Raw genomic sequence first — 72,089 nt, 5'->3', positions numbered from 1 at the left:
CAGTATACAGTACAACATTCCACAGCACTTACCCTTTTTTGTCTAATCAAAAAGGAAGATTGTAACTTTAACATAGTAAAATTACATATAACAAAACAGTTTCAAGCAAGAATTACAGTTACAATATCTAGTCTATTTGTATTTGGTAAAATTAAAGAAAATATTCTATCTATCCTATAGTTGTGAGTCCAAAGTTTCATATCTAATTTATCTTTTATCATAACCAAGGAAAATTATAACTGTATAGGCTTCTATTACATCAAAGACCCCAGAAGGATATAATATTACCTAAGTAAACAGGAAGTGCATTGTAAGCAACTTCCAAAATTCTGGAAATGACAGAGACATCTGCCTGCCTGGACAGTCATTCAAAGTTCCTCTGTAATGTTGGGGCATCCATCTTCAGCCTATAGGTCTAGTCTCTCAGTCACTTTTTCTGTGTCCTGTAGAATATCTAGCAGTCTCCTCTGTGAAGCAGGAACTTGAAGAATCATTTCACTTAGCCAGATTCAGTGATCATCTTCCTATGGGTGCTGCTTGTCCAGTTTATATAACATACTATCAGCAGTCCAGGCAAGAGCAGTTTCTTGCCCAAATGGCTATTTTTGCCAAGAAGAAAATAAACTCCATATGGAGTGTCTTCAATGCCCATCATCCTCTCTGAAGTAAATTGATCCTGTCAGGAACAGACATGTCTCACTGTCTAGAAAGTCTAAGTTTTTAAAACATTTTAAATGTCATATTCTGTAGGTCTTTGAAGTGTTTGAAGAATACCTACCAAATTGAATTATATCTATGTATACCTAGAAAACTAAACTAACATGACTGTAAGTTTGATTATCATAGATGATTAATACTATTAATATGTATTTCTTAATTATGCATTACAATTTTAAATGACTTGTATACACATAATACCTTAAATAAGAGTAAAAAAATATACATACAGTATAACAAAATTAACTTCAAATTTGTATCAATAAACTAAAATCCATAGCAATGTAAATTATCTCAAACAAGCTGTTGCTCTTTAAAAGTAGGTTTAATAATCTACTCTTTTATTATATCCTATCTATATTATCCCCTTTTCTTTTTTAGAAAGAGATTGCATTTAAAATCAATCTGCTTTAAATAAAAATAAACATTCATAAACAATATTTTGGGAATTTGGGCATAGCTTCTCAAACTACTTCCTGCTGGATAAGGGTGCTGGCAATCTAATGGGGATCCTGAGAAAAATTAAGAATTATGGTCAAGTCCTGACTGAAATAGTCTGTGATGCTGTATTTTTCTGAGCCAGTTGCCTTGAAGCTGTTTTGGATGTTGGATCATCTGGGCCATGGTTGTCATTGGAAACCTTTCAGGGAGTCTTGGTTGATCCATCCATATAAGTCTGGAAGCAATCCATAGGTTCTCATCTTCTGTGGAAACAAAACTTTTCCAAAGCAACCTATCCTTAGACATAAATTTTAAAATCAAGATATATATATAATTCAGCAGCTTTTACAATCAAATGTCTCTCTGCAGTTAAAAATCCCAAAGACAATATAATCTAGACTCATGTGCTTTCCATCTTTACATGGCTTATTTTTTATATTACCTTTACTGTCTCTTTAAAGACTTTATATTTTAAAACTCTATTTCTTTATATAATTGTTGTATATAATTTATATAATATTCCTTTTGCTCTCTCTTCCAAGCCTATGTACATTTTTACACACACTATAAACTGTTTAGGGTTTGCCCCATCTGAATCTGTCTTATTGTGAATCTATTGCTTTAAACTGCAGGATTACTAGGACTGAAATGGCAGCTTTGGCTGCTGGCTCCGCCTACCTCATCTTTCCAACATGACAAACTATGTTTACAGCCAGCTCTGGAGAAACCATGCCCTCTACCCACTGTGGGAGGCAGTGGGTCTATCCAGCAGCGTGTAGCCCAAAAACCTCTTCTTCTTCTTTTTTTTTCTTTCTTTTTACTAGTAAAAGTTAAATCCACCACACAGTGCACTGCATGGATTGCAGATGCCTCTGTGTACAGTGGCAGGAATCCACCATGCTGCACTCAAGCCCATATGCTGTGAACCCACCATACTGTATGTAGCTCAAGCCTGCAGGCTGCCGCGTCTATCTCTCTATCACAGCTTTCCTGAAAGACACAACTAGGAAGTTGCTCTTGGCTCCATTTAAGAACCCTTTTTAAAGCTTACTCAGGTTTTGGGTGGAAATTCTTGCCCCATGTCTGGGCGTCATTTGTAGCTGAAGTTTTCCTGTGTCCCACCTGGTCTGTAGCTGCTCAGACCTAAGTAAACACATGGAGGTTTGTTTTAATTAAAACTGGCCATTAGCTCAAGCTTACTACTGACTAGCTCTTACACTTAAACTCAGCCCATATTCTGTGGCTTTACCTGTGTGCCATTACATGCTGCTCCCTGGATGGCGGGCTGGCATCTCCTGACTCAGTCTTCCTCTTCCCAGAATTCTCCTTATCTGCTTATTCCACCTATACGTCCTGCCTGGCTTCTGGTCAATCAGCGCTTTTTTATTTTTTATTTTATTTTTTTTATTTTTTTGGTTTTTTGAGATAGGGTTTCTCTGTGTAGCTTTGCAGCTTTCCTGGGACTCACTCAGTAGCCCAGGCTGGCCTCGAACTCACAGCTGGAGAGATGGTTCAGCTGTTAAAGGCTAGGCTCACAACCAAAAATCAGCGCTTTTTAAAACCAGTGTACAAAAGCATTATTATTCCACAGCAGTTAACTATCAAGAAAACCTGCTCTTTAGTTAGTGAAAGCCATTTTTTTTCTTTAATGCTGAATGTGCTTCCTTTAGGTGGTTATTTTCTAGGAAAAGAGACACTGTTAAAAGACAGTGTGCAAAGACACCCACCTGCCCTTGAACACTCTCATACTCTAATTTCAGATCCAAAAGACCCAAGTTACTGACACCCCTTCCCCCTCCATCTGTCACCACCAACCCCTCTTGCTACCACACCAGGCCCCTACATAGGCAGAGAACTGCTGCTCAGGTGCAAGACATGCCAGTCAGAAGAACAGGTGCAGGCCACTCCAGGAAGAAGAACAGAGGCTTCCTGCTGCAATAGAGGTCATCCTGGCTTCCAGAAATACATATTACAAAGACCAGAAGCCCAGAGAGGAAACACAAACCAAGAAACAAAACACCCATACAACAAAGAAAAAAATCAGTGATCAAGACCTAGACCCATATTTATCCCATACTTAGATGTAGAGATGCCAATGTAAGAACACAATCAGTGACAGCCAGGGCAACACAGCACCACCAGAGAACAGCCATCCTACTATAGCAACCCCTGAATATTCTATCACAGGTGAATCACAAGAAAAGGACCTTAAACCCAACTTTATGAAGGTGGTAGATGTTCTTAAAGAGGAACTGAAGAAATTCCTTAACGAAACCCAGGAAACACAAACAAAAAAGTGGGAGGAAATAAATAAATCATTTAAAGAAATCCAGGAAATACAAATTATCAATTGGAGGAAATTAATAGATCCCTTAAAGAAAGCCAAGAACAAACAAACAGGTGAAGAAAATGAATAAAACTGTTTAAGACCTGAAAATGGAAATGAAAGCCCAGACTGCTATACGCAGCAAAACTTTCAATTATCATAGATGGAGAAACAAGATATTTCATGACAAAGTCAAATTTAAACAATATCTATCTACAAACAGCCTGATAGAAGGTATAAGAAGGAAAACTCCAACCCAAGATGGTTAACTACACCCATGAAAACAAGGAATAAATAATCTTACACCAGCAACACCGAAAGAAGGAAAACACACACACACACACACACACACACACACACACACAATCACCTAAATAACAGGAATTAATAACCTAATAATAAAATATGTGTTTTCTGATGGTCTCAGACTACCTTGTGAAAGGGTCATTTGACTTCCCAAAAGTCAAATGACTCACAGGTTGAGAATCCCCTTTTATTTTTAAAAAATTGTATTTATTATTCTTACATCCAATACATTCTGACCACAGCTTCCCTTTACTCCATGCCTCCCCTCTCCTGCAGATCTATATCCCCTCTCTCCCCTAGAAAAGAGTAGGCCTCCCAGGGACATCAACTGAACAATGTACAACAGGATAAAATAAGGTCAAGCACAAAAACTCACATCAAGGCTGGATGAGGCAACTCAGCAGGAGGAAAAGGGTCCCAAGAGTAGACAAAGTATTTAGAGATAACCGCACACCCACTGTCAGAAATCACTCTAAAACACAAAGCCGAAAATCATAACATACATGCAGAAGACCCAGCACAGACCCATGCATGGACCGTGATTGTTCCTTCAGTCTCTGTGAGCCCCCGTAATCCCACTTTACCTAATTTTACGGGCCATGATCTCCAGGTGTTTTTTACCTCTCTGGCTCCCACAATTCTTGCTTCCCCTCTTCTGTGTGGCTCAAACTGGAATATCTTGAGAAACAAACTATGCCAATACCTGAAGCAACCTGGGCTTAGGTTGCCATCTGGTGGCACAAGGAAGCATTGACTCTGACTTAAGAATCCAACTTTTTTATTATTATTATTATGTGTTTTAATTTTATACATCAGCCATGGGTTCCCCTGTCTTCCCCCCTCCCACCCCCACCCCCACCTTCCCCCAGCCCCGTCCCTCCATTCCCATGTCCGCCAGGACCAAGACACCCCTGGGGATTCATTTAAACCTGGTGGATTCAGTACAGGCAGGTCCAGGCCCCTCCTTTCAGGCTGAGAATATATCCCTGTGTAAGCCCAAGGTTCCAAACAGCCAGCTCATGCACTAAGGGCAGGTCCTGGTCCCACAGCCTGGGTGCCTCCCAAACAGATCAAGCTATTCAATTGTCTCACTTATCCAGAGGGCCTGATCTAGCTAGGGCCTCCACAGCCGTTGGTTCATAATTCATGTGCTTTCTTTTGGTTGGCTATATGTCCCTGTGCTTTTTGCAGTCTTGGATTCAATCAACCATTCACGCTCTTGCAGTCCCTCTCCACCTGGGGCCTGGCTGAGGATCTCTGCATCCACTTCCATCAGTTATTGGATGAGAGTTCCAAGACGACTGTTAGGGTGTTTAGTCATCTGATCACCAGACTAGGTCAGTTCAGGCTTTCTCTCGACCATTGCTAGCAGTCTACAGAGGATGTATCATTGTGGATTTCTGGGGACCTCTCAAGCACTCTGCCTATTCCTGGTCTCATGTGGTCTTCATTTATCATGGTCTGTTATTCCCCATTCTCCCTTTCTGTTCTTGATCCAGCTTGGATCTCCTGTTCCCCTAAGCTTTCTTTCCCTCAATTCTTGCCCTTCATTACTCCCACTGTCGTCCAGGTTGTTCATGTAGATCTCATCCATTTCTCTGTCATTGGGTGATCCCTGTGTCTTTCTTAGCATCCCGTTTTCTAGGTAGCCTCCCTGGAGTTGTGTAGCAGTCTAGTCATCTTTGTTTTACGTCTAATATCCTCCTTTGTCCTCCTGAGTCTGGGTTACCTCACTCAGGATAATTTTTTCTAGATCCATCCATTTGCCTGCAAACCTCATGATGTCATTGTTTTTCTCTGGTGAGTAGTACTCCATTGTGTATATGTACCATATTTTCTTTATCCATTCTTCAGTTGAAGGGCATCTAGGTTGTTTCCAGGTTCTGGCTATTACAAACAATGCTGATATGAACATAACTGAGCAAATGCCCTTGTGGTGTGATTGAGGATTCCTTGGGTATATGCTCAAGAGTGCTACAGCTGGATCTCGGGGGAGATGGATTCCCAATTTTCTGAGGAAGCGCCATATGGATTTCCAAAGTGGCTGTACAAGCTTGCATTCCCACCAGCAGTGGAGGAGAGTTCCCCTTGCTCCACACCCTCTCCAGCATAAGCTGTCTTCTGTGTTTTTGATCTTAGCCATTCTGACAGGTGTAAGGTGGTATCTCTGCTGAAAGACATTTAAGGAAATGCTCAACATCCCTAATTATCTGGGAAATGCAAATCAAAATGATTCTGAGAATGCAACATTTTTACAAAATAAACACAAAGCAAACTAGATGGCAAAGACCATGGTAACTATCAAACTCCTCAGTGCAAAGGCAAAGACCAGAACCCATAGGAATTAAGAGCAAACAAAGAACAGTGTACTCTTAAATGGAACAAAGAAGGCATAGATGACTGATGCAAGATGGGATGAACAAGTACTAAAAACAGCTGCCTTGAAGAAACTAAGTCAACTCTAAGGTAATGCCAACATACAACTCAGAAATTTATCAGGGAAATTTTACAGAGATTAAAATAATATCTAAAAATCTCAAAGAGAAATTGTAGAGGAGGGAAGCAGAATTAATGAGCATTTGAGGAGCCACAGCAAAGAACAAGAATTGATGGCACTCAGTATGTTATAAGCCACACATGGTACTGTAAACCCAGCCAGCACTCAACATGCTAGGAGCCATGCATGGTACTGGAAACTCAGACATCAACCCAGGGCTGCATAGTCATGGATCTTGGAGGAGAACTTACAACCACCACTTTACTAAACCAGTATAATTCCTAACTACACTGTAAATATCTGTCTTTGTACCTACAGATAAATATAGTCCTCGCATCTTATCAAGGACACTTCTTTTTGTAACAGCCACAGACTATTACAGAAAGCCCCACCAATCAAAATCCAGAGATGTGGAGCCCAGTCCCAAAACAACTCCTGCACTCAGGGCTCAGGGAAGATGGCCAAAGAGGAGTGGACAGATTATGAATCAGAGGTTCAGGGACTTTGATACAAGACTGTTTGCCTGGTAATGTCAGAAGCTACAACTATAAAGTCTCATCAACATGACTGCCGAAACATGAGCTGAGCAAAGACAGCAGTTTTAGACATGCCAAAGTAGAAGGGAGAAAGATCATGAAGCCCCAATCCTACATGAAGAACTATAAACAACTAAGGAATGCTCAGAATGGGAGAAAAGTCTTCCCCAAGGCAGAGCACACCAAAAGATTACTCAATAGCAAAAGGTCATCCCTGAACACGCACAAACAAGTAACATTAAACACTGAGCAAGTTAGACTTAGGAATGCATATGTATATGCATATATGTACTTGGTAACAATTAATGAAAAAAGAGACCATGAATTTTGAAAAAGAAAAAGGAGGGTTTGGAGGGATGAAAGTAAAGGGGAAATGATGTAATTATATTTTAATCTCAAAAATAAAAGAAACACTAAGAAAATCAGTGGCTTGGAGGACATGGGGTATTTAGAGATAGTTTAAAGAGGAAAAGATGAAAAGAAAGGAAGAACCATATGAAGTATTTGAGACAACAGCAAATAAATCACAAAACAACAACACAAGCAACAAAATTATCATAATTAAGTACCCACTCATCATTGGTTGTCTTGATTATAAATAGTCTGAATTTCCTAATTAAAAGACAAGACTCAATTATATGTTGCCCTCAAGAAGCATATTTCACCTATATGGATATGCATATATTACAAATTAAAGGGTAGAAAAATATTCTATGCAAATAGAAACCAAAACAAGGTTCATTTGATAAAATAGGCTTTGTGTTCAAATCCATTGTGGAGGTCTGAATGAGAATGGCCCATAGACTCACACATTTGAATGCTTGGTCCTCAGTTAGTGGAACTGTCTGGGAAGCACTGGGAAGAGTGGCTTTGTTAGAGGAGGTGTGTCACTGGGGTTAGGCTTCGGGGTCTTAAAAACCTCGGCCAGGCCCAGTCCTGTGCTACATTCTTGTGAATCTGATCTCTCAGCTACTGTTTCAGAGACATGCCTGCCTGCCTGCTGCTATGCTTCCTGCCATGATGATCATGGACTAACCCTCTGAAAACGTAATCAAGCCACCAATTAAATGTTTTCTTTTTTTAAATTCAATTTAATTTTACATTTCAGCCATGGGTTCCCCTGTCCTTCCCCCTCCCGCCCCTGAATGTTTTCTTTTATAAGTGTCATGGTCATAGTGTCTCTTCACAGCATAGAACAGTAGCTAAGAAAGCCATAAATGATAACAAAATGCATCATATAATGGAAGGATTAACAACTATGTGTATATGCACCTAACTCTAGAACGACTAAATACATAAAGTAAATACAAATTGAAAAGAGAGGCAGATGACTATTGCATATTTTCTCTCATATGTGGATCTCTGCTTTTGAGCTTCAGGTATGTATGTTCCATTTGAAAAACCCACAGATGTGAGGGAACTAGGAAAGTGCCACGGGGAGGAAGGAGTCTTTCCAGGAAGAGTATGTGGAATATAATGCTATGAAGGGATAAAGGTGGGGATGGACCAGGAAGGATTCAATAGGGCAGCAGATGGAGGGTCTTTTGAAAAAAAACATATGAAAACTATTACTGTAGAAGCTTTCTAAAATATATACCTATATAAAAAGAGTTTAAAGTGGTTTATTCTGTAATGGAGGGGAAAATACCTCATCTAGACACCAAACACTACCAAATAAAACTCCAATACCAGTAATTATTTGCCCTTTTTTGGAATTTCAGCCAATCAGTTCCCATAGACATCCCCAAACATTACAAGTTCCAAGAGATACCCACAAACATTGCCAGTACTCTTGGTCACTCACAGAACTTGTTAATAAGACCCTACTGCTAAAGATAATGCATACTTGAGTCAAAGTACAAGGAGACACCTCTGGCACTCAACTGCAAGCTTCATCTCTTCTGGTCAGTATTCATAGTGCTGGAAAATGCTATGCATGTACTCCTGGAGTAGAGAAGTAATCACAGTGACTGTGACAGCATGCATAAGACCTATGTAAGATAAAGCCAGATGAAATACTAGCATGGAGGAGGGAAGGTAGACATGAAATTCTGCCAGTAGCTAAGGAGCTTTTGCCATTTGATAAGTTCTGGTGGCGGGGGGGGGGGGGGGGGGGGGGCAGGTCTTCAATGGTGTGATATGTGGTATATTGATCACACTGCAGAACAGACCCCATGCTCAGGAGTAGTTGATCAATACAATGTGGACTTGATGAGGAGGAAAAGAGAAGAGAGAAAGAGAATGAAGTTGGGTGGGTAGGGAAGTGGAAGAGGGTCAGGGAGGAGTTGGAAGAGAAAGATGAATGTGATCAAAATACACTGTATGAAATTCCCAAAGAATTAATATAACATTATTTTTAAAAGAATACCAATACCAACAAATGCACACATGGATGCAGGGAAAGAGAAATCCTATTTTGGGGAGTATAAACTAGTGACTCCATTTTGGAAATCTGTATGGAGATTTCTCAAAAAATCATATGATCCAACTATGTCACTTCTGAACCAACATCCAAAGGCCTCTATACATAGTACAGAGATATCTATATTTGTTGCTGATTTATTAGCATTAACTAGGACACAGAAGAAGTCTAAATGTCCATCAACTTATGAATGGATAATACAAATATGGTGCATCACATGAGGGAATTTTATTCAGATGCAAAGAAAAATAAAATTAAATTTTCAGAGAAATGGATGGAACTGGAAAAAAACGATAATACTGAGTAAAGTATCCCAGGCTCATACAAATGCCATGTGGTCTCACTCGTCTATGAATCCTGACTCTGACTCCTCAGTTCTCTGTGTTTAACATTGAACAATTTTGGAAGCCAGGAGACTAGGAAAGGGACTAGGCAGGAGATGGGGTTGCCTTAAACAAGGGGAGAGTAAAACATAGCAAGAGGGAGGAAAGGACATACTATGTGTGCAGTGCTTTAAGCCGGGAGGAGGCAGAGGGAGAGATAGGGAAGACGATGGAGTTGGCAGATGGTGAGAAGAAGAAGCATTCAAGATAAAGGGAGTATGAGGAAGCTGTATAGTAGCCCGCTGTCTTGTAAAACAAATAAAAACTGGAAAAGAATGTCTGAAAGGGGTTACTTGTATGGTTGGATGGACAGCTTGCTGAAGCAATGAGTTACTTACCATAATTCCCACTCCCAGGGGAGAGATACCTCTACAGGGTCTACTTAGGGAGGTCCAAAGGGGCCCAAAATTAATATATGCTCCCGCCCACCTTCATCATTACTCACCAGAACTAGAAGATGTTTCAGAAGACAAAATACACATCTGTTGGAAGATATAGAGAAAGAGGCTAGAGATAAGCTGGAAACTTCCTGTGTCCAGGATACAAACCACGGGCGGGTCCTCAGCAGTTGCTCAGGAAGGAAAGGTACCATTCGACTTGTGCGGGCTAAGAAGGAAAAGGCAGTGTGCTGGACAAGAGATGTCCGCCTGTGAAAATGGGGCTGGGCTGTTGCCCACTTAATGGATTTTAGTCCTACTACATGACTTAGTGGAGGAGGGACTCATAGCTAGTACAATGAATCTGAGTGATTACCAAGTCTGGGTGATCACAGGCCCAGGTGGGGAACATATGTTTAAATAAACAGACAAAAGAGATTCCCTGCCTGACTCATAGAAGCATCTTACAGTGTTAATGGTGCTGGATGCAGAGACTCATGGTTATCCAAGAGGCTATGAGGAAGAAACTTTTGTGACCTAAGCCTTAACCAAGATATTTATAGCACCCTCTCTAAAGCTCAGGAAGCATTGCAGAAGAAGGGAAGGGAAGTGTAAGAATCAGAAGATAGAGTGAAAGTCTGAAAAATGCCATCGCCTAGACTTGATACAACTATTGTAATCATTAGCTCACAACATCTGTAGTTACCTGCACTGCCCCTCCCCTCAGACTGGCCCAACCAGCAATCATTCAGGGACGGGGGAGGAGCTCATAGGGTCCTACCCTTTACTACTGAACTATTGGCTGTTCATAAGATCTTTGTCAATACACTCATAGAGATATACCTGTGTGCATCCATGTGTATGTATGCACAAATATGTATTTGCCCACATACATATTAATAAATCTTAAACAAACAAAAATCATTTCCTTAAAATTAAATGACTATTTTCAAAGCACCATAGAAAGAAATAAAGTTGACATAAATATGACAACTAATGTGTTGTTTCTCTGTACTAGAGTCTGTACCAGGTAGATTAAAAATAAGCATTAAGCATAAAAGAGAAACACACCACTTAAGAGAAAGAGCAGGCAGATCTCTGTGAGTCTGAGGCCAGCCTGGTCTACAGAGCAAGTTCTAGGATAGCCAGGGCTACACAGAGAAACCTTGTCTCAAACACACACACACACACACACACACACACACACACACACACACACACACTCACACATCCATGCATGCACACCTATGAGGGAAAAGTCATGAAGTACTTACAATCAGATAAATAAAACAAACAAGGCAGATTAAAGAAGATGATCTTTAGACATGTGAAGAGATGCTCAGCAGGCTAATAAAGAATGCATTTGTCACTTAGCACATTGGTAAGATCCTTTGGCAACAACACTGTTGGCAAGGCTGCAGAAGGAAGAAACTGGTATTTTTGGTGAGCAGGTAAGAAATTGATAGGTTCCTTATGGGATAGAATTTGATAGCAACACATGTAATTACTTGTGGTCATATTTCTAGAACTTAGATTAGGAGATGCTTCTTCACGATGCTGGAATTTCTTAAGGATGAAAGAAAACTTGGGTAGTAGGGCCTTGGTGATGTCTGTGGGAAGTTAGCAAATAAGTATCAGAGGACAAACCACTAGGCTGAAAGGGCTCTGCACAGTCTTAGGAGGGTGGTAAATCAGACCCACAGAAGGACATATTCTTTGTGACATTGAGGGATATTATGGACAATGGTAAGATCTCATGAGCTTCCAAAGAGTCAGGGGAGGTGAAAGGTGGATGGAACTTGAAACTGAATGTCTTCAGACTTAAAGAGCAACACAGAAGGCTGAAAAGCAATGAAGCAATGCTTTGAGGCTGAAGGAATAATAGTTTGAAAGCTAGATTACAGACCCAACCAAATGCACAGTAGTAAGAATACTGCAATAAATATATTTACAGATATTGAAGACATCAAAATATATGGTTTCTGTCTAGATGCTACTGCTCTATCAAAGGAAGGGAATAAACATCAAGGAAAAATTGAAGGGATATTTCATAGCTAGTGCTCTTAACTGCTGAGCCATCTCTCCTGTTAGCCTTATAAAATATTTTAAACAAAGTATTTTGACCAAATGTATTTTAACTTCTGTGAATCTTTTTAGATGAATCACTTGAAATGTCACAAGGTTCAAGATGATCTGGTGAGGTATCAACTCTCTAATATTTATGAAAGATGACAGACAGAAAAAGATAATAGATTCTTATCCACAAGAACTCACTCACCCATTTCCACAATCTACTTTGTTGTAGTTGCAGGCTTTTAAACTATTAGGCTTGTACTTCTCCACTGTTCTCTCATTCGAATTCTTCTGAAATGACCCTCCTTCCAAAGGGAGAATTTCTTGCATAGCCATGGGAAGAAGGGGCATTTATGAGTGTGGACTTTTTACTTCAAAGATTCTCAATAAGTAGAGTTAAACATTTAGGACAGTTATCCCCCAGTCTCTCTCTCTCTCTCTCTCTCTCTCTCTCTCTCTCTCTCTCTCTCTCTCTCTCTCTCTCTCTCTCCCTCTCTCCCTCATATTCCTCCCTTCTCCCCCTCTCATATGTGTTGTGTGTGAGGGTTGGGGGTGTACAGCATATATGTGGAGGTCAAGATGCCATCAGATATCTTCTACCTTTTTTTGAAGCATGGTCTCTTATTGGCTGGCCAAGTTCACCAAGTATGTCAAGGATCTGACTGACTGTCTCTTTCTCTCCCATAGCAATCTCTGTGACTGCACAAGCTTTACTGGCTTTTATACCAGTTCTGGGATCAGAACTTAGGTTCTTATACATGCAAGGCTAGTTCTTAAACAGTTCCCCAGCCTATGGCAGTTATATTTAAAGACTTGTTTTCCCCTCAATGTCTTATTGTTGTATTTTAAAAATGGCATGTGGCAGTCATGGCAGGTGGGAGCCATGGAGAGAGATACACCATGCACACTGCATTCACATGGAGAGTTTCATTGGGGAGGGGAGGGAGAGAAAGGAGCTGAGGAGAGAAGAGGAAGGAGAAGAGAAGAAAAAAAGAGATGGGAAAGAGGCAGATGTGACCTCATGAGGAGAGAGAGAGAGAGAGAGAGAGAGAGAGAGAGAAGGTGGGCCCCTATCCTTTTATGAAGGGACATTGCACATGAGCGGAGAGACCATGTAGCAATGAGCACATGATATTGTCAGGATCCTGAGCGGGCCAAGGGCCAAGGTATTGTCTGAGTATTGGTCAGGTCCCCAGTGGGTGGGTCTGAATGCTAACACTTATGATTCTTTATTCCTCCAGGCATCAAGACACTGTAGCCTCATTCTATAGTGGATGGTTTAGTTGTATTATTGACCTGGATTCTGTTTTGGCAGACAGGTCTACTGTCAAATGACCAGCATGGCAGGGTCTATTGAGATATGTGAGCCCCTGACTTTTAGAGATTTATAGTCTAGAAGTAAAACTAGTCATGCATTTATAGCCCATGTCTGCTGGTCTGAATATGTTTTCCACAACTCATGCTCACATGTACAATGCCACTGTATTTGGAAAGAGAGTTTGCAGATTTCACTAGATAAGGAGCTTGAGGTTGCTCTGGATATAGTGTGAAGCCTTTATCCAATGACAAATGTCCTTTTAAGGTAAGGGGACCTACAAAGAAGAAGGTGAGGGAGCATTCTGAGGCTAGAGTGATCCCTCTACCAGTCATGAAATGCCATTGATTTCACATACCCACAGGAAGCCAGGATCAAGTCTCAAAGATGCAAGAAGGAAGCAAGTTTGTTAACATGCTGAGTCTGATGTCTGGCTCCCTGAGCTGTGAGAAACAAATCTACCTTTCTTGTTAACATACTGTGTCTGATGTCTGGCTTCCTGAGCTGTAAGAAAGAAATCTATCTTTTTAACCCTTTACTAAGTGATATTTGGGGATGGCCCCCTTGAAATGAATATACAATGTTGGGGGTAATACATGCAATTGTGTGTTAGTTTCTCATCTCTATGACAAACACCTGCAAGAAACCAGGGGAAGGCAAGAGAGATATATTTGATGTGGAAGGACTTCAGAGGTTTCTGTCCATTGTGGTGAGGAGAAGAGTATGGCAGAGTAAAACAATTAGGGGTATAGTAAGCAGAAAGGAGGGAGGGAGAGAGAATGTGGATATAAGACTAAACTTTCCTGACTTTTTCCCATCTTGGCTTCCTCCCTATTGCCCTTCTTAATTCATCTGGGATAATGACAAACTTTTCCCACTTAATTAATCATCTCTGGAAATTCCCTCTTGGATACATTCAGAGGTGTGCTTTACTGAACCTACAGGTGGTTGTCAGTCCAACAGCTGATAATCCACATTAGCTACACACCCTCTGAGAACAAGTGTCTTAGATTGTTGCAGTCATGGATGAGAATTGAAGTTAATAGCAAGTTTTTTTATATATGTTGTTCTGTGGTTTGATTTATCATGTTTTATGATAATGCTTTATGTTTTCGAGATCATAAGAATCTTTGATTCTTTTGTTTAATCATGTGCTTTAGTTTGTCACACTGGATTGTTTTCAAATTATAAAGTAATGAGTATAATTTTATGTCAAAAGGATATGATATAGTGAAATAAGAAAAACTAATATTTTATTTTAATTCCACTCTGAAGAAATAGTCATATGAATAATCTTCATAGATTGTATATAGAAACAAATATTCAGATATGGGTCCTTCTATTCCCTTTGTTTAAAAATGAATCATGCCAGAAACAGTATTAATCTTTCAGAATTAATATTAAAAATGATATATAAATTTCAAGTGTCAATGAAGAAACATGTAATTTTTATGTATATTTGTTTATTCAATGAATGAAAGCATCAATTATAACTATTAAAATGCAGAACAAAATTTCATTGGAAATGTAAACCTAATTTGTAAGCCTATATTTTCTTAAAATTTGTGGTTTCTGGCTTACCATCATGGATGTTCTGCTAGAAGTGAATTATACTTTTGCTTTGGAGGCTTTGAAAAAGCTGCATGGAGACAAATCAAAAACATATTTTCTTTACCCCAGAGCATCTCCTTTGCATTGGTCCTAATGGGGGTGAAGGACAACACAATTGCCCACGTGTCCCAGATGTCTAACGATATTTCCATACAACCAGTGCTGCTGTGAATTTACTGATTAAGACAATCATTTACATTTCCCAAGGGATTTACCCTTGTACATTTGCTAGTGTCAGAGGGCTTAGGATTGGAAGTGGACAAACTAGAGCATGATACCACTACATGGCCATTCGTGGTGGCCCGAAGCTCACTCACGTGAATGGTGTAGCTAGAAGCTGGGATGAGGTCCAAAGCAGCTGAAGTGCTGGCTGACAGTGGGGTTTCAGCTCTACTATAAGGAGCAATGTAGCCTTTCCATTTCACTAGGACCCTTCTTATGTGGGCTTTTCTTGCTGTGGGATAATCCTCTTGTACACTGTAAAGATTTGTCACGTGAATTATTTGAATAAAATGCTGATTGGCCACTAGCCAGGCAGGAAGTATAGGCAGGGTGATCAAACTAAGAATTCTGGGAAGAAGGAGGATGGAGTCAAGGAGTCGCCATCCAGATGCAGAGGAGGCAAGATGAGACAGTTGTACTGAGAAAAGGTACTGAGCCATGTGCTAAATATAGATAAGAATTATGGGTTAATTTAAATATAAGAGCTAGTAATAAGCCTGAGCTACCCAGTGAGCATTTATAATTTATATTAAACCTCTGAGACAACTATTTGGGAAGCAGCTGCCAGGTATTTGGGAATTGCTTGTGGGAAAGAAACTTCTGCCTACATTTCCTAGGACAGTTTGGACTTCCATATACTTTGGTAGCTGAGTTATGAGTCATTGAATTGGAAGCTCTTCTGTTTTGTAAAGACTATATCTATTCCAGTGTCACTTCTCCTGCATCCTGTATCTCAGAGCCAGTTACAAAGATCTCCAGGGGAGGAGAGAGAAAGTAGGTGTTGATATTAGGAACATCATGGGTCTTGGCTTGGGTTTTGATTGCTATGTTAAAAACAGCATGACCAAGGAGGAAAGAGTTTATTACAGTTTCCAGCTCTCAGACAATATTCTATTACTGAAGGAAGTCAAGACAGGAGCTCAAGCAGGCAATAACCTTGATCCAGGAACTGAAGCAGAAGCTACAGAGGAGCTATGGAGTAGGCAAACTGCTTCCTGGCTTGTTCCTACTGTTTTTTTCAGCCTGCCTTCTCATATAACTCAGGACCCACTGCTCAGGCATGGCACTACACATGTAATGGGTTGAGTCTTCCCAAATCAATTATTAATTAAGAAAATGCACTACAGGCTTGCCTTGCAGAACAGTCTGATGGGGGCACTTTATAAATTGGTCTTTTCTCTTCCAAAATGACTTTAGATTGTGTCAATTTACTAAAACATTACTCAATACACAGTATATAGGAAGATATGAGAGTTACGGTTGAGAGCCGTGTCTGCAAGGAAACGTCTATCAACAACAAGTATTAATTTATTTAGTCTGGGGCCAGGAAAATCATTCCTATTTGTACTAATACTTACAGAATTTTGGTTTCCTTCAGGATCAATTGCAGGGAACCTCAGGGAGACTTCTAAGAAGGGAGATAGGGTGGTTGTTAAAGTTTGGATGTGACCCTTCCAAAATATTGATGGTGCCAATATTAAATATGATGCTATTAAAAGTTTTCATGCTACAAAGGGTTCTCCTTCATGTTTGAACATAACAGGCTCATTGAAGTTCATGGAAGTTTCCATTCGCTTCTTGCTGACATGAACAAAAGGGGAACTTAGGACTTGTTTAGAATTGCCAACTGTCTCTTTGGAGAAAAGCCTTATGACTTCCTCTCTGTTAGTCACATTTGATTTTCACTGAGGGATCATTGAAAGTAATGTGGTGGGGAGTGGGAGGAACGTGAGCAATCAGTTTCCACAGACTCAGGTAGGCCTTTAAGGAACTCATGAAGCTCCCAGTTCAATTCTCTCCTCTGCCAAATGGGACTTGTAGCAAATACTGTCCAGAGGGCTATTTCTGAAAGAACACAGAGCTAGAACAGTTGCATATGAATCAGCACAAACAAGGAAGTGGTCAGAACCAATATTTTTAGTCATCACTTTGTAGATAATGCTAATTATTTTGTGACTTGTACCATTTGCATAATTTTTTACATGCATAAATATTTTCATTGATTTCCAGGCATTGAAACTATTTTTGTTTTCTTTTGGCTGATTGTATTTCCTTGGCACTGCTTTTGTTGACTTCTTTTCAGAAAAAAAATGATTATTCATTAAGAATTTCACTCAATGTATTTTGACTGTTCTCACTCCCCTTCCCCAGCTCCCACCCTCATCAAACTATCCACCCAAGTTTGAATTTTCTTCTTTTTATTGTTCCACATCAAATTCAGTGTCTGTTGCCAGACACTATTGGGGGGTGGGGTCAACCTACCAGATCTCACATCATTAAAGGAAACAGACTCTCCATCTCATAGCAGCTTTTAAATACCAATAGTTCCTCAGCTAGGAGTGGGATTTCACGCTTCCTCCTCCTGCCATGTTAGGATTTTGTTTGGCTTGTGCATGTGCAAGTCATGGTGTCACAATCATTGTAAGCACGTATCTACTGCCCTCTTTTGTCTAAAAACCTTGTTTCTTTGAAGTCATTCACTGCCTCTGGATTTTTTATCTTCCACTTCCTCTTCCTCTATGATCCCTGAACCTTGTGGTGAACATTGCATAAAATTTTATTCTCTGTACCTCAGCCAGTTTTAAGGTGGATTTTAGGATAGAGGAAGTGGGAAATGAAGCTTTGAAAATTTAATATCCCAGGTATGATCTATATCACAAATCTGATCATGGAGATTTCAAAAGTTCAAACTCAATTGCATGGGGTGTGAAGCTCTTCATGATTCAGATTGTGCATACTTATTTCTGTATCTTCATTTCTCATAAGCACCACCTATGCCTTTCCTATGAACCACATTCCCCTTAGGAAGCTTTCTTTCACTATCCTTCATCCCTGTCCCATTTTGACACTCCTCTTCCAAGGTGCCATGGTGACCTCCATCTCAGTGCCATTGATGTAGTTGTCTCTTTTACCCCTCTATCACTATTTGAGAGCAGGAAATGATTACAAGTACATGCCATGTGTTTGAGCTCAGAGAACAGTGTCAGTGTTCAATCTTCTTATTAAAAATGACAAATGAAGACAAATGTTTGCTTTAAAACAAATGAGCAAAAGGACCCACACAGGATAACACAACTTAGCCACCTCTAATACTGAAAATTATGGCATGGAAGATATCCTTTTTGATTTGGGGTAGTAGACACCTTTGAAACAGTCAGGGATGACTTCTCTAAAATACCATCTAAGAAAGACATGTATTTGTCCAAGTTCATGTACAAGGCCTTCTTTGGGCAATGGGTCCAGGAGCAGCAGCTGTGACAGCAGAGCATGTTTCACAGGAGGTACCCTACAAAGTGTGTACACACATGCACAGGATTCAGTTCAAGTCCAACTAAGACCCGGGTTCATTGCTGAGGGGTGTGATGTCACTGCACTCAGCTCTAAGTCTATGCCTGTGTGTGTTCTCTGTGATACAAGGAAGTACTATTTGAGCATCTGGTACAGCTTTGACATATGGAGACAGGAAAGACACTGTAAGGTGCTGGCATGAGGTAAAGCGACAAGTAGTTCCATGAGGAGATGAGATTTTCCATCCTTCATGAAAGCTCATTAAGCTCAGGAAGCACACACCTCAAAATAGCTTCAGGAAGTCCCTAAAACTGACCATATTCACTAGGCTTCTCCCTCCCCAAGTATATAAGGCAATAAGGGCTTCTGGGAGACCTCTCAGACAAGTCGAATGACCTGGAAGCAGAGACCAGCTAAGCTGTTTGGAAAAGGTTCATACAAACTGAGCCACCTGGAAAGGACTCTTTGGAACCTGTTGAGTTGCCTGAAAATTGAGCAATGTGCTTCAAAGTTTCCAGTTTCATGAGCTATTTCCACACTGGCTGAGCTTTGGTGATGCAGCTGTCTGACTCATCTCTGCTCCTGTGCGTAGTCTTTCACCCACTGTCCTGACAGGGTTGCTACTGCTATGATGAAACACTGTGACCTAAAATAAGTTGGGAAGGAAAGGGTTTATTGGCTTACACATCCACATTGGAGTCCATCACTAAAGGAAGTCAGGGCAGTAACTCAATCAGGGTGGAACCTGGAGGCAGGAGCTGATGCAGAGGCCATGGAGGGTTGCTGCTTACTGGCTTGTTCCCACTGACTTCCTCAGCTGGTCCTCATACTGAACACAGGACTACTAAGACTACCAGGGTGGCTCTACTCAACATGGGCTGAACGTTCCCCCTTCAATCACTAATTAAGAAAATGCCCTACAAGCTTGACTCCAGCCTTATCTTATGGCAGCATTTTCCTGAAGCTCCCTTCACTCCAGTAACTCTAGCTTGTGTCCTGTTGACATAAAACTAGCCAGCCAGCACACCAATATTTCTGTAAGTATTTCCAATGAAACTTGTTGGTTCACAGGTTTGTCTTTGGTGTATCTGTGCCTTGGTCTGTCCCAAGTTCCCTATCTGGAGCAAGGACATGGTTGTTCATATCTCCCCAGGAATAGCGACACTCAACAATGAAATAAACAAAAACTTGAAACTTGAACTTATGAATACAGCCACGTTCATATAAAAATGATATCATCATGATTAAAAGTGCACTTCCAATGATGTAAAAGGAATCTGGAGAAAAAGTCAAGAAAGGAGGAGATTCTGAGAAGGCCAAAAACAACGGGATAAGCAGAATGAAAGGGGACCAGGGCCATATTTTTTGGCTACAGTAGTAGAAGAGATTGGAGACCTCAGCAGGTGCACTTTCACAGAAGACGAGTGTGAACATTCAGGAACTGTGACGTGGAAAAATGCAACAGGCAATGAATACTTTCCCACTTTTAGAAACTTCACTGTAAACACTGAAACACTGCTCTGGAAGAAAATTTAGAGCTGTGGTCCAAGGTACAAGGAAGGAAGTCTGGTTATTTTTTTAGTATTTTCATTTTTTTTTTTTTGTAACCAAGTGCTTATTTGTTTTAATAGGGAAACACTGGGTATGTTTCAGATAAGACTCCCAAGGAGTGAGGAGATTATAGATGTTATCATTTAAAAACAGCAGGCCACAACCTTGGCGGTTGGAGCCAGGGGCCACACGGAGGTTGAGAGACACACACCGTGCAGACAGAGTTCATGTAGAGGATTTTACAGGGGGAAGGGGAGAAGGGACATAGAGTGCACCTCTAGAGATAGATTCTGAGGAGAGAGGAAGGGAGAGGAAAAGGCAGAAAGGGGGAGGGAAGGAGATGCAGACATGACCTCATGGGAAGGGAGAGAAGGCAGGCAGGCCGCCTGCCTTTTAAAGGGGGGTCAGCCCTTGTACACAGAGACCACATAGCAATGAGTGTATGACATTGTCAGGACCCTGAGCAGGCCAAAGTACTGCCTGTATACTGGCCAGTGCGTACCTACAGGGATGAGGCATCCTGTCAGGTCCCAAGGGGCAGGCTAGGCATGCCTGAATGCCAACAAAAGATACAGGAGTGAAGAAGTCGTGGCTGGAAATACAACTCAATGATGGTACCCTAGCAAGTAGGAAGCTTTGGGTTTTGTCCACAGCACTGCATAAAATGCAACCATGTGACAGATGTCTATAATCCTAGCACTCAGCACTCAAGGAGCAGAGGTAGGAGGATAGGAAGTTCATGGTCATCCTCAGCAACATAGGAAGCTTGAGGCAATCTGGGGTGAATGAAACCCTGTCTCAAAACAGAACAACTGCAAAATTCAACCAAAGAAAAACAAAGACAGGAAAGAAAAGAAGAGAAAAGAAAAGAGGTAACGATATTGCAAGAAGGGGGGAGGGATAGCTGGCCATAACACTATAAAGGGGAAAAGAGTTAAATTTAGATATGCATGCTCCAGGGTAAGGCCTTCTTGGCACAACCACCTGCCTTGGGACCATCTGTTCTACTCAGGTTTAAAGGCAAGAAAGGCTGAAATTCCTTTATGATATTCCAGATGAATAACCCCTTAAATAGTAGTGGCAAGGATTGCATTTGTTTCAAAATGACTGTTACTCTGAACCTTAGTGTCTGTGTCTCAGTTTAATGCATATTTAGCCTTTCTGGTTCCTCTCCAGAAGCAGAGCATGACAGCCACAAATAATTAGAATCAGGAGACATGTTTCTGCACTGCAGCTTGGTGCTTGGGACCTCTGCATGTGTATAGAGGGGCAGCGCTGCTTTATGATAAATAAGGTTGAGAGGAGCAGCTTCCTGTGTGCTGTCAGCAAAGCATTGTGAGAAATGACTGACAGAGGGTGTTAGTGCTGTGATTCAAAAGCCATGATTAGGAGTGATTATGTGTTGTAATAATAGCCCAATTACTACCTATCTATTTTGGTAAACACCAAAGCTCATAATAATGTTTATTTTTTTTGTATGCTAACTAATTTTTTACTGTTTTTTCGGGGGAGGGGGTTTACATATTATGTGTCCCAATCCCACTCATTTCCCATCCCTTTCATATTATCCCTCCACCCTTAAAACCTTCCCTCACCCAAAGAAACAAAACACAACAGAAAACCTTCTCGCCAAGCCCTCTGGGCAACAACCTGCTCCTCTATTAACTGCTGCCTTCTCTCGTAGCACCCAGAGTTGCCATGTCTCCAGCTCTGCCACACATGTACCATTCAGCTGCTCCATCTTCTGCCCCTCCATCACATTTGTTAGTGGTTGTAATGGCAGTGGAAACTGTGGCATGTCACGAAGTACATCTTAAGAGTGTTTTAAAGGGAAATTAATCACATATTTACGATTTTTAAAAATTACTTATTTTTTTCAGGTGTTAGACATTTTCCCATTACTTGTCTTTTGTTCATCCAAACCCTCCTATACATCCCTCCTTGCTCTTTCAGATTTATGACCTGAAATCATTGCTATCACCACCATGTGCATATGTATATACATATAAGCCTAAATACCTAACTACAACCTGCTCTGTCTGGATGTTATTCATATGTGTGTTTTCAGGGCTATTTATTATGAAACAACAGTTGGTGTGCTCTTCCCCAGAAAAGACTGTTTCTCCCACTCAGTACTCATTAGTTGAAGCCCCTGTCCACTTTGGCATGTCTGTTGTTACCCTTGTTCAGTTCTTGTTTTTTTAAGAGTCACCATTTTAAGTATGCTGAAGTTTTCTGTCTTGGGAAGCACCTTCCAGAAGAATATCTAGAGATCACCTTTGTAAAAAAAAAAAAAAAAGTACCACTGGTCCCCGGGCAGATAAAGGCTCTCTCATTCACTGAATGAGAGATGAAGTGCTCTTAGAAACTATAGTGATCATCCTGGGAGTAACTTGCCGTCTTCACATGATGCTTTGATGTCGTGTGCCTCGTTAGATCTTACCAGCAGCAGAAACTCCATTTTGTCCCGGTCTGCCTTTCTGCCCTGAGCTGCTACCTGCAATTTCCTGAGGCTAGGCTGCAAACCCTAACCCCTCACACAGGTGTAAGCCACAAGCATTCCACCCTCCTCTGATTGGTCTTCCCAGAGCCAGCTGAACCACCAAACCACAGAAGTCCCTAATAGTCTGAAAGTGTGTCACTGTGCAAAGTCCCTAACAGCTTCTCCCCACACTACATTATGGGACTCTGGAGCTCTTTGTGGTTTTCCCCTTTAAAACTGTCTGCTGCCCCTGCCTCGGGGATGAGGTCTGGAGCCCGAACCCTTCTGCCTCCCTAATACCAGTTTTTCTAAATAAATTCTTGGCTTACTAGAACCTGGGCTTGTGATGGATTATTCCCAGATTTTCAGACTCTAACATGATGTCATATGCTTTGAAGGCTAGAAAAGACAAGTCTCAGAGGCTTGGAAATGTGGCTTTCTAAGCTCCATACTGGTCTTACAAACAGAAGTCCAGTGCACTTCAAAGTGTTAAAATTTTGAATATTTTATACCAAAACAGATGAGCTAGCATACAAGTTAAAAATTGAGGGTAAAGGTTTAATAAAGAAAGCTTGTGTTATATTTTAATCAGCTCATTTCCTGAGATGTCTTTTCTTTAAGATGGCCAACAATCCAGTTAGTAATGCATCAAAATTAAACCAAGTCTTCAAATTACTGTCAAAACATCAAACTAAAACACACACAAACACATAATCACTCTGCTCTCCAGGAAAAAAGTACACAAATTTTTGCAGTACAAATATGTTTATTCCTAGTTTTAAAGCCTTTAAAAAAAATGTGTGTGTGTGTGTGTGTGTGTGTGTGTGTGTGTGTGTGTGTGTGTGTGTTGTGGCACTTACACAGGATTAACAATCATCATGTGATCAATTTTGAGTTTGCAAGCCAAAAGCTAGGTTTGCTAAGCAAAACAGTCGTGTACACCCTGACAGCAGTTGCAATCCCTGGTTTTTGCCTTTGATTAATTTTCAAAGTTAAATTACAACTGCATAACTGCTCTAGCATCCACACTAAAACACAAAGGCAGCACATATTGACCTGGGAAAACAAAGTAGTCCTGTAAGAGAGTGGAGCCATCCACACTGTCCTGGGGCACTAAACCCTAGTTCTGTCCTCAAACCCAGGTTCAGGTGTCAGCAGACTGCCATCTACCCCTGTAGGAGGCTGCTTGGCCAGGCTCCAGCCCCTCCCAGGCCCCACTCAGGATAGTGTGAGTCACAGACTGTTCAGGCTTGTGCATTATGTTCTGAGTCACCGATCGGGGGCCTTGCCCAGGATCAAAGCTGACTTGAATTGTCCACAAAGAAGGAACAGAAGCAGCAGCCTCAGCCGCAGGAAATCTCCAGAGTAGGAGCTGTGGAGAGGCTCTGGGATCCCCAGGTTTCGGGGCAGATACTGCTCCAAAGAGCGGGGAGGGAGAAGGAAGGCAGGAGAAGGCCGAATCCCACCAAAGTAGAAGGAACAGCCCAGGAGCTGGCAGAAGACGCCAGAGCCAGCAGGTAAGGAGGCCTGAGGGGCTGCGCGTGTCACGTGGGTCTGAGCCTGGGCGGCCAGGGCCCCCAGCGGAGGCTGGCAGAGCGCAGGCGCGCCCTGGGTCCCGAGCCTGCTTCCGGGTGGGCGTGTTTCCCACGCCCAGGCTGGCTTCCAGGGTTTTGCCGGCCCTGACACTGTTAAGCCCTGGGTTTTGATTGCTAGAAGGAAGCCCTGGAGCTTTTTCACCTGCGAATGGAAGAAATCGAGGGTGCAAAAACAATGCTAGGGAGTGACCTGCAACGAAATCAGGAATTTACGTGGAGCCTCAAGCTAGTTTGAAGTGCTGGGTCCATCCCATGCTGGGTGGAAAAACAAGTCCCCTCTGGCCCGCACTTAATGCCAGTTTTTTTCTCCTTCCTCTCTCTCACCGAGCTCTCCACCCCACCTGTCTTTCCTTTTATCTTTTGCTCATTGAATGCTTCTTGTCAACTTGAAACAAAGCTTCTTCACCTCCCTCCCCACTTTGCAGACACTCCTCAGCTCTCAGGCATCTGCCTACAGCTGTGCACCACAGGCGCAGACTGCCTGCCGCCAAGGGCTGTTTGTCCTGTGTCATGACTGTGTGTCCACCTATGCTGTGGTTCGTGGACCACACAGACATATCCTCCCACTTCTCCTAATTAGCCCTTTCCGAGGTGCCTCTCACTCGCTCGCTTCCTTTTACAGCCTTCAGATGTTGGATATACCATAGAGTAAGGTGGGTTTCTTTTTGAGTGCCTTCACCGTCCATAAGATTTGAAAATGTCATCTATTAACAAGGGCTTTCCTGGAGTTAGGATGCCCGGGGCCTCTAATTCTTACTCTGGAATGTTCATCTCTTTCTTGCCCTACCTTTATTTCCAAACTGCAATGGCTGCCATCTTACAGCCTCATATGACCTGGTATGCCTCACACATCTCAAATGGAACGCACCACCTTCCCCATTCCAAGCTAGTTCTTCATAGGAACTTCCTAGGTCTCTTGACCTAAGTATGAATTTAGCAGGAAGCTTTACATTGACCCTTGCCTCGTCCCTCCTTCCTAATCTGTAGCAGTCATTCTACCTGACAATACCTACATCTATATCAACAGTCACTGGTCGTGATAGTGACCTACTAACAGACTCCCCAGCCCCTTTCCATATCAAGCAGTCTGACATCTACATAGAATATGTTTGCTAGAAAACTATGTATGGCTTCTAGCTCCTAGCTCGTGTTTGGGCTCATAAATTCAGCAAAAGAGATCCCTCTTACGTCTGCCTAGTGTCTCACAGGATTCTACTTCTCTGAATGCCACACCACCATGATGCAGTGTGTGTGTGTGTGTGTGTGTGTGTCTGCCAATTTCTCAAACTGAAATTACACCTTTGTACCACTTCCAGAATTCCCTCTCAAATTTTCAGAGGCAACTTCTTTGGAGAGACTACAAGGGATTCTATTAGAAATCGGTTCCATACTTTTGGTTGGGTTCCTTGGCACAGAATCCTTGACATCTGCTACAGAGAACCAGGCATTTCAGTGTTTCTATATACCTTAGGGTGTATGCTCCCGGTTAGGGATTTAACAATTATTTTTCCTATTCTCCTCCCCAGACATTTGTCGACTTTCATTGACCTGTGCCCATCTGTGTCTGTGAGACCTGGGATCTGAGTACCTGAAAAAATGAGGCAGACTACAGTCTAATGCAGACAACTTTACATTAGTTTCAGTATGCTTTTATACATGAATGTAACAAAGAAAGCAATGATCCAAGGGAGGTTGTTTGAGTTCAGACAAACATGTGAACTAATGCCAGTAAGCACATACTAAATATTAGCAGAACTTTCTCAGGACAGACCACTTTAAACACAATTGCCTGGCATATGCTATAGATTATATCTGAGAAAACATGAAAGCAAAACAGAAGCCATTTCCAGATCCAGGGCACACTGACCAGACTGGGTTCTATAGCTGTGTTCTGACATCCAAGAGAAGCAGCATGTCGTATAAATTGAACGTAAATGTTAACACAGGAGCCAGGAAATCATATCCAAGAATAACCCAGGAAGGGAAAAGCACTGGAGGGAAAAGGCCCTCTGCCTTTTTTCCTGGAACCTCTCTCACCGTTCCCCTGGACATTGTTCACCATCTGTCATTCTTTTGACCATGTTCTGACAAACATGAAAAGAGAGCACAACACAAATGCTCTCTGAATGCTTTCATTTGGGAGATGTGTGGAGAAAAGGAGTATTCCATGCTCTCAACAGAAAAATGGTGTCACACACTCAGAAGCAGAAGGCATGGATTTTAGAATGTCACTTTCCTGTGAATCCTCTGGACAGTATTTAATTGTCATTGTCCTTATTTCTTCACTTGCAAAATGAAAATTAGCTGGATGCTAATTCATTTTATTGAATGAATAGTCTAGTTGTAGAATGAACACTAAAGCTATTATTTAGTATTTTACTGAAAGTAATTTCACTCTAGATTTATTGGGCAAGGCCCATTTTGCTTGACATTCCAACTTTCTCAAAATTGAGACAAGACAACAAGGACAGAGTCATTTTGTCACCTAGTTCATGTCCCGGATTAACTGTTGTAGTAGGACCATGCTTTACAAGTGTGTGTGTGTGTGTGTGTGTGTGTGTGTGTGTGTGTGTGTATGTGAGTGTGTCAGTGTGTATGTCAGTGTGTGTATGAGTGTGTTTGTGTGTTTATATGTGTGCATGTGAGTGTGTCAGTGTGTGTGTGTGTGTGTGAGAGAGAGAGATCATGTGGTCAGTATGCTGTTGATAAGCTGTGGTATGTGGATGTGCTACTGACTGCCACCTGGGTGCTGAAGAGGAGTGGGAGAAGGAAGTGAGATGAAGGAAGGAGGCATGAAAGAAATCGGAATTAGGAGCAATTACATCTAAAGTTGTGTTTCATGCAGTAGCTTAGATCATTCTGTTGCCTGTTCAGACAAGATGAAAACACTCCACCCCACCCCACCCAACACACACAGGTGCACACACCCTAAGACTTTATCCTAAGGTAGGATCAAATCAGAATTTAGTTATGTTTTTGGCAGGCTATTTTCTTCTTCCTCCAGCTTCTCTGATACCACCTTCTGGTTAATGAACTTTGCTTAGGCCTCTGTTTTCTGAATGAAGTGTAAGGTGAGTTATAGGGACAGACATTGCCTCTAGACAAGTTTGATCCTGCTCTACTGGAGCATGCCCACAACAGAACATGTCACCTGATACCTGCACTTCTTGATGCCAAGTACTGAAGAGGTTTTATGATATGGTGACAAGGAAGAATTTCACATCAAAATCTAATAGATGTCTTCTCTTAAAAACTGCCTTGGGGGAAAGTTCAAACAAAGCCTTTAATAGTAGAGAAAATCCCCCAGTCGGAGCCATCAGCTCCCTCCGTTTTCTTGCATCTGAGAGATGCAAGTAACCCTCAAGTCCTTGGACCCCAATAAAGTATGATTGCAAAGCTATTGCATGCAGTGTTTTGAGTTCATGATCTGTCTACATAGGGAAATGAACATGTGCAAGACCATTCAGCTCTAGGTAAAGTTTCTAGTGTTTTCCATACTGTTCCTTTGTTAATTTTGCAGATTAGGACATACTCTTCTTGTAGGGTTTAAAAGTTCCAGTTAAAATTATGTGTGCATATGAGAGAAAAGATAACATACTTGTAGGGCCATAGAATTGTGGGCAGTGACTAATTCAGTGAGCTCTAAATAATCTAAGACTTAATAACTAAGGTTCCTATAAAGTTTAATAGAAATAAACATAAATAAAAATAAAATTATTGTGAAAGACACAATAATTTAAGACTACAATAACTAATAACAACTACTACTAATGCTCATGACAGTCTGTTACAAACATAATGATTAATCAATAATAAAGGATTAATCACAATCATAATAATGCTATAATGATTATAACATTTGTAATAAGTAATATTACTTTTTATCACTTGAAGCAAAATTCATGCTCATGTTAGACTATTGTTCTCTTAGTGTGTATTTATCTGTGCTGCTGGGTGCACTGTGGGGGAGGGCTTTGCCAGTGAAACCCTCTCTTTACCTACTATTTTCACACAGCATCTCTCTGAATCATTTGCTTGGTATTGAACTTAGTCTGTAGCCCAGACTGTCATTGAACTTGTGATCATTATGCTTGCCTCAGTTTCCTGAGTAACCGGGACAACAGGACTGTGCTGCCTGGCCAGTCCTAGATTGAGGCATTACTATTTCCAGAACCAGGTCAATAGGGCTCCACTGGGTACCACATTTCAGTGGATAGCTTTGGGGTTCTTGAGGGTGTGAGGGTATAAAATTAGCTGGAGGCAATTAACAAAATTTACATTTCAAAGGAGCCAAGAGCCTAATTAACAATTACAAGTTTTCTAAAGTGAAGACTTTGGGAGGAAGGCAGTCAGGGCTCTATTCAGGAGCAAGTCTGTTTCATTTATTCATTTAGTCAACTTTAGTTTTATTACTGTTTAGTAAAGCTGAGGGAAAGGTTAAAGGCATCTTGGCCAAGACAGATCCAAAGTCAGTGCTTCTAGGTTTGGGTTTCATGTGTACTAAACACACAGATACACACACACACACACACACACACACACACACACACACTTGCTCACACATACCTTCTTTGTAGGTTCCTACAGCAGCCTCAGTAGATCTTGTGTAAAATGTTGTATCTTTCTGGAGTCACACTGATTTACATAAATTTTTCATCTTCAACAGTTTACATTTCAGGCTAGACCATACTCAATACAGCCTCCAAAACGGGGGGGGGGGGGATTTTTATCCTCCCAGTTTTGGTGACAGACATGCCCTCTGTATTTGCAGAAAGTTAGTTATGATTCTTAGAACATTCTTTAATAATTATATTAGTGATATCTTACTGAAAGATAAATAGCAATATTATGTTTTGGTTTTGTTTTGTGTGTGTGTGTGTGTGTGTGTGTGTGTGTGTGTGTGTGTGTGATGACTAGGAATGACAGGCTCTGGAATCCAGGGGTTCCAGCCACCAATGACTCCATGGAGCTCTGAAAGGGTCATCTTGCTCAGCCTTCCAGTCCCTCCCTCCTTGAGGCAATGTCTTTATTGACCTCAATGTATCCTTTATTGGGGTTAAACAGGTGATGCTGAGAACAATGACTGGCAGAGTAAGTACCCTATAGACTACTTGATGGAGGGACTTACTGTTTGAGGGAGGACTAAACAAGTTTTGGAGGCTGTGTAAGCCCGTTTCAGAGTCCTATGTTCATAGGCCATGATTTGGTTACATTTGCATATATGCAGAGGGGATATTTGATTTTGATTTCACATTGGTTCTGTACTATTTTTGATAAACAAGGATTGATGGAGGGGATGTGGAAATGCATGGAAGAAGATAGGCATCTCCAGGAGCAGAATTGTTCTTTAATCAGAACAGCTGAAGGCCACAATCTCTCTGCACAAGTGAGACTGTACATGGGGCATGAGGGTCTTGGAGTTTTACAGGATGGAAAAGAGGACACTTTGGTGATGGAAGATTCCATCTGCAGGTTACCGTCCCTGTAGTCTGGAAGTGGTGATGCTACCAGGTTTGGTGTGTGGATCTCCTCAGCAGTGGCTTCCATGGGTGTGCTCAAGTCAAGTCAGCTTTCCTGTCCAGAGCTTCTCAGCCCACCCGAGGCTCTTAGGTCATTAACCCTTCAGTTTTCCCACAGACTTAGTGACAGAACAAGATTCGAATTCATTACCCCCAGGTTCTAGAGGTCCAGTCCAACACTGGTGCAGTGGAGCCTGGTACTCTGCTTTCAGTAAGCCCCCAGGGGAATCTTGGTTTTATTTTCCTTTTCCAGCTTCTTGAGGTGGCCACATTGGTGGCCTGGCATCACAGAGACCTCTGCCTGCATCTCCGTTTCTTACCCTGAACCTTCCTGCTTCTCTCTCCTCTAAGAACCTTTTCAAGTTCGTTACACTTTCCTTGATACTGTAGGTTAGTGTCCATGTCTAAAATCTTTAATTAAATACCACCAGTAAGTTACTCACTGCTAAGTAAGATATATCTTAACATATTTACAGGGCTTAGGGGTTAGACTGAGTATCTTTTGAGGTACAGATATCCTATCTGATATGCCTAGTGTCTCTGATGGAAACCCTGGTGACTATGTGTCTACTCTGTTGATGTGCCTTTGTGCTGTGCCTTCAGTCTAGACCCTCTCAGATGGATGACCTCTGTGAAGCCAATGGCTCTTTTGCCATCAGCCTATTAAAAGTATTGGGTGAAGAAGACAAGTCACGAAACCTGTTTTTCTGTCCCCTGAGTGTCTCCTCTGCACTGGCTATGGTCTACCTGGGAGCCAAGGGAAATACTGCAGCCCAGATGTCCCAGGTACACTTGTTGACAGTTGTGGGGAGGGGTAAAGGGGAGAAAAACAGCATGTTGGTTTCTGTTCCCTACAGCAAGGGTTCAGTCTGTATCCTCAGCCAGGGGGTGGAAGTCAGTGTGGCTGATGGGTGGAGGAGAGACACTGTAGTGATCCTGATGTGTGCCAGTACAGGAGGAAGGCAATCTTGTGGGGCCAGTCATCTCTACAGTTTACATGAATCATTGAATGTTAAATTACTTTATCTACATAAAAGTCATCAAACATTCTAGTAAATTCACATCTTGCAGAAAATGGTAATCAGAGTCCTGACCTACACAATGGAGAAGGATGCACTCCAACTTTGTTACCAGCTTTTGTAGTTTTATGTTTTAAAGAGTAATGCTGTGTAAGTAAGCTTTTGTGGAATGGGTGATTTCTCAGGTATGATTATACATAAGTTGACAAAAATGAGCATAAGTATGGAATTAGTTCTTTGGGAATAATTTAGAGGAAACATATAATCTGCTGGATCTCAAATTGTTGTCTACATCTCTATCTACAAATGAGATAATAGTGATATTTCAGAGGCATATTTTCAACCACATGGGAAAGCATCACATAAATTGCCGTATGGGTATCACTTTACCACTAGCATGAGAGTGTATGGATGATCTCCTGCAGTGCATCCAGAGACCACAGCTGAGACAGCTCACTGAAGAAACTCACTGGGGAAGAAAGCTTGGGAGTGAGACTTGGTCAGAGTCAGAAGGGAAACCTTAATTCTCCCTTTGATGTAAATCATGATCTGGTTTGGAAAAACCAAACCATTTTGAAGCTTCTTCCTTTTCATTCCTGTTGTTTTATTCTTGTGTTCCCTGGTTACTAGATTCATTCCTGCTATCTAATTGCTATGTTGTCACATGATGCTTTTCTAGGATGGATAAATCCTTCGGACCAATGACTGTCACTCAAGGAGCGCATTTTGCTTCCCCAGAGACACTTCCTAAGGGCTCAGTGGTTTAGTTCTCACCGCAGAGAGGTGCTACTGACATCTAGTGGGCAGAGGACACAGAGGCTGCGAATGTCCTCCAAAGCACTGGGCAGCCCCATCACAGCTTCAGATGGTGGTCATGCTGGTTTGAAAATCCTGTTGAGACAGTCACATCGGACTCCTCATACTATAGGAACATTTCACATTTTCAGCCTTAGCTGGGTTTGTATGTAGAAGGGGGGGAGGGGATAATGACCATGCTAAACAGTCTGTTCATTTATTCTACCCCTAGGTACTTGGTTTGAACAGCGGTGGAGATGTTCATCAAGGTTTCCAGACTCTTCTCACTGAAGTTAACAAAACTGACACTCAGTACTTGCTAAAAAGTGCCTGCCGACTCTTTGGAGAAGAATCATGTGATTTCCTTTCGGTATGTAGTACTCAGATAGTGAAGAAAAGAAGTTGAAGAAAGATTAAAAAAGACAAAATTGAAGAAGAGCAAGGGATGAAATCTAACTCTCTCACCATAGAAACGTACTTAGAATTACACTTGTGACATTATAATTGTGAATTTTAGGATTGCTTTTTAATTATGTCCTCTCAAGTTCTTTTCCTGACAAATCTCTATGTGAAGTCCAAGTCCATATATTATCCTCTTGCACTCAGATACCCTTCTTACCCTCACACCGTCCACCATGTTATATAGATACCCCCACCCTACTTCTGCTTTGGGGGCCGAGTGTTGTTGAGACAACCTCTCAAGGTCTCTAAGGTCTACTCTATCTCCTGAATCACCACTGTTGAAAGGATTCTGTGGGCTGTGCCTTCCACATTATTGTAGATTGCTTATAATAGGTCTTTTTGTGCCCAAATCGGCCATATCCTGTCTCACAAATCCAACCACTGAAAAAATAGCCTTTCTAAGATAAAAGTGTCTTCTTGCTTGAGCACATAATCCCAAACTTACTTCCTTCTCACAGCTTGCTCTAGTGAGTGAGGTCTGGCAGTCATGTCATGTAATGTGCAGGATGTCGCTAACATGAAGTTGGTGGAAGGAATGGTGCAAACTTGACTGTTGTGCAGGCTGAAAGTTCTGGGATTCTCCCATCAGACCCGGGAGCATGCCTAGCTGTGGTAAATTTTGTGCCTGGAAGCTCCCTGCTTTGGGCTTATCTATCTCTGGAGATGATTCTGGATGCTAGGATTCTTCCAGTGAATTCATGCTCACTTGGAACATCAGCTCTATCTTTTAGTGTTGATGGTGCAACACTAAAAGATACTTTCTAGTGTACATGGCCTCTAAAATATTTTAGAATAGGCAGAGAGTGGAGTTAATCACTACATATACATATCTGAAAACACGGCTTTTCAGGGGAAGTTATCTGGGTTCTACTGTGTTAGGTAATTTCCTAATTTAACTTCAACTTTCACTTTTTACTTTGCTGATATAAACAAACATATAGACAGGCTTACATATACAAATACATTCATTCATATCCATATAGTTTGTGAAGATCCATGATGCCCACTGTCTTCTGCCACCTCCACAGACCTTTCTCTGTTCCCTATTCTCCAGTGGCTGATTCTCAACCTTCCTAATGCTGTGACACTTTCATACAGTTCCTCATGCTGTGGTGACCCTCAACCACAAAATCATTTTTATTACTAGTCCAGAACTGTAATTTTGTTACTGTTATGAATCATAATGTAAATAATATTGGAGATAGAGGTTTGCTAAAGGGTTTGAGAACATAAACATTCTGTCGACTTCCTTATCTACTTTTAACTTGACATTTTAGCTCTTGACAATCTAATGAATAAAAGAGTGAGTGCCTACTGGGTGGGGAAACAGAAATTCAAACAAAGTCAACCCAGCATGTTTGGAAGAGACATTTCTTGCTTTGTGCATAGATAAACATAGTACTAACCTGTTATAAGTATCTTTGTGTACAGGGCATCCTTCTTCATGGGCCACCCAGTCAGGTGTATATTTTCACCTGGCTCCCAGCATCTCTCTCAGCGCTGGGCAGTGTAGGAGGCCCACACCTTTTTGAGAATTACATGAATACATTTTGAAATATAGCATCACCTCCCTAGACCTTTATGATAGGGATAATGTTAAGAGAAAATACTTGTTTCCTCAGTTGTGAGAAACTTTGCTGAATAGTGTCCAACCTCTGTTTGTGTCTGTAGACCTTCAAGGAATCCTGCCAGAAGTTCTATCAGGCAGGACTAGAAGAACTGTCCTTCGCTAAGGACACTGAAGAATGCAGGAAACACATCAATGCCTGGGTGATGGAAAAGACTGAGGGTAAGAGGTTTTAATTTAGAAGACTTTGGAGTTAGGAGGGACAGGGAGGTCTGTGGAGGGCTGGGCTGGGTCCTCCATGGTGTTGCTCCTGAGGCCCAGTTCTCAGAGCTGTGGTGATGTATTTGCTGGGCTTTCCTTGGGGCTATCAGATCATAAATTTAAAAGGTAACCTAATGTTGAGTCTCAGACTGCTTCCCTCTGAACTGTGCTGGAAAGTCCCTGGAAAATGATTTCTTTGGGTCCCTGGTAATTAGCTATCAGGGGAAATCCTGCTGTTCTCTGAAGCAGAAGGATCTTCTCTTGGGATGGAATTTAGACAGTGTATCAGTTGGAGTTGGCCCATTCCCCACCGGTGGGAATCAGCATTTCATCAGTTCATCTTCAGCCTTTGTCCTAATGTGACCATAGTGGCCTCACCCTCCTCTTAATATGACCATGGTGGCCTCACCCTCCTCTTAATGTGACCATGGTGGCCTCACCCTCCTCTTAATGTGACAATGGTGGTCCCAGTTGTTTCAGAATGTGAACCTTTTGCCAATTTGCTCTAGAGTCTAGATGTCTTGTTACTATTGGGATAGCAATATTCATAGACCTGATTTCTTCCTATCCTCATGCAATATTTTAGCCTATTCTTGACTTGACTATAGAGCAAAAGAGGGCATCCTAAATAACAAACAAGAAACTTAGAAACTTCTAAGATGTGGAGGAATTAAAAGTCATTTACTTGTTCAAGTGACAATCTAGAACCCATTATTTAGTACATTTAATTTATATGATACACTCACCATGTATGAATGAATTAGCACCCATGCCCTTGATCAAACTAAATGCCAATTAAACCATAATCCCAGGAAGGGAGAGCCTCCCATGTTTCATACAGCATCTGCCTAGTGAGCTCTTCTTGGCTTCCCACTGATGAAAGAGCAGTCAGTCAATGAAGATGTTCTTTGAATCTTGCCCTTCATGCACCATCACTTCTCTATATCTCTTCACATCCTTCCTCCATATAGGCTGACTGCTTGTATATTTTCCCAGAATAGTAGAGCTGAAGAGTATCTTGGAGATCATCTTGTCCCATTCATTGGATAACTGGACTTGGGCCTTTTACCCTGCTTCTATAATTTCTTCATCCAGTTTATTTCTTTTGGTAGCTTCCCCTCCTTCCCCCACTACAGGTCTATATTTCTGATCTTTTGGAAGCCTCTGGTTATATAAATCTGATTTGGAGATTAGTACTAAGCAGTAATTCTTAGCCAGGACTGCTTTTACCTTCCAACTGTCACTTGACAGTAGCTGAGAGTATTTTTGGCTGTTGAAATTGAGGAAGGTATCATTAACTGAATACCTTACCATGAACAATAGAGCTGTTCCCCAACCAAGAAGTGATCCCAGGTAAAATGTCCATAGTCATGTAAATGAGATCTTGTAGTGCTAAACCTAAGAGTGCATTGTTAGAATCAAAGATGTTGGTTGTTTTCTTAGTGTAGCCAACTGCTACCTCTGTGAACTTGGCAGAAATTTGGGAAAATGTTCCCATCCTGAACTGCTACACACACAATATCAAGGATAAGCCATAGCCGCCTTACCTGCTTCCACACTTCTCTCTGCATATAGCATGTTGGCACTAGTGAGGCTGGAGGAGGAAGATTGTGGGTCTGAGGACAGGTTCTGCTATGGAGCAAGGTTGAGGCCAGTCTATGCTACCCAAAAGACTGTCTTATGAGGAGTAGAAAACATGGTTATTGTTTAGGAACAAGTGATGCATTGGACAGGACTGCCTCCTAGTTCTCCATGCAGTCTGGGCTTTAAGTATTACATGTCAATACAACTGATTATAGGAGAATTTTTAGCCACCCCCATCCCCAAATCACTATAGACTCCTCTTATAGTCTTCTTTTATTTTATCTATCTATCTATCTATTTATTTATTTATTTATTGCATTCTCTGCAGGTAAAATTTCAGAAGTTCTAAGTCCTGGAACAGTCTGCCCACTGACTAAGCTGGTTCTTGTGAATGCCATGTATTTCAAAGGGAAGTGGAAGTCTCAGTTTGACAGAAAGTATACAAGAGGCATGCCTTTTAAAACTAATCAGGTAGAGCAGTGTTTTCCAATGTATTGTTATTTTCTTAAAATAGTAAACTGGAAAAGATGATGAATGAGAAAAGGAACAGTTTATTTTCCACTCTCTTGACTCTTAACCTGTGTCAGAATGAAACTAATGCCTCTTCTATGTCTTTAATTAGAGGTAGGAAGAGAAACTAGAATAATGTGTATACCGGGGTTTGTTTGTCTTTTTTCTCATCCTTGGTCCATTCAGTCTTGGCTCGCCAGTCCAATGGCCTGGGTTGCAGGAATGTCCAGTCATTGTGAGGATGTTGTGCTATCACTGGAGTTGCTTAGCTGTCCTTGCCATGCTGATGGTAGTTATGTGCAAGAGAATAGAGTCTTTAATGAAAGGAAACATGTTAGCAGATGTTCAGCTAATTTTAAATGTAGTTTTATGCATTCCCTTTAGATATGAAACGGAATTTGACTTTCATCAGGTTAAGAGTTTAAGAAGAGCAGGCTACACAGAGATGGGGGTGTGTGCGGTGCAACTTGTAAACCGCCTGCCTGAGTAGCCCACGTCATGATCCCTTCCCGGGAAAGAAAAGATACAAAACCAACTACAGCGGGGCAGTGCTGCAGAACACACTGTATTTTCTTTGATTTGTCCTTCTGAATGAGACCTTTCAGTGCAAGGGCTGAATGGCAGCGAATGCCCTTCTTAATCTGGAAACAATGTTGCCAAAGTCTATGGAAATGCTTCAGTATGAGTTTTCTCAAAAAGCACACAATTCCTTCAAAAGTAATGCCCAGTTTTATGTTCTGTTCCATTTATCCAAGTGTTCTTTCATACCTAGTGGCACCCCATCCAAGGAACTTGATACTACAATGTACATTTAACAGACCACATGCAGAGAAATTATGATCATCTTATACTTTTCTGAATCACAGGAGTTGGATATAGCTTGTTTTTAGTAAATTATATTTATCCTTTTGGGAATCTAATTTAATTTTATTTTCACTAGGAGAAAAAAACAGTGCAGATGATGTTCAAGCATGCCAAATTTAACATGGGGCATGTAGACGAGATGAACATGCAGGTCCTGGTTTTGCCCTACGCAGAGGAGGAGCTGTACATGGTAGTTCTGCTTCCCGATGAAAACACTGACCTGGCTGTGGTGAGTCCTGGGCACTGGGTGTCTGTGGATGACAGCTGAGCTCATTTACTAAGTCCATCTCTCAGCTAACATGTGCAGAGTCCCAACTAGATCTTCTAACCCAGGCGATCCTTTCAGCGACATGTGCATGAATTCCTTTTAAGTGTTTATCTAGGAGTAGACAGTGTTAATGAAGCCAGGGTGAAAATGTTCCAAAAATATAACAACATTTTTAACTCAGGAGGGTGAGGTGGGTTGATAACCCAATAATTCTTGAACAAAGTTACTGGAAGAAGGATAGCATTGGATTGTGGCAACATTTCCCACATGTTAACATACATATAAATTCCATGGGGGAATATTGGTCCTAATTCAGTTTGAGATTTTGTATTTCTAATGAAACTCCAGATGAAGCAAGTGCCATTGCCTCATAGAGCACACTTTGAATACAGGGTCTAAAGTGCGGGCCTGGGTTTACCTTCCATCCTCCTCATGATAGAAAGGGACAAAGTCTGGGGAAGGAGAGACTTACAAAGTAGAAGGTGTGTGGCCGGTAGAGTTCTGGTAATCCAGCTGTCAGTTGGGGAAGCACCTGCTTAGCATAGCTGACTTTAGGTTACTAAGTGCTTAAAATCAACACGAGCAGGCTGTTCCATGCTAGTGCACAGCATCATGGCAAGGCCACTTGATTTCCTTGATTATTCTCTGTAATCAGAAAGCTGTTGGCATGAGTCAAGGATGAGAACTATCATGGCCGTGTGAGAAGAAACTTAGCAAAGTCTAGGAATAGAAGCAAACTCAAGCAGCTGTTACTCCTCACTAGGTAAAGGGTGAGGAATTGAGGGTGGCTAGCCTCCTGTCCTCCTCATTGCAAAAGTTTGATCTTTTATCGTTCCAGGTGGAAAAAGCACTGACATATGAGAAGTTCAGGGCCTGGACAAACCCGGAAACCATGACAGAAAGTAAAGTTCAAGTCTTCTTCCCCAGATTAAAGCTAGAGGAGAGTTACGACCTGGAATCTTTCCTTCAGAGTTTGGGAATGACAGACGCCTTTGAGGAAACCAAGGCTGACTTTTCTGGAATGACAGCTAAGAAGAACGTGCCTGTGTCGAAGGTTGCCCACAAGTGCTTTGTCGAGGTCAACGAGGAAGGAACAGAAGCGGCAGCGACCACTGCCGTGATCAGGAATGCCCGGTGCTGCAGAATGGAGCCGAGGTTCTGTGCTGACCACCCCTTCCTCTTCTTCATCTGTCACCACAGAACCAGCAGCATCTTGTTTTGCGGCCGGTTCTCTTCTCCCTGAAGGCATTATTGTGGGGCTGAGGATGCAGCTCGGTTGGCAGACTGTTTGCCTGAGTTCAACCCTAAGCACCCTATAAAACCAGGCATGATCATTCCTACCTGCCATCCTAGCATATGGGAGGTGCAGGGCAGGGGGATCAGAAGTTCAAGGTCATCTTCAGCTACATAGAAAACTGGAGGCCAGCTTTTCATACCTGTCTCTAAAAGACATCATTTTGCCACATGCCAGAAATAAAACCCTGTGTTACCAGATTGGCAAGGTGGTTTCACTGTACAACAAAAAGAATGAACTTAGTATTTGGTGAATACTGACAGTTCCAATGGCAGGTGTGGGAGTTTGGATCTCAGCAGACCATACTTGGTTTGGAGTGTCTGAGGTGATTTTCATTGTCTCCAGCCTTATTCACACCCCAGCTCCCAAAGTGCTATCTCACACTGCTAACATCTCCAAGCAGTGCCCTCCACCACTGCCAGTCTTACCAGGCAATGCCAGTTGAAGGTCCCCATTCACAAAGGCAAGGGTGGAAGCTATAGACTAACTGCTGTGACTGTCCCATGTCTCACCAGAAGCTACCTTCTGTATCTCATCCCATCAATGTTATCCAACAGTCCTGTCTGTCCCATAGTTCAGACAACTCTCCCCACAAGTTTCCGGTACAAATTCAAGGACTCAGCAGCAACCTTCAGGACAGGGTTGAGAGACAAAGGTCTAAAGTGTGGCCCTTATCCCCCCACTTATTTCTAAAGCTCCACAGTGTGGGCCTTATTTCCCCCATGTCTTTCTAAGGCTCCACGGTGTGGCCCTTATCCCCCTATTTCTTTCTAATGCACACAGTGTGGCAAGCCCAAAGGAAGCTTCACACTGAGCAATTCTTCCAAACCAGATGTCTAATTAAGCATATGTTCAGATGTGAACCAAATGCCCACATGATGCCCTAAATGTATATACATTCAAGCACCACTAAATAACTTCAGCATGTTGCATTTATACATGTATGGGGAACAATTCAAGAAGTCCTGAATATGGGAGTGACTGTGGAGGGCACAAGAGGAGTCAGGTGAGGAGGGTAGGAGATCTAAACAGAATACTAAATAATTGAATAGAATATGAATACCTGAATGTACAGTTCAGTAAGTTCTGAAATACGCATGTACCCATAATGCCATCTGCATAGTTAAGACACAGAACATGACCATCACGCCTGCAGATTTTCTATGGAAACTTTGTAACATCTCTTTTTTATTTAAAGAATTTTTAAAAATTAAAATATGGTTTCATTATTTCCCCTTCCTTCTGCTCCCCCTTACTGCTCCTATGTCCACCAGAGGCCCCTCCCCTCGTCTCTAACCATAGTTGTTACATATGCATATAAATGGGTCTAATACAAATACAGTCTACTGGCTCCATCAGTGACCCCTACATGTGTGTTTCTAGGACTGACCACTCAGTGTTAGATAACCAGTCAGGGGCTATCCTGGGGATGACTGATGCTCCCTTTCTCAGGAGTTGTTAATGTTTCTAGCTCTCCATCTAAGGGCATGGCCCCATGATATTTTCTCTATCTACATTGGGCTGTCAACTCTTGTTGGAATTTTTAGGTCTTGTTAAGGTATTCAAATTGTTGAGATTTCATTGTTTAGCTTGCCTGTCATAGCTAGAAGACACAATCTCACAGCAGACTTCCTGGTCCTCTGGCTCTTACAGAGGACCCTACTTCTGTGATGTACCCTGAGCTTTGTAACCTTGCTATCCATCTACTCCATGTTCAGTTCTAGCCACTTACACCCATTCTCAGGCAACTACTGATTTGTTTCATAATTTATTTGTTATGGAATAATGTATCCATTTCTGTATTATTCCTGTCATTCACTGAAAATATTTTTAGATTTATAATATACTTTATATATTACATTATAATATATACATTACATTATACTATATATCAATAGTTTCTTTTGTTTCTACTTAATACATCATTATATAGACATAATATAATTTGTTTATCCATTCATAATCTTATCGATATTTGCAATATTGTCAAGGTTTGGTTACTGTAAATAAAGTTTAAGAACACTCATTTTCACATATTTTTTTACTAATGCTTTCATTTTCTTTGACTAGCTACATAGGATCTTTGTTATATGGGAGGTGCAGGTATAGTATTTAAGAAACAGCCAAGCTTCTTATGGTGGCATGTACGTTTAATTCTAGCACTCAGTAGGGGAGGCAAAGGTAGGAGGTTCTCTGTGAGTCCAAGTCCAACCTGTTCTCCATAGTAAGATCTAGGCCAGTAGGAGCTACACAGTGAGACATTATATCAGAGAGAGAGAAAGAGAGAGAGAGAGAGAGTTCTTACAAACTATTTGCTCAAGTAGTTTGTATTATTTAACATTCTCAACAAAGATATAGTGAGTACATGCTCACCAAAATGTGGTTGACCTTCAATGTTCTTATATATAAAGTGTCATATGTCAGAATGGTTGAAGCTTGCATTTCTCTTTAAAAAATAGTCATAGTCAGCATTTTTATATGGAATTATTTGCTATCCATATATGGTCCTCAGTGAAATACCTTTTAAAAATTTTCACTCATACATATTTATATTATTTTATCGAGAAATACAATGAGAACAAATTACCAAATCTGTGGATTATAGACAACTTTTATTTATAATTCATATCTGAGACTTTCCTTCTCATAACAACACTTTTAAAAATTAAAGTCTTTCAATTTTAATGAAGTACCATGTATTATTTTGTTGATGCATAATGTGTGTGCTATTATGTCTAGGAACTCTTCATTCAACACAAGAACTAGCTATCCGTCTTTCAGAAGTGTTAATAGTGTTCAATTGTGAATTTGGGGATAGCATCCATTTTGAGTTGTTAATATTGGAAATACTATCCTTTGTATCTATGATTGCATTAGTGTCTGTGGCAAAAGCCAGTTGATCATGTATACATGGTCATAGTTTTGGATGATTGTATTGCATTAATGAGCCTGTCTGTCTTGATTTCAGTAATACCACATGATCTTCATTATTATACTGAATACTGAACTCTGAGCACCGTCAAGTCTTTCAACATTATGGTTATTTTTCAAAATTGTTCTGCTTGAACTTAAGTCTCTTGAATGTCTCTAAATTGCAGATTTAGTTTGTCTACATGTGTAGATACTACTATTTTTTTTCAGTGTCTCTTATATTGTTACATTTTAGTTTTGATTTCTGGTTATTTGTTGCTATTATATAAAAATATATTTAGCTCTTAAATTTCAACCTTGTATTCTATGGCTACGGTAAAAACATGTTAGATTTAGTAGCTTGTTACTTGTCTCATATCCTTGATCAATACTGACAAAAAGCAACTGAGTAGACAAAATTTTTATTTTGGCTTCAGTTAGTGGGGACCTGCCCCATCAATGTGAAGAAGATATTGCTACTCCATCATAGTTATGGGCATAGTGAAAAGATGTGATGGCTTGTTACCTTGTATCTGCAGACAGGAAATGAAGGGGAAAGAAGACATAGGCTGGGATAAGGCTCTAGGTGTGCTTGCAGTGACCCATCCCCTCCAGCTAGGCCCATCTAAAGGCCCATTTTGTCTAAATACCAAGCCTTTGAACAAATCTGTGGATGTCGTTTCCATTGAAGCCACAGTAAGTAGCTTGATTATAGACTTTATGTCTGCTAATAAAGAAAGCACTTCTTGTTTTCCTAACTGGATAATTTTCATTTCTTTTTCTGGTCTTTTTTGGATTGGTTTTTTTATTGATTTTGATTTTGAGGAAAAGCATGCAATTTCTTATCACTAGATTTCATGTTGTAAGGATGTTTTTATAGATATCCTTTACCAGGTTGAAGGCATCTCCAGTTACAGTTCATTGAGAATTTTCTTTTTGAAATGATAATCATTCTCAAAAATAGTTATAATCTTGGTAGTTGTGTTTTGCAAAGCCTTGTGGCTAATTTTTGTATGTTACTTGGTAGTTCTGTTTTTGTAAATAGTCTTGTAGCTAAACTATTAATATTCTACAGAAGTACAGTTCTGACAAAGGAATCTAAGCAGCATTCTTGTGGTGCTAGGATACCACCTATAAGGCAGAGTGGATGTTGGATATGCCTGACCCACGAGTCACCTTTTTTGTGGTAGTTGCTTTATTTGGCCTAAAGAGTTCATTGGCTCCCTACTCCTTGATGTCCGTCTCTTAATGGACATTCTCTGCCAACAAGGGGTAAATCAAACCAACCAGGATGGATCTTTCTTGGCATCATGGGACAATGAAGAACAAACTACCAGATGGTTAATCTGCAATGCCTTCAGAGAAACAGTGTTCAGAGATAAGAGGTGGTAGTAGTCAGAATGAAAATAAAATTATGACGGGCATGGTAGCCCTTGTATGCAATTCTAAAACGTATGAAGCTGAAGCATGGGGATCCTAAGTTTGAAGACTGTCTAGACATCATAATGGAACACTTTCTCAAATAAGTGTGATGGATTTGTTTGTGCCAGCCCTACTGAAAACTAATGTCCAGAAGGTTAAGAAAAAATGGTTCTTACACATGGCTACTTGGCAGCAACTAACTATGTTATAATCTTGGTCCCTACTTGCATCCTGATATTCTGTTTGTTTTGGACATAGATATAACTCACCTCAAGGTTGTGGTGTTGAGATCTGAACAAGTCCAACACCAACAGACATGCTATCATGGAATGAGGGAATTTCATGGGGCCCATCCTAAACATAAGTAAAGGTAACCAAGGAATGCTGACAGTAGAAGAATATTGTCCCCTCACATGAACCTCTGAGTTGGTTATCCAACACAACTGGCCAGCCCTGAAATCGTGTGTGTGTGTGTGTGTGTGTGTGTGTGTGTGTGTGTGTGTGTAAATAGACTGAGCAAGCTATATTTACATTTTTTGTGCAGATATACATATGTGTGTATGTGTATGAGTGTGTAACAATAACAATTAAGGAAAAGAGTCCACAAGTTTAAGAAGGAGCAAGGCAGAAGGCATGGAAAGGTCTGGAGGGAAGAAAGGAATGTAGAAAAGGAAGTAATTATATTTTAATTTCAAAAAAATAAAACATTTGAATAAAAATGTTCATATTTTTAAAAAATATTTTTAACAAAATAAAATATAGATAAAAATCTATCATATCAAAGTTGCACAAGCCAAGCCAACAGAAACAAAAAAGATCCCAAGAGAAGGCAGAAGAATCAGTGACCACATGTTCACACATTCAGGAATCCCATGAAAGTATTAAAGTGAACGCTGTGGTATAAATGCAGAGGGCCTGGTGCAGACGCTTCATGATTGTTGCTTCAGTCTCTGTGACTTCCTACGAGTTTTGCTCAGTTGATTCAGAGAGCCATGTTCTGGTGTCCTTTGTCCTATGTCTCCCTGACTCCTTCTGCCTCCTCTTCTGTGGGGTTGCCTCAACTTTGAGGGGATGGATTTGATGGAGACATCCCTTTTAGAATTGGGTTCCAAGGTCTCTCCTCCCCTCCCTCTCTCTCTGTCAGCATAATGTCTGCCTGCAAGTCTGCATTTGTTCCCATATGCTGCAGGAGGAAGGCTGAATAAGGCACCAGTCAATAAGGATAGCAGAATATCTTTAGAATATTAAATTTTATTGTTACATTTTTTGGACTGTTTTATTTTATTTTTTGGTGTTACCATAGGTCTCTGGTTCTTGGTCAGCAAGCAGTGTTGGGTATGGGTTCCATCTCGTGGAGTGGGCCTTAAGTCAAATCAGACAGTGGTTGGTTACTCCCAGGAGCTTTGTGCCACCTTTGTCCTAGCATACCTTGCAGGCAGAACAGCAATTTAGATAAAAGATTTTGTGGCTGGGCTAGTGTATATGTTTCTCTTTTGGTAGCCTGCATAGTACCTTCACAAAGATGCCAGAACTTAGGGGTGAAGGTTCCATGTAGGCACCAGCTTGACCTCTCCATGTTCAATGACTTGTGTGTGTGTTGTCTTTAGCAATGGGGCCTTGCTGTCAGTTTGTGGAGAGTGACCTTTGGCTTGGCAACATCCTGGGTTGTTTGGCGATTTCCATGGGGCCTTATTGGCCAGCAACTCAATTGGATGAACCCCAGTACCAGTACTGGAAGCCATGTTTAGTGACAAGAGTTGGCCAGTTGGCTTTCTGTCTCTCTCATTATTTGGAAATTTCATTAGGTTAGGTTAGCCTTCATATATTATATGAAGTTTCCACTAGGTTTCCATATTGCTTCTCAAATGCTCTTCAATTTTAACCATCTCTCCTATTATTCCTTTCCTCAGTCCCCTCTCCCCTCCTGCTTCCCAGCTGGTCCTCCTACATTTTTCCCTTCCCCCAGACCCACCTATAAAATGTATTCTATTTTCCCCTTCCAAGGAGATCCATTTGCCATCTTTATTCCCTTTCTCTATGTGTAACCTCTCTGAGTCTACAGACTGTAGTTTTAGTATCATTTTCCATAGTAGCTAATATTAACTTTTAAGGGAGTACATAACATATTTGTCTTTCTGGGCCTAGGTTATCTCACTCAGTATGATTTTTTTTTTTTTCTAGCTCCATCCACTTGCCTGAAAATTTTGGGATGTCACATTTTTAACAGCTGGGTAATATGCCATTGTATAAATGTACCACATTTTATTTATCCATTCTTCTATTGATGGATGTTTAGGTTGTTTACAGTTTCTGGCTATTATGAATAAAGCCAGAATAAACATTGTTGAGCAAGTGTCCTTGTGATAAGATAGTACATTCTTTGGAATGTCCAATAGTGGTATAGCTGGGTCTTGAGGTAGGTCTATTGTCTATTGTCTGAGTAACCACCATACTGATTTCCATAGTAGCTGTTGGGCAACGTTATTTTAAGGTCTGTTACTTTTGTTTATGTTGTATTTGTTTAACTCTGTGAAGCTGTGTTACCGTTCCTGTCTAAAACATCTGATGCTCTAATAAAGAAGTGAATGGCCAATGGCAAGTCAGGAGAAAGGATAAGAGGGGCTGGCAGACAGAGAGAATATATAGAAGGAGAAATCAGACAGATCAAGGAATGAGAGAGAAAGGAGGAGGACTTTAGGGGCCAGCCACCCAGCCGCCCAGCCACCTAGCAACATAGCCAGAAACCAAGTAAGAAAGAAAAAAAGAATAAGCCTCCATGTGTGATTTATTTGGGAACTGGGTGGTGGGCCCCTCAAAAGAGCAAAAACAACCAACAACATTTTGCATTCCAGTGTGAGGCCATTGAAAGCTGAACAGCAAGTCGCTGTATGAGTTTGCACTCCCACCAGCAATGGGAATGTTTCCCTTGCTCCACATCCTTGCAGTCTGAGCTGTCACTTGTGTTGTTGATCTGACAGGAGTAAGAACCTCAAAGTCATTTTGATTTGCACTTCCCTGATGGCTAAGGATGTTTAATTATTTCAGAGCCATTTTGAGTTTCCTCTATAAAGAATTCTGTTTAGATCTGTACCCCATTTTTAATTGGATTATTTGTTTTTTGATGCAAAATTTTTTTTAGTTCTTCATATCTCTGGGATGAAGTCTATTTAATCATGGTAGATGATCTTTTTGATGTGTTCTTGGATTCGGTTCACAAGTATTTTACAGAATACTTTTGCATCTATGTTCATAATGGAAATTTGTCATTACCTTCCTTTGCTGAATCTTTATGTGGTTGTGTAGCAGGATAACTGTGGCCTCATAAAATGAATTGGGCAATGTTCCTTCTGTTTCTATTTTATGGAATAATTTGAAGAGTATTGGCATTAAGTCTTCATTGAAAGTCTGGTAGAATTCTATGCTTTAAATGTCTGGCCCTGGGCTATTTTTGTTGGGAGACTTTTAATGTCTGGTTCTATTTCACATGGGTTTATAGGTCTATTAAAATTGTTTATCTAATCTTGACTTAATTTTGGTAAGTGGTACCTACCAAGAAAAATACCCACTTCTTTTAGATTTCTCAAATTGGTAGATTACTTGTTTTTAAAGTATGTCTTTACGATTTTCTGGATTTCCTCAGTGTCTGTTGTTATGTCCTCCTTTTCATTTCTAATTTTGTTAATTTGGATATTCTTCCTCCACCTTTCAGTTAATTTGCATAAGAGTTTGTCTATCTTGTTTATTATCTCAAAGAACCACCTCTTTGCTTCATTGATTCTATATTGTTCTCTGTGTTTTTACTGCACTGATTCCAGCCCTGAGTTTGATTATTTCCTGGCATCTGCTCCTTTTGGGGGTGCATCCTTACTTTTGTTCTAGAGCTTTCAGGTGTGCTGTGAAGATGATAGCATGAGATCTCTCAGAGTGCTCTGAACTTTCCTTTTAGCACTACTTTCATTGTCTCCCATACATTTAGGTATGTTGTGTATTTATTTTCATTGAATTCTAGAAAGTCTTTAATTTCTTTCTTCATTTCTGTCTTGATCCAGTAGACAGATGTTCAGTTTCCATGAGTTTGTAAGCTTTCTGTTGATTTCTATGGTATTCTGATAGGATGCAGGAAGTTTTTTTCAGTTTTCTTATATCTGTTGAGACTTGCACTGTGTCTAAGTATTCGTCCAATTTTGCAGAAAGTTCTGTGAGGTGTAGAGAAGAAAGTGTGTTCTTTTGTGTTTGCCTAGAGTGTCTTGTAAAGATCTGTTATATTCATTTTGTTTATCATGTCAGTTAACACCAGCATTTCTCTGTTTAATTTTTGTCTCAATGACCTGTCCATTGGTGATTATTGGGGTAGTAACATCTCACACTATTAGTGTATGAGGGTAAATATGTGATTTCAGCTGTAGTAGTGTTTCTTTTACAAAAGTGGTTACCAGATCTGGAGATATGGCTCAGTAGTTAAGAGCACTGACTGCTCTTCCAGAGGACCTGGGTTCAATTCCCAACACCCACATGGCAGGTCACAACTGTCTGTAACTCCAGTTCCAGGGGATCTGACACCCATATCAAAACACCAATGTACATAAAATAAAAATTTTTAGAAAGGAAACATTCTAGAAAGTAGGTACCCCTGTGTTTGAGGTACAATGTAAAAAACTGAAACATTATTTTAGTAGGTTTTTCCTTTGATGAATATATAGTGTCCTTCCCCATCTCTTTTGATTAATTTTGGTTTGAAATCTATTTTGGTAGATATTAAAACAGCTATTTCATCTTGCTTCTTAGTTCCATTTGCTTGGAATATCTTTTTCTAACCTTTTACTCTGAGATAATGTCTATCCTTGATGTTGAAGTATATTTCTTTCTTTCTTCTTCTTTTCTTTTCTTTTTTTTTTTTTTTTTTTTTTTGAGACAGTTTCCTGGAACTTGCTTTGGAGACCAGGCTGGCCTCAAACTCACAGAGATCCACTTGCCTCTGCCTCCTGAGTGCTGGGATTAAAGGCATGCACCACCACTGCCTGGCCTGTATATTTCCTGTATTTAGCAGAAGGATGGATCCTGTTTTCATATCCGTTCTGTCAATTTGTGTCTTTTTATCCAGGAATTGAGGACATTGATATTGAGAAACATCTATGAACAATGATTGATTGTTACTTCCGCTATTTTGTTGTTCTTTTTGTTCTTGGTGGTGGTGGCAGTGTGTGTGTGTGTGTGTGTGTGTGTGTGTGTGTGTGTGTGTGTATATTTCCCTTCTTCTACTTTTGCTGGTGTGAGATTTTTTATTTCCTGTGTGTAGTTAATCCTATTCATTGGGATTTGTCTTTCTAGCACCTTTTGTAAGGATGGTTTTATAGATAGATATTGTTAAATTTTACTTTATCATGAAATATATTATTTTCTCTGTTTATACTAATTGAAAGTTTTGCTTAATATTGTTGGAGCCAATTTAGGTTTCCTGATTTGGTCTGCACGCTGGGTGAGGGGGTGTGTGTCTTTTGCTCCACTCCTTGGCATTTCTTTTAAAAACCCTTTGGCAGAGACAGTCAGGGGCCAATGGATTAGGATCTAGGCCCTCCAGAGGCTATCCTGTGTTTTCTATCTGTTTCTTCCCCTCTATACTTCTAATATTTTCTGCTGCTTCTACTCAAGTTTACTCTGGAGAAAAGTGGGGGTGGGATGGCCCCCCACAGAGTATGGTATTCTGGGTTGGTATCTGTGGTCTCTAAGAGTCTGCAGCACATCTGGCCAAGTCCTTCCATTGAGAAGTAGATGTAATTCTAATAGGGTTGCCTTTATATGTTACTGAGTCTTTCTTTTTTGAACCTTTTAACATTCTTTCTTTGTTCTGTATGTTTACTGTATTGATTATTATGCAACAAGGGGACTTTCTTTTCTGGTTCAATCTATCTGTTGTTCTGTATGCTTCTTGAACCTTTACAGGCATTTTCTTATATAGATTAGGAAAATTTTCTTCAGTATTTTTATTGAAAATGTTTTCATGGCCTTTAAATTGGTAGTTTTCTCCTTTCCCTATTCCTGATCTTTGTAAGTTTGTTCCTTTCATTTTGTCCTGGATTTCCTGGATGTTTTGTGTCAGAAATTTTTTATATTTAACATTTTCTTTTACCAATATATTGGTTTCTTCTATCATATCTTCAATGCCTGAGATTCTTTCTCCTCTCTTGTATTCTGTTGGTGGTCCTTGTGTGTGCAGTTACATTACTAAGATTTTCATTCCCAGGATTCCCTTTGTTTATGTTTCTTTATTGCTTCTGTTTCTATTTTCAGGTCTTTGCCAGTTGTATTCATTTCCTTCAACTTTTTTTTTCTTAACTTTTGTTGAGGGATTTATTCATTTTCTTCAATTGCTCTTTTGTATTTCCCTGATTATTTTGAGGAATTTATTCTTGCTTCTTTGAGGACCGTTATTATCTTCATAGATGGTTTATTGTCTTTGTCTTGTCCTCAGCTGTGTTGGAAAACTCAGGGCCTGCTGTGGAAGGACAGCTTGGTTCTGGTCATGGGGCCCCACCCATAAATGGAGAACTAAAGACAGTGAAGGAATGCTGGTATTGGGAGAAACAGTACCACCCATGAGCCCTCGAACTGGCTCCCCAATACAACCGACAACCCTGGTATATGTACATAGCAGTAACACTAAATAGACTGAGCAAGCTGCATTTACACTTTTGTGTATTTGTGTGTGTGTGTGTGTGTGTGTGTGTGTGTGTGTGTGTAACAATAACAATTAATAAAAGGAGTTCATGAGTTTAAGAAGAGCAAGGCAGAGAGTATGGAAGGGGATGGAGAAAGGAAAGGAATGGAGAAAAGGAATTAATTACATTTTAATTTCAAAAAATAAGAAAAGTAAATAATGTTTTTAAAAGATTGAGATTAAAATAGGAAGTGGGTAATAGTAGCAGACCTGGCAGAAATAAGATATTCTAAAGAGACTTTGTGACTCTCACTCTGAATCTCAGACTATTGGAACAACAGATCCTAAAGAAATGGAAATTTCCCTGGAATCTGCTGGGAGATGGAAAGGGTGCCTGTTAGGGACCAAGATTTCAGGAACCAAACATGAACCATGGAAAGTACTAGCTAAGCCAGAGAACAAGTCATAAACCCACCACCCTTCCCCAGAGCAGTAACACCTGTTTGCTAACCAGAGGCTCCCAAAGATAAGAACATTCCACAGTCAGGTGCCATGGCAACCGAATGTAAAGAGCATTCCATGGTCAGGTAGCCTAGCAACAGAACAAATGGCCCCTGACCAGTCACCTTAGCAGCCTTCCTGTAGTTGCACGACCTGCACATCTCCCACATACTGCACGCCTTCCACGTCCCTTCCCCTTCCTGCCTTCCTGCCCCTTCCCCTCTTATGCTATATAAACCATGTGGAGGAAAATAAAGATTGGCAGCTTGATCAGAATACTGTCTTGCTGTCCGTCTCTTTGTGTTGTCCTGTCCTGTCATTCGCTCCCACAGGTGGGTGGCCCCATTGACACCCCGCTGGCCGGGGCAGGTGCCAGCCAAAGAGGACCTTGTCTCCTGGAATTCATACAATTGTAGCAACTTACAGGGTGAGACTGAAGATGATGATGGGTCTCAGTGGCGGGCAGGGCCACATCTTGATGGGCCATTTACGTGTGCATATCCCAGGCCCTCCAGTAAAGCTTTGATCTCACTTCAGGGCCCAGAACATGTACTTGGTGGGTTTGCTGCATCCCTTTGTCCCTCTTGCTAATGTGGCAGCATTAAAAAAAAAATCCTCTTTCTTCTTTCCACTTACAAGTAGATGCTGGTTTTCATCAACTGATGAGCATTGACGATGAAAGACTAATAATATAATTATTGAACAGCTGGGGACACACCAAGAGGTGGGAGAAGGGACTTTTCTGAAAGGAAGAAGGGCAGAAACAATTGGTAAGGTGATCAACTACTCCATTTTTTGACTTGATAGAATCAAGAATCTGTTTAACTTTCAATAAAGTAGCTTCAACATGGGGTTGAAATTCAGGAGAGAGTCCTGGTGTATAAAAGGTTATAGTGGTGGCTTGGAAAAGTGCAGACCCCAGAAGAATGGAGAGTGAACAATCCATTTTATACCAAATTGCTTTGTCCGTCTGCTCCCAGGAGAAATAAATTTCATAAATAATACATTCTGTTTCTTTCTATTGCATAGAACAATTTTTTCACATTATCACTGGATTCCTCTGGAGATCATTCTCAGAATATCTTTATCTGATTAGTTTTGATGCAACTTCTTTCTTTCCTTTTCTAAGACTTTTATCTCTACAGGTTTTATCACACACACACATACACACACACACACATCTTTACTTATTTTTTGAAAAAAAAAAAAAGAAGTCTCAGCAGCTGGAAGGCAGATTGAAGTATGCAGCTCCAAAGCCTTTGACACTTCCTGAAACATGAACAGTCAGAATATCTCATCTATTCACTCATTCTGAGAGCTTCTCTCAATTGACCAATGCACTAGCCACAGCCTTCATCTTGAAAGGAATAAGAAGTCATTCATTCTGCCGCTGTTTTGAGCGATGGTGTCCAGAGAACACAGATTTAGGTTACTCCAAATTTCATGGTCTAATGTGGAGGCAGTTTCATGAAGCTATATAGTTTTACAGAACAAGGAAGTCATAAATCAAGGCAAGTTTAAAATACAATGGTGAGTACATCAGAAAGGTGGTTTCAGCAAATGGGGGAAGCCTTTCTATAGGACCAAGATGCTATCTGACGACATTCTTAGGTTTCAGGTTGGTGGAAACTTATAGTCTGCTAACTTAATAGCTTTGAAAAAGATTCTATCAGTTAGTCACAGGATGTTAGTTCTGACACAGGGACAGGCAAGGAATGACTGACTGTTCCAGAGGCTAGAGCCACCCCAGGACAAGGTAATTAGCTTCTGGATCTGTAACATGTCTCCCTAGTACTGAACTTCTAATCAGTCCGTCAGGCTCTGCAGACACATCTCTTTTCAGGAGTTCTTATTGGTACTATGTAGAACTTGAAAAACATAATATTTCACCCTTATGCTTTTATGTATAATCTTTAGTTCTGTGGGATTCAGTCTCTAGGATGTACCAGGCCTTTGCCAGCTGTCCATACTTTTTGCTTATTATACTTTGGACATTAAAGTCTTTGTTCTCTGCCCCTATAGTCATATGTCAGCCAGAACTAAGTGCAGAGGGCAGCCATCCGCACAGTTGTGGGCATGGTAATGAGGTGGGTCTCTGCAAGTCACTGGTTCAGTGCATATATCATGTTTCAAAGAAAGACAAATAGTAGGTCACTACATCTAGTGAGCTTGGTCTACAGTCCTGAGTGAGGTTGCCCCAACAACTGGGCAAGCGTGCATTTGCAGACAGAAGCCCTCAGAGTCTGCCTTCATGTAGGCAGAGGAGGTGGCTGCTAACAATTCCTAAGTCAGTAACTAGTTTCGTGACCTTGAGCAAGTTAGGGAAAGTTCTTTGTGTCCAGTTTCTCCTTTGAAACATGAAAGGGTTTGCCCAGATGATCCCTAAGTGGCTTGAGCCTCCAACACTCTCTAACAAATGTGCAGCACAAGACTATTTTGGGACCATATACTTTACTTTCTGCATTGATATTTTTCTTGCTGCTTTATAAGCTTTTGTTATTTCAAAGATGAATTTTGTCGTTAGAAATCCGAGTTGGCTCCAGTGTGCTGTTAAATTGACACCTTTTTCATTTCAGTTAAGGACTTTGATGATAGCTTCCAGCCAGAGCTTGCAAAATAAAACCATGTTTTCTGTTCTAACATTTGTTTCATCTTCATCTTTTGTCAGCAGAAATATTGCTATTTGTCATTTCAACATTTTCCGGCGACACCTCTTTCCTCATTTGGGGCCTTTGAAGTCTCTCTCATCAGAATGAAGACTTTTGCTAATAGATCTCCAGGGCTGCTCCTTGTGTCAGAGAAAGGGGTTAGCAAGCCTCCTTCAGTGCTAAGCAAGGTCTCTAGCCGATTTGCTCTGCTTCCTAATTAGAAAAGTGACATTCAAATAGAGACAGGAGCAAATTTGGAGAGAGAAAAAAAATCTGCCGCTGGGCTGTGGCTCCTTTTGCTTCTCTGGTACAGGGCTGTTAACAGTGCTGCTACAAAGTGTATTGCTGTTAGACTGCCCTAGCCATCTCTTCACCAGCAGAGGGGCAGCCACTCAAGAATCAGTTCCCAGAAAGTGCCCTTGGAGCTTCAAGCTTTTCTGAGCAAGAAGGTGGTGAGTGGAGATGCCCCAAACTCCTTCATCCAGGAAAGATTTACTTGTCTGCTGGGTCACGGGGCTTTTCAGGGGACCAGTGAAGAAAGCTGAGATTATGCCCATTCACTCCACACCATCCTGAGTTAGAGCACAATACAGGAGTGTTTTTAGAGATAAAAGTTCAGAATCAGTATTTACCCAGGGACTCTGATAACTTTGCTATCAAGAAGAGGGTAAAGGTTGATCTCTTTTCCACTAGGTGGACAGAGAGAGAATTATTGATGGTGATGAGTGTGAACAAAATTGAGAGGAAGTTGTGTCTGTGGAGACTATTTGACTGATTAGGGTTTCAGATATATATATCCATGATTGGACTGTTGCAGTCTGGAGGCTAATTTTCATACCTTGGTCTAGTTCTAGTCCAATTGAATACCCATTCCTTATCCTTGTCCATCTCTGGTCAGAACTAATATCTTATGACTAAGAGAAATTTTGTAACCTATTAACTTAGGAAACTACCAACTTTCACTAACCCAAAACCCAAGACTGACATCAGATAGCATCATGGGCATATAGAAAGACTTTTCTCATTTTGCTGTATCTGCCTCTCTGATGTAGTCACCAATGTATTTTAAAATTGCCTTGATATATGATTTTCTTTGTTCTGTAAATCTATACAACTTCATGAAACTGCATATGCATTGGATCATGGAATTGAGATAATCTAAATCTATGTTTCCAGGTCATGTTCTCAAATGACTTCAGAATAAACTATCTCTATTCCCTTTAAGATGAAACCTATGGTTTTTGTGTCAACATGAGGTAAAGAGGCATGCAAAATTCAATACTGCAAATAGAGATAAATTATTTAAAGGAAGTTTACTGGAAAGTTGTATATAGTGATATTTTATTTGTATTGAAATGTGATTTTATTTGTATGTCAATAAAGTTGCCTTGAGGTCAGAACAAACCAGAGCAGAAGCCGAGCAGTAGTGGGGCACGCCTTTAATCCCAGCACTTGGGAGGCAGAGCTAGGCGGATCTCTGTGTGTTCAAGGACACAGCCAGCATGGCAGACACACGCCTTTAATCTCAATACCAACCATAGAAGACCTGGAGGTCTGTACAAACAGGCAGTGACAAGGAGGTCATGTGGCTGGGTTTACAACCAATGAGAAAACAGAACAGAAAGTTTTTAAATAGACAGGACGCACAGAAGTGGGTCTCTTGCAGAGAGGAAGAACCGCAGAAGCAGTGAAGGGTAAGGTTTTCCGCTTTTGCTCTGACCTCGTGGTTTTTAACTCTGCAATCGGTTCTGTGTTTCTTATTTAACTAGCCGGATACATCTACAGTTGTAGGTATGAATATTTGAGTAGTATTTGAGGGAATAATCCAAATGCCACTTTTATGTTATAGAAACTAGGACTCTGTTTGCATGGCTTGCCTGGTACCTTAGTATATGTCCTCATTTATTAGAACATTTTGTTAAATATTTTCAAGTTGTGTCTATTAGAATAATTGTTGTTAATGGTAGACCTGTACTAGGAGTATTATTGAATGAGTGGTATTAGATGTTCATTGAAAAGTTGCTGAGATTCTAATACATGATGGCATATATATTGATATATGGTGATATATATCAGTAATCTTAACCATTTAGAGGCCAATGCAGAAGAATCATAAATTGGGAGTCATCACACTCCTGCCAATTGAAGCACCTTGGAAATATGAGCAGTTCTGTAGTGAACCATAGATAAAGACAAGAAATTTCAGCTGAGTCCCATTGATAATAGATTCATTGCCCACGTCCACATCCTTTTATAACTTGTTTGTCCTCACATCTGGACTCTCTTCATGTCAGTGACATATCCTGACCCAACTAAACCAATATGCAAAGGGAAAAAGTCTTCACAGGCCAAATATTACATGAACTAGGTTTCTCAATGGTATTATTCTCTGTACTCCTTGGTCACTAGAATCATAAGATCAAAGAAGCCTCTGAGCTGATCATTGGTATTGATTATAGTAGTATATAATATTACTTTAATATTTCTTTCCCTGCTTTTTCTAATAAAAGAAGAGCCTGGGGGCAAAATTGCAGAGGATCACATGGATTCTCACCCTCTAGGTGTGTATATAATGAAATAAACTATTTTCAACTCTTGTCTTTCTGCTCATTGTACCACATTGAATTTTTCTCCTTCCAGAGCTATCTCCTTTGGGACCTAATGCTCCACCAGAAAGCCTCAGAAGTTGTCCTGGCAAACAAGACACCAGCTTTCAGCCTGTCTGGGGCTTCTATTGTCACTACCCGACCATTCCCAGGCTGAAGGTCAAGGCTTGGACCAAAACCCTTCCTACAAATTTAAAAGACATCATGGATCATGTTTTGACCCTTCTGACATGTTCAACCCATTCATTCAGTCTTGGGAAAGCTTCCCTTAAGTAATATATTATTCTTTCTTGGTTTCTTGCTGGTTCTTAGAAGATAAATTCAGTTTTTGGAGTTCTGAGAAAATTTGTGTGTGTGTGTGTGTGTGTGTGTGTGTGTGTGTGTGTGTGTGTGTTTCAGTTTTATTGGAAAGTTAGGCTCACTAGGAACTAGACAGCAATAACAACAAATTAATATGATTGGGAAGTCAAAGCTGACCCAAGATTTTGTCTCTTCCTCTATTTGGGGCATTATACTCCTGACACCATGACTACTTTTTGAAATATCTCAGGGGCCACAGGATAGAAAGGAATGCCATAATGTGGATAAACTCATGATTCAAACTGTGTCCTGGATACCTCAAAGTTCAAAGCAATTATTAAAACTTCCGTCTCATTTACTATATGAGTACTTTGTTGAAAGAACAATGGCTGTGTGCTGGCTAGTTTTATATCTGCTTGACACAAAGTTACATGAGAAGGAACCTCAGTTGAGAAAATTGATAGAAATTGCCTCTATAAGTTCAGGTCATGGGGCATTTTCTTAATAAGTGATGGATGGAGGAGGGCCCAGCCCACCTTGGGTGGTGTCATCCCTGGAATGGTGGTCCTGGGTTCTATAAGAAAGCAAGCCATGATGGGCAAGATAGTAAGCAGCACTCTTCCATGGCCTCTGAAACAGCCCCTGCCTCCAAGGTATTTCCTTGTTTGAGTAACTGTCCCGGCTTCTAGTGGTGGACTACAACATGGAAGTATAAGCCAACTAAGTCCTTTCCTCCTCAACTTCTTAGTCACGGTGTTTCATTACAGAAACCCTAACTAAGAGAGACTGACTTAAGAATAGTGTCTTTCCTAGAGCAAATGTCTCATAATTGTGTCCTTGGGATTCCTTTTAAACTGGAGTATACCTTTTTTCTCTGAGAAGAGAATGAGTTATCAGGGATCTAGGATATCTGACTTGAACTTTTAGTCCTATGTCTCAGATCTGGGTACAGAATCAAAGAGCAAGAATTTCTGTCTCCATTTCAGGCATTGTACTAAGCTCACTTTCTCCTCCCCCAGTGCTCTGTTCAGTCTTCCTTTCAATAAACACCGTGTCAAAACTCTGCCCATATACCATTTCTACTAGGACACTCTAACTATGGGTGATTGGTTCTATGTGACCCTGCACTTATGCCTATAGACATGTATCCTTTATATGAACTTTATCCTATCTACCTTACTAGATCGATCTGACTTTAAATAATACATAATGCTAGTCAATCTTTTTATTTTCAATAAAATTGCAAGCAAATGTCTAGTTGGGGTTTTATCTTTAGTTACAGTATTTCAAGTCTGTGGATGGATTTTATGGAACTCCAATCCATGAAATCACACTATCAATTTTATGTACATCCATACAACTTTCTGGCAAGATGGAATGTTGCATCTGAAAAGTCCAACCAGATGGTTCTCAGGTTAAGAAACACTGATTTTCAGAATTTTGTAAATAAGATTCACCTACATTCACATGTAATTGTTTCCCCTATATTCTAAAATAATATCTGCTTTACAATAGTGAATCTGAATTTTGAAATTCTCTGATGAGGATATTTTCTATCTTCCATTAGTATTTCATATTTTGAATTAATATTTGTCATTAATATTTAGCTACTTTGTCTCACTGGAGAATTTACTTTCTAATCCTATTAATAAATTTTAAGAAGAGCACAGGAAAAAATGGCACTCATACTATCAAGTAGGATGTACCGTGTAAGCCACAGTGAGCTAAATGTATTAAACAAGAACATACCCATATATATTTGTATATATACCCTAAATACATAAATACAACCTGCTTGGTCTGTATCATGATACTTGTATGCATACTTTTTAAGGAATAACCAGTTCATATTGGATAAGCAATTGGTGTGTTCTCCCTGGGTAAATTGTTTCTCTTACTGTCAGTGTTCTTTAGATGCCTATAGTGCTTTGTCTAGGGTGGGGCACCCCCGCCTGCTGCCACTGCCCATTCACATTAGCATGACTGTTGATACCATCTCTGATCAGCTTTTGTTTAGGCAGACATATTGGTGAGGCTTCATAGCAGTAGGAGACAATATCATAGCAAACTCCCTGATTCTCTGGTTCTTACAATATTTCCACCCCCTCTTCCAAAATGATCCCTGAGTTTTATGTGAAGGAGTTGTATTTTAGATGTATTAGTTGGGTCTGGCCTTAGCAATTCTTCATTTTGATAGGTATGGTTTTTTGTAATGGTCTCTGTTGCAAAGAGAAGTGTTCTTGATGAGGGGTGAAGACTATTCTTATATGTGGGTATAAAGGCAGGATATAGTTAGGGATTATAGTAGTTTAGCAAATTGGGAGTTGTAAGTTCTCTTCCAAGATCCATGACTTCATTAGCTCTGGATAGTTGGCTAGGTTTCCAGTACCAGACATGATTTCCCTGTTGTTGAGTACAATTTTTTTTTTAAAAGCTATTTTCTAGTTCCATCCATTTTCTAGTTCCATCCATTTGCCTGCAAATTTCATGATGTCATTGTTTTTCTCTGCTGAGTAGTACTCCATTGTGTATATGTACCACATTTTTTAATCCATTCTTCAGTTGATGAGCATCTAGGTTGTTTCCAGGTTCTGGCTATTACAAATAGTGCTGAGTGAGGTAACCCAAACACAGAAGGACAAACATGGTATGTACTCACTCATAAGTGGATTCTAGATATAAAGCAAAGAACAATCAGACTGCAACCCACAGAGCCATGGAGGCTGTATAGCAGGCGGGACCCAAGGATGACTGTAGCTTATAATAAGTTTTGGTTTTACTCAATTACTGGGCAAACCTATATCAAACATTTCACTATTAGGATAAGAATTTATACTGTATCAAGCTGATAATAGAAAATAAATAAATTAATTTTTTAAAAAGCTGTTGCTTACTGCCATGCTGATCATTGTGGTGGTTCATCGGCATGATAGCTAGGTAAGATTGTTGGTTATTTTCCTCCTTTGGAGGCTTGAATGGTGTCTTCTGGTACCATGAAAGCCTGTCCTCAGGGAGAAGGCTTTTAGGTCAGTTCCAGCTTATGGGTCTGTGTGCCTTATACCTGAAGTAGTACATGGTGTCTTCAGCATAAGGAACTTACCTTCCTAGCCTATAATGTTTTGGTAGTTTCTTGGACAACCCTTTCCAATAACTCAAAGAAAGGCTTCTCATGCCTGGTGATGGGTTTTTGTTAGAATGTGTATGGCTCTTGGGGGGGACATTGTCATCCCAGCTGGGAACGTTTTACAGGTATTACAGGTATTTCTTGGTAGAGAGTTAATTTTATTGACTAACAAAAAACAAAAGGGATTTGATCTCAGATGGTAGAACTTTCCAAAGGATTGATATGATCACCACTGGCAACTGATGTTTATGCAGCATGCTGAAGTCACTTGGCCTTTTTCCAAAAAAATAAGCAAAATTAACTACGTTTACCATGGTTATTTACATATTAATCATGGTTGTCCAAATAGAACATCTTATTTGAGTCTGGTCTAAACTGGAGAGAAAACTTTTATTAATGAAGAATTAATTGAAATTATACTGAAAGCATTTCATCTGATTTAAAGGTACATTATAGATCTACTGACTACACTCCCACAGTTTTACCTTGTAATTTCTTTCAGCCCCAAACTTAAAGCATTTTCCACATAATTTTCTACATATTACCACTTGGTGTCACTCTTCGTCCATATGTAATTTACTAAGTCAAGTCCTAGAGTCTCCACAAGTGACAACTTCTTCATTTTGAAGAGGTGTTTTCTGAAATAACTGAGGATGGATCGACTGAAGTTCAAGTAACATTCTTGCTTCTTGTTTTTCTTTCTTTTAAACTTAACAGTGATCAACTTTGAGTCTATTTCAAAAGATAACTTTTTCCAAACAAATAAAAAAATTGTAATTAAAAATAAAAAGGCTCAGTTGCTGCATCTAATCTCTTGACACACTGAGTGGAAACAGAAATATCAGAAACAAACTCTTCGAGAATATTGTCAAGGTTAAATCAATGTGAGATGAATCGGTATGTTTAGAATTGATTTCTTACAACTTGTAATTTATTATTACAGACACAGTTTCATTCTTCAGATGATATTAAAAGTACTTAGATCTATATAAACAGGTGTGAAAAATAACACATATTAATATTTACAGTGTGAAGACATGGTGTTATTTACATATATTCAGTCTAATAATCATTATGGTCATTTGTTTCTTTGCTTTTGTTTAATGTTTTACAGCTTACTTTTATCTTAGTTACTCTGATGAGAGAGGAAAAATATTAAAGAAGCTTAGGAAAGGCAGTAGAGACAAAAGAAAGACAGGAGAAATATCTGTGAGTTGTGTTCCCTATCACTCTGTATCTATAAGTTAGATAACTAGCCACATCTGGATATTTAACCAAACATCTTACTAGTCCTTGCCAAGCAAAAGATACTTCATGGTTTAAAAAATACATTAAAACAAATAATGTCAACATGAAAAGAAACGAATGCCTCCAAGTCTTGCAGTTCTAAGGATTTCTGCTTTCATTTAAGATCAAACACTGGCTGGATAAAGAACTGAGCCTCATTGTTCTGACATTCTCAGGCTGGCACAGATCTCTCACCTGACGTCTAGACTTGTGTGGAAAACCACCCAGCGCAGGCATCTTCTGGATGCTTCCTGAACTTCAAACTCAACACATAAAGCATAAAGACATTGTCCAGCCCTGAATCAGGGCTGTCGTGCCCAGCCCCTTTCTGATTTGCTTCCTTTGAGTCCAGTCTCACAGAAAGCGTGGTTTTCTACCTAGTGGCTTTCTCTAAGCAGAAGCCTGGTGGGCTGCGTATTCTTTACCTTTCTCTTGATTTCTACATTCATTCACTCCTGCATCCCTGGCTGTTTTTTCTCTAAGTAGAAATCTCTCTCATCTGTTTCCAGTCTTTATCCCCATCATCAGTGACCTAGTTCAAGTTTTTAATATCTCTGTTGGAAGGGGGAAATTTTTTCTGAACTCTTTTTGTTTTGTGTTTGAGACAGGGTCTGTCTGCATAGAGACTGATTCCCACTCCTAGGTTTCCCAGTTACTGAGATTTTAAGTATGTGCCGTTATATCAGGCTCGTTTTGAACATTTTGCAGTAACTTCTCTGTAGCATGAATCTTAAAGGTACTTATTAATGAAATCAAACCTGAGGCCAGTTATCAGGGTGAATGCTGGAAGATCAGAGACACAGAACAAGCCAGAGCTACCTCACCTTGCCAGTTCCTCAGGTGGTCTTGTTTCCTCAGACTGCATGCTTCTGTGTCCTCATCCCAATGGCTCTCAGCTAAACTGTTGTCCAAAGCCTAAATGCTTAACCAGCCAAATGCTTCTAACTCTGGGGCCTGGTTTTCATGTCTTATATACCTTTCTCCTTTCTGCCGTCACTCCCTGGGATTAAAGGCTAGATTTCTGGGATTAAAGGCGTGTGTCTCCATGCCTGCCCGTTTCTAATGTGGCCTTGAACTCAGAGATCCAGAGGTATTTCTGTCTCTGAAATGCTAGGATTAAAGGCGTGTGCTACTACTGCCTATCTTCATGTTTAATATTGTGGCTGTTCTGTTCTCTGACCTCAGATAAGTTTATTTCGGGGAACACACAATATTTTGGGGAACACACTACCACCACACTTCTTTCTTGTCTTCTAGATTGTTGCCACAACCAATCACAAAAATCTGATTGTGCCACAAGCCTGCTCAGAATTTTTAGGTAGCTAACCAGTCACTAGAGTAAAATGCTCACTCCTGTTACATAAGGACTAACTTCACTGTGTGCTCCAAATTTAACCTTATAGAAACTCAGCTACCAGGCAAGTTCTAGGTATGTTGGGTAATGAAATGAAAATAAGTGAGACTAGACAATGAGAAAGGCGACTAATGAATTACTGCATCCACCAGCTCCCATCTGCATCCTCACTTTACCACCCGTAAGTTCTTCTTTGATTGCTGCAGTTTTTATTGAGTTCACAATTCTTAAAGGTAAGCGTATGAACAGCTTTGGGAATCAGGAAAATGTTGAGGATGGGTGAATATGACAAAACATATATAAAACTCTCAACTAATACTTTTTTAAAAAAGCTTTGCAAAAATCAAGCTCTGCCATTAAATACATGTTTTATGCTAACCATCTAATTAGCTGCTTTATGCCGAATCTATGTTTAGAGTCTGAGGTATGCTGGAAGATGCTGCTGATGCCCGGTTCTTCACGAGGTAGCTTGGAGCCATGGGTGGGAAGAAATCTGCTGTGGAATTCTGACTGTCACACATCACTGGATAACCTTGGCTAAGTTATTCTTTTCTGGATAACCTTGGCTAAGTGTTATTCTACTCTAGTTTCTCCTAAGCAAAGTTAAAGTAGCAGCATTAACCTACCCCCCACAGGCATGCTAATACGTATTTTTCCCTAAAGTGCAATGTACCAGTTTTCATTAGTCATAGCACTACAATAATAGTTAATTGTCCCTGATTTTCCTTGTTATTTACTGCTCACTCAAGCAAAAGATGTTACTGAAGGGACTGTGGGGTGAAAATTGCAAAATATGCTGATGTACCAAATAAGTTGCCAAGAAAATAATAATAAAGTGATCAGGGTTGCAGGAGCCCTTCTGTATAGACAAATTTCTAAACAGTCTTATTAAATAAGAAACACAGAGCCAAATACAGAGGCAATAGCTGAAGAGATCAGAGGGAATAGCCACGACTAGCCTTAGCTTACTACCAGCAGTAGCTTCCACAGAGAGAGTTTCTTCCTGTCTGACCTATGCTTTTATTGCTTCCCTGTTCTGCCTTCTCACTGGCTCTAAGCCTAGCCACATCACTTTCTCATCACTGCCTGTCTATACAGACCTCCAGGTCTCTATGTCTAGTAATGGGATTAAAGGCTTATGTCACCGTGCTTGGCTGTGTCCTTGACCACACAGAGACTCTGCCTGCCATGTGATTGGATTAAGGGTGTGGGCCACCACTGCCTGACTTCTGTTTATGGCTCTCTGACCTCTGATCTCCAGGCAAACTTTATTAACATACAAATAAAATATCACATTTCAGCACAAATAAAGTATCACCACACTTCTGATTTCCATCCCATCTAATTTTGAGAGATTCTATTGCAAACTAATTTTCTTATCTTTTATTTCTAAGTCAGATCTTCTGCCAATACTTAAGGACTCAATTTATCATTTCCCTTAACAGTACCTTCCCTGCCAGAGTGCCTGGGCTCTGGAACTACCCACCTGATTTAAAGCAAAGCTGATACTGACTCCAGTATCCATGCTCTCAGTTTTAAGCACAAATGCCTAAATATGAAGTAACAGAAGATGAAACACCCTTACTACATGTGTGCAGGTTTGCCTTCCCAGTCATTTCTGCTGAATGATTAATGTTATCTTCAGAGTCAACTGAATGTATTATACCACAATGTATTTGTCCCTCTTTCTCCAGGATATGAAGAGAAAAAGAAAGGACAAAGAGAATATTCTACAGAATTATCTGTAAAAGTACGGCTTCTTCAAAATTTTCTCTTTGTCACTCCTTCAACCCAGGAACTTTTAATGTGACCGCAGGTACATAGGTCCATAAAAAGAATGATATTAAAAGAACATTTACTGATAATAAAAAATTATATTTTAAACACAATTCTTAATACTCCTATGATTTTACCACTTATTAATGATGAAAGAAAAATTGTATAATAATGAAATGGATGTGCTTGTTCAATTTTTCATAGAGTTAAATTTTGACTGAATATTTAATATTGGAGAATGTAGAGCATCATCAATGCTTTTCTGAGTTCAGCAGTATTTTTATCTAATAATTGGTGATACTGAAAATATTATTTTATGTATTGTATGCTGGCTCACTTTATGCCAACTTGACACAAGCTAGAGTCATCAGAGAGGAAGGAGCCTCAACTAAGAAAATGCCTCCCTAACAAGCCTGTAGTGTGCTTTCTTTATTAGTGATTGATGTGGGAGGGCCCAGCCCATGATGTGGGTGGTGCCACCCTGGATGGGTTGTCCTGAGTTCTAAAAGAAAACAGGCTGAGCAAACCATATAAAGCAAGCCAAGAGGGAACATCCACCCATGGCCTCTGATTCAGGTCTTGCCTCCAGATTCCTGCCCTGCTTGAGTTTCTGTCTTGACTTTCATCAGTGATGAACAGTGATGGAAGCCTAAGCCAAATAAACCCTCTCCTCTCCAAGTTGCTTTTGGTCATGGTGTTTCATCATAGCAAGAGTATAAAAATATACAGTACAGAATGACAGATATATATATGCATTGTATTTCAGAAATGGCTGAGAAATCTCTTCTAATATTAAGCCAAATTTTATTTCTTTCTTTTAAAAAATGAAATTTAAGCCAAGAACTTAAAGAGAAGCATTTAAAATGTTTATGCTGTGTGTGTGAGTGTGTGTGTGTGCACATGTGTGTAGGCCAGAGGTAGATGTTGGGTGTTTTTCCTCTGCTGCTCCCAACTTGATTTTTTGAGACAGGGTCTGTCACTGAACCAAGAGCTCACTGATTGGCTAGACAAGCTAGCAAGCAAGATCCAGGGATCCCCCTGTCTCCATGCCCATAATTCTAGTGTTATAGATATATTCTAATGTGCCCAGCTTTTTTTTTTTTTTAAGATTTATTAATTTATTATGTATACAGTATTCTGCCTACATGTGTCCCTGCAGGCCAGAAGAGGTCACCAGATCTTATTACAAGTGGTTGTGAGCCACCATGTGATTGCTGGGAGTTGAACTCAGGACCTCTGGAAGAGCAGTCGGTGCTCTTAACCACGGAGCCATCTCTCCAGCCCCCATGCCCAGCTTTTTAAGTGAATGCTGGAGACCAAACTCAGGCCTTCTGTTTGCACCACAGGCACTTTACAATCAAGTTAACTCGCCTCTTCTCAAACAGCAAGTTATAAAATTAAGAATTCTAACACAATCCAGTCCAAATATATACAAATTTCATACTTAAATACTGACGAATGATGGTAGAAAAACATTGTTTTTGTTTTCTGCAATTAAAAGATTATGTTTCTATATGAACAGAAAACACATAAGTAACAGCAAAAACATCACAGTTAATAATATAGCAGTTTTAATTCAGAGCCAAGGTGTTTAAGGTGGTGTTTGTTGGTGTTATGTGATCTGACAAAATATATGGGGCAAAGCATGCATGCTATGTGTTCAGGACCACAGCTGTAATGAAATCGCACAACCCAACATGGGCAAACATTGCCAGAAGTACCTGTGATTTCTTTTTTATTTAATTAGAGCAGTTTTTTGGCCACTGCATGTTCAGAAATATTTTACTATTGTCAGATTTTTTCATGACCTCCACACTCAGTTTTGGGGCATCATACAAGGTCGTGATCCACAGCTTAAAAATCTGGGCAACAAAATACTAACATCAAAACAGCTGACTAAGCTACAGTTGTCCAGCCAAACATTGGTTGATTCTATACATGAGGAAAGAAAAACAAATCAGTGATATAAGGGAAAATGTCTGGTGGTGCTGGGAATTAAATTAGGGCCTTGCTCAACTAGGTAAGAGTCTACCACTGAGATGGACTATATTCCAAGCTAAAATTTTTTTGAGATAGGATCATTTCAAATTGCCCAGGGTAGCTTTGATCTCACTCCATAACCCAGGGAGCCCTTAATTCCTGATGTTTCTGCCTCCTCTTTCTTGAGTAGCTGAGATTACAGGCCTGTTGATTTCTTTCCTTTACTATCTCAAAATATACTTAGGATTACTGATTATTATTGAGTTAGTTTTGGGCCAGTAGCCATGTCCCTCTACAAGCATATGATCTGGAATTTCTATTTTGAGACCAGTCACATCTCTGTAACAAGTGGTTCTACTTTTTGACATTTTATTTATCTGTCTTCTTTGGAATAGCTTGATAATATTCTTTCTTCCTTCATTTGTTGGGAATTGATTGAAAGTTTTATGGATCTAGAATCTCTACTTCTTGGAGTTGTTGATGGTAGAGATAATATGAGCAGTGATTTTTGTGAATAAAGGACAGACACTAGACGAGTTTGACAAAAATGTCCAAAATTAAAAGGATAAATTGATAGTGATACACTTAGAATTTGTTTATTTTGGACTACATTTTTTCTTTCAGCTGTTTCATGGAGGACCTGCCTCACTTTTCCCCCAGGGTACTATTGAGGAGAGAGGGATAAGAGATATTAGGTAGAAAGATAGAGGGGAGAGAAATTGATAGAAACACAGGATAGCCTTGGGAGGTCCTGGATCAATATCCAACAGCCCCTCCTGTATCTTCTAAAGGGCCTATTGGTGATATTATTAAGACCACTCCATGTAGTTAAAAGGGAGGTTTATTTTTTGGGGTAACTTACAAGTGAAGGGATAGGTACCAGGGTCTGGGAAAGGTGTGGTACAGTCTGGCAGTGTTCTCTGGCGAACTCTGCTCCATCTACCTCCAGTGTCCAGGGTACAGGAACCAAGAGAGCTGACACATCTGGATCTCAGGTCTTCAGGGTCCTTTCTCAACCCTCCTTGTATCAACCCGCCTTGTAGGTGCGACAGTTACCGAAACCTCAATGGGACTTCCAGATCAAAGCAGAAACTTCCAGATCAAAGGTGGAATAGCTATCCATTATAAGGGCCTTTTTTAGGAATGCCAAGGGATGAAGTAAAAGATCTCCCCCTATAGCACAGCCAAGTACAGAGCCTTCCAATCACCTGGTAACCACACACATGGTCAAGCAATTCTCTAATGTATCCCTGCTGGGTAAAGCAAGCTCAGATCTCACTAGGAAACCTTTGTGGGCCTCTACAACTCCCTCTTCTTGATATGCAACAGCCCCCCTACCCTCCTCAGATAGACTGTGCCTGTTTTAGGTTGTCCATCTTGAATAATCTTCCTTACCATCATGGAGATACACTCTCCATCAAGCATACACTGGCTTAGGTTGGAAGCTATCAAGAAGAAGGTTGCTCATCTTGGGCTAACAGCCTCTAGCAGGAGGGGGTACAGAGCTCAGACCCAGGTCCCTACTAAGAGCTTGCAAAAATCCACAGAGAGATCTCCTCCCAGTAAAAGAGTAGAGGATAATAAAGATGGAATATTCCTTTTGGAATATGTCTAAGGTGACTACAGCAGTCTTAGCTACACCAAGCCTTTTTCTAAATCAAAACTCTCTCCTAACAGATGTTCAATAAATTTTTCAAGAGACAATTTTGATTCTCAGGAGAAAACAGTCATTTCAAAACACTTCAAAGTATCCACTCAAGTAAACAAAAACCCATGCTAATTATAAAGTCACTTTAGCTGTTTATACATGTGTTCCTAGCACAGCAGTAGAATTTCTGTATAAACTAACTTGATTGTAGGAGGCCTACCCCTTTGTGGGAGCCCTACTCCTTTCTAAACAGAAAAAGAGGAGGAGTGGAAACTTTTAGGAAGAAGACAGAAAAGCTCCCCTAATTATGACTATGACACCTTTGCTTAAGTTTTCCCGGGGCTACTGAGGTCATAAAATTATATTTTAAGCTATCATAAAAAAATGTTCAAATGTATCTGAAGTTAGAGTAATAAAAACAATTCTAGTATGAACATCACTATATACTTTTTACAAACTTACATTAAACATTTACACTTTTTACAGACTTACATTCAACATATTTATAAGTAGCATGAATATCACTATACATATTTACATGTTTTACAAACTTATTTTCAAAAGGAAACTCCATAGAACAAATTTTATAGACTTTAGCAAACATCTAGAAGAATCTCTTAACAGAACTTACATTCAAAAGCAAACTCTATAGGACTACTTTAGCAGACACCCAGAAGGGATCTCTTAACTGAACTATTTACATTTTCTTCCAACAAGACAGAGAATAATTTCTTTGAACTTCATTTGAAAAGTAGGAATAAGAATACTTTTTATGGTACTATTTATGAAATTAAAAGGTCTAGATCCAATACATAGCATAATATGTAAAACATTGCTCATAAAACATTGTTCAGTAGATCATTAATCTCAATAATGTATAATTGATATGCTTTAGATTTTTCTGATAATGCAAGTAAAATGTTAGTTTTACTAACTTACTCAGCCAGCCAGCTTCATTTGATTGGGAGTACAGTTTTCCCCCTTAATTTTTTGAAGCTGCTTTTTTTGACTGTCATGAGCTCTTTCAACGATGCCTTGTCTTTGATAGGTGTTTATTAGCCCAATGTTTCTTACATGGTCTTTTGTTTATAGAAACTGCTACTGTCCAAAGGAGTCAAGAACATAGATGTGTTGTTTTATTTAGCATGAAACACATCTTTCATTAGCTCACTCTGAGGAAGAACACTTTCAGGATTTAGTATTTTCACTTCATTCACTAGCTTCTCAACCCCTGATGCCATTTTACTAGTTGCTGTGATACACTCTGCTCGTGAGTCCTTCAGCTCAGACTGTAGTTGTAACTTTTCAACCTTCAGTCTATAGCATCACGCTGTTACAAACAACCTTTCCCAAACTACCTTTTAGGTCCAGGAGAAGACAGCTACAGCCAATTGCGGGCCACTGCTGTGCCATGAGAGGTTTTTCGTCTTCCCTAAGCTTGTATTAGGACACTTTTGTTACTGTTTGACAGATGTACCTCCATAATCAGACTTTTAAGAGCTTTTACAGAGAGATTTTTTTTTCCTGATAGATCTTCTGCTTGTCCCTGCTTGTCCTTTCCCCCAAGATGCAGAGTCCCTGATGCCTCAGCCATGGCTCAGTTCCTCTGCAAACTGCTTTCTGTTTTGTTGTTGTTGTTGTTGTTGTTTTTTGTGCTAGGGTAGTTACCGGCAATCTTTAGATTCCTTCCAGGTGAGTCTAATTTTGTCCTTACAGAAAGAAAAGAGATATGAGAAGAAAAGATGTGAAAAGCTTTCAGATTTTTTAGAAAAACATTACTAAGTTTTTTAACCCCTTCAGTTCCTCTTGTCTCATCCTAAGAGTTCTGTTCCTTTAAACCAGCTTCGTGGTCAAACGGAAACTGACTTTGTTTGTACGGTGTTGTCAGAGTGTCTGCCAGTGGAGTGGAGGGATTTGTTTCATTCGTATCTACCTCAGGGAAAATTCCCCCTTGCACCTCAGGGCTTCAATCTAAGCTGTCTACAGGCCAAAAGCTTCCATGGGAATCTTTTTCTGCCTATTTTCTTTCGTAGGGCTTTTTCCTGAGTCTGGTTTTCACAGGAGCCCACATTCAGAGTCCCATAGTTTGGAGAGTCAAGAACACAACTCCTCTGTCTTGTTGCTTTTCTTATCCTAATTTTTTTATTACCCAATATTCCTATATTCTACCTTACCCTAAGCTTTTTCTTACACTATATTCTACTTTATATTTTTCCTTAATTTTTATAGATAGAAATTAAGAGAGAGGGAAAAGAAAGAAATCTAGATAGAGAGAGATTTTCTGCAGCCTCACTTTTCACCTCAGCATTTTTTTTCTGCCACTTTACTTTCACTCCCAAGAATAAAATACTGTCATCTTCATTTTCAGTTCATTATCCAACATACTGTCTTATACACATGATGCCCCCTCTTCTTCTTTCACCAAATCCCAGTCCCTGTCCTAGTGCCATCTGTGGGGGAACCCACCCTCACGTTTTCCCCAAGGTACTTTTGGGGAGAGAGTAATAAGATATTAGGTAAAAAGATAGAGAGGGGAGAGAAACAGATAGAAACACAGGGCAGCCTCAGGAGGGCTTGGATGAATATCCACCAGCCCTTCCTGTATCTTCGGTAGAAATGCCATGGGATAGAGCAAAAGACTCCCCCCTAGCACAGCCAAGTGCAGACCCTTCCAATCATGTGGTAACTGATAGATAATTACATGTCCACATGGTTTGGGCTTGCCCGGCGGACCTCCTAACTATTTCTGGTTCAGAATAGCCATCTCCGGGTCAGACATCTCGCGGGACCAGGACTCTGTGGCCTTACGTGGTTGCGTAAAGCACGCACGCAGCCATGTAATCTACGTGCATTCGTGGAGTACCCACAGGAATTCCTGTATGCATGCGCGGCCCAACCTTTAAAAAGCCGGTGCCATCTTGCATGAGTCTCTCTCTCCCCCACCTTATCTCCTCACCCACGTGTGTTTCACACAGGCCTGTCACCTCTATCCTCTTTAATAAAACTCTTCTGTGGTCTTGTCGTGTTCGGGACATGTTCCTAGCACCACTTAAATACTAACATTGGTGCCATGCGGAAATGGGCGCTTCTGGGCGCTCTGCACCTGGAAACCCGGGAACCAGGACGGAAACTGCGCTACACACACCGGGAACTCTGCTCCATTCGCGACAGACCACTCTCCATTTGCCTGGTCGCACAAATCCGCATGCAACACTGCTACTGATTGATGAGTTTTCCCCTTTTCTTTACTGGCTATGGTTGGCCTCCATTGCAGGCCCAGATTTCCAGCCACCTCCCACATCTGCAGCTTGAGATATTTCATGAAGGGACCTCCCCCCCCCCTTATCGGCTGGCGAGCTGATAAGGTGGCTTGTGCCTGAGATCTGTCTAGACCTCCGGGAAGTCTTGGCTCCGGATCATGTTTATTTTTCGTTTTTGTCTCTCAGCTGCAGACAAGGGAAATAAGGCTTCCAACTCGATCAGCCCTATTTAAAGATTCCTAAGCTTATCCGTCTCTGTACTGAGAGATGGCCCAAGTATGCTTTAAAAAATAACAAAACTCTGTACTGAGAGATGGCCCAAGTATGTTTTAAAAAATAACAAAAAATCCCAATCTTTTATGGGAGTTATCTGATTCTGGCCAGCGAACAGGCAAATGGGAAGAGTTGCTCTTTATCTTAGCTTTCTCTCTCTCTCAAAGGTCTAAAAAGGTAACCATGGCTTGTGATTCTTCCGCCAACCAGCACGCACCTCCAGCTGGCCTCCACGGGTGGTGGCCAGCCATGAGAAGCGCAGCTTTCCACTATTGATACTGCCACGATTTTTTACAGTGATTCTGCTGTTCTAATGGCTGAAATCTGAGCTATATGTTTGATACGGACAATCCCGGGGGTTGTCCAGGCTGTGCTGGCAAGGCAGGCACACTTTTGCTCGGAGCCAAAATGGCATCTGGGTCTACCGGGTGGACCCACGGCAGCACAGTTGCAGCTCCTCCCATCCCTTGACAAAAGGGGGGGACTTGAGCTGATCTTAGATCTTACTTCATTCTCAGGTTTGAAGTCTGATCCCGGTTTGTTATTTTAATTTTTTTATTTTCCACTCAGTTACAGCATGGGACAGAGGGCAGATACCACCCACTTACTTTGGTGGATGGGGCGGGTATCAGTAAATCTGGCCACTTAACAGCTTTGCGGTACTGGTCAACCTGACCACATAACAGTGTGGCAGGTACTTCAGCCAGCAAAACGGGAAAATAAGAGTTGCTTCATCTCCAAGCTTTCTGCTAAAGCTCTAAACCCTTTCTTTCCTTTCCCACTAAGGCGTCTGCCACGTGTAACCTTTTCTGTCTGACTTTCGCGCCGGTGGTGGGCAGGCTCAAATGCGCGGGCTCAAATCCGCGGGCTTGGGCGGTTTCTAAGACTTGCCCTAACTCACCTTAACTCCACCCACTCATTCTCAAACTGCCTTGAGAACCACAGACGGGTCTAAAAGCAGCTGAGATCTAAACAATTAAGTTTACAATAATCGGGATGGCTCCTAAGCCAAAAGGAATCAGCTTATAGCCTCAGGCAAGTCTTCCAAAAGGATCAGTTTACAGTCTGCCTACTGGCAGATCTTCCAAAAGCTGTCCTTAAGCCACCAATCGTCAGGAAAAAATTCAGGACACAGAGTAAAATCCGTCTCTTGTTCCCGGCTAAAGTTAAGTATCTGGAGAACAAGGCTCCTGACCCCAAGGGCAAAAGAGTCATCTGTGGCGGTTAAGGTGTGCCAGGAAAGAAAAGCCCAAAAACGAAATTGCCAAATGCTGGCACTCCCTGACTCCCAAAAGCTGTTGGGTCCCTGTTTTAAATGAAAAAGGCCACGGGCTAGCGAATGCCCTGCCAGGCCATCAACAGCCTTGTCCTTGTGCTGCCTAGAAAGACAACCAGTCAGCTGACTGGCCCCAGGCGCCAAGACTCATGGGTACAGCAAGCTAAGACCTCCAGCAAACCTAGGCTTGGCTACAGACACAGCAGGGAACCCAGAACTCAGCAGGGAAGCAATCAGTTTCTTTCCTTCTGGACACCAGAGCCATTGACTCAGTCCTGGGAGTTTTAGGATGACACTCCTCCTTTCTATTGTCGGGTACAGAGGACAGCCTTATTTACCTCACCAGATTTAATTGTACTTTCAGAGTTACTTAATGAGAAGGATTTCCAACTAAGATAAGAGCTCATTGTCTCATTTCAAAGTTACCGCCTGTGTTTCTCATGTGCATACAGACAGGGTCACGATCTTTGCCTTGTAATTAAAAAAAAATAAGTTCTCTTCCACTCTCAAGCTCCAGAGGACACCAGGATCCACTGCCTTGTCACCAATTCCAGAGGAATAAGGTATCGCCCCTTTCCCAACTAGGGCCACATAGAGCCAGAGGCAAAAGGGACCATCAAAATATCCAGGCGGTAAGGATATAACAATCTATCACTGTTCAGTACTCAACAGCTGATCACCTGTGTATCCCAAATGCTAAACTAACAAAGCAAGCAGGTGCCTTAAATAAACCACCTTGAATAAGGCTTGTCTCAGGTAAAAAATTAAGCAGAGTACTAAAACA

The 72,089-nt window shown here is 40.6% G+C and overlaps 1 protein-coding gene across 1 annotated transcript; it reads left to right on the top strand.

Annotated features, from left to right (window-relative positions):
• The first annotated feature begins 23,816 nt into the window (after nt 1-23,816).
• On the top strand, nt 23,817-40,098 carry LOC118592772 (serpin B8). The gene is made up of 7 exons (XM_036201835.1): nt 23,817-24,064; nt 30,265-30,447; nt 31,708-31,845; nt 33,609-33,726; nt 35,678-35,820; nt 36,800-36,952; nt 37,830-40,098. The coding sequence occupies exons 2-7, from the start codon at nt 30,280-30,282 to the stop codon at nt 38,232-38,234; spliced, it is 1,125 nt and encodes a 374-aa protein (XP_036057728.1). The 5' UTR covers nt 23,817-24,064; nt 30,265-30,279; the 3' UTR covers nt 38,235-40,098.
• Nucleotides 40,099-72,089: the final 31,991 nt, after the last annotated feature.

This window comes from Onychomys torridus, chromosome 11 (assembly GCF_903995425.1).
Source record: "Onychomys torridus chromosome 11, mOncTor1.1, whole genome shotgun sequence".
Classification (NCBI taxonomy): domain Eukaryota; kingdom Metazoa; phylum Chordata; class Mammalia; order Rodentia; family Cricetidae; genus Onychomys; species Onychomys torridus.
Note: the sequence above shows the minus strand (reverse complement) of the source record. Positions and strands in the feature narration are given on the sequence as shown.

Coding starts and splice junctions, on each gene's coding strand:
- LOC118592772 (XM_036201835.1), top strand. CDS start 30,280: ATGGATGACCTCTGTGAAGCCAATGGCTCTTTTGCCATCAGCCTATTA. Junction 33,727..35,677: donor GGTGATGGAAAAGACTGAGG/GTAAGAGGTTTT, acceptor CATTCTCTGCAG/GTAAAATTTCAGAAGTTCTA. Junction 36,953..37,829: donor AAAACACTGACCTGGCTGTG/GTGAGTCCTGGG, acceptor TTATCGTTCCAG/GTGGAAAAAGCACTGACATA.